General features: G+C 34.6%; 2 protein-coding genes across 5 annotated transcripts; both read right to left on the bottom strand.

The window, feature by feature from the left end:
• Positions 1 to 970: 970 nt before the first annotated feature.
• Positions 971 to 6,910, bottom strand: LOC120090072. 3 transcript variants are annotated; one of them, XR_005485406.1, is made up of 3 exons: positions 6,210 to 6,910; positions 5,238 to 5,567; positions 971 to 1,199 (listed from the first exon to the last, which is right to left on the bottom strand). XR_005485406.1 is itself a non-coding variant. In XM_039047565.1 (2 exons), exons 1-2 carry the CDS (start codon positions 6,814 to 6,816, stop codon positions 1,174 to 1,176), a joined length of 633 nt encoding a protein of 210 aa, XP_038903493.1. In that variant the 5' UTR covers positions 6,817 to 6,910; the 3' UTR covers positions 971 to 1,173. The 3 variants fall into 3 exon arrangements, 2 of the variants coding, with proteins under 2 accessions (XP_038903493.1, XP_038903492.1); XM_039047565.1 differs by lacking the exon at positions 5,238 to 5,567; XM_039047564.1 differs by lacking the exon at positions 971 to 1,199 and having other exon boundaries at positions 4,949 to 5,567.
• Positions 6,911 to 23,579: 16,669 nt separating this feature from the next.
• LOC120090451 lies at positions 23,580 to 40,223 on the bottom strand. Of its 2 annotated transcripts, XM_039048123.1 has the most exons (20): positions 39,918 to 40,223; positions 39,723 to 39,811; positions 39,374 to 39,483; positions 39,204 to 39,258; positions 37,369 to 37,457; positions 34,946 to 35,012; positions 34,810 to 34,872; positions 33,658 to 33,828; positions 33,437 to 33,530; positions 33,253 to 33,332; positions 33,089 to 33,164; positions 29,856 to 29,899; positions 29,186 to 29,253; positions 27,405 to 27,490; positions 27,127 to 27,284; positions 25,712 to 27,026; positions 25,246 to 25,520; positions 24,866 to 25,072; positions 24,630 to 24,786; positions 23,580 to 24,328 (listed from the first exon to the last, which is right to left on the bottom strand). In XM_039048123.1, the coding sequence occupies exons 1-20, from the start codon at positions 40,027 to 40,029 to the stop codon at positions 24,033 to 24,035; spliced, it is 3,612 nt and encodes a 1,203-aa protein (XP_038904051.1). In that variant the 5' UTR covers positions 40,030 to 40,223; the 3' UTR covers positions 23,580 to 24,032. The 2 variants fall into 2 exon arrangements, with proteins under 2 accessions (XP_038904051.1, XP_038904052.1); XM_039048124.1 differs by lacking the exons at positions 39,723 to 39,811; positions 39,918 to 40,223 and having other exon boundaries at positions 37,369 to 37,450; positions 39,374 to 39,436.
• Positions 40,224 to 72,089: the final 31,866 nt, after the last annotated feature.

Raw genomic sequence — 72,089 nt, 5'->3', positions numbered from 1 at the left:
ATTAAGTTACCTAGGTCATCAATTAATGAAATAGTCAAATTTATACATAAAACGACATTTAGAACGTAAAAATGATTATTTCATGGTTCAGTCTTATGCAAACTCATTGCATAGGATGCCCCCACTCACATACCTCTATATGAACGATTCAGGATCACATCGTTTGTACTAACTATAAAGTGGGCTGTATCCATAGTGTACCAGAACAAGGCACCCGACCTTATTCATATATTATAGACCATTTTGGCTATATATTTGAACTCGATCCACCTTTATGTCACTACATAAAGTTCAAACTACATTAAATAGCCTCAGGACCTTAGTTTATTGGATTCAATATTACAATTTAAAAACAATTTTATTGAAAAACAAAACAGAATATGTTTATTAATTTACAAATTACGAGTTTTAGGACATAAAATCCAACAAAAATAATATAAGCATGTTTCTACCTAGAAAAAAGGACTAGAATAACAAACCCTTGAAGGCAATCTTCAATGCTTTCCTCTCCATGTCACAAACATCTTGTTCCACAAGCATCTCCCTCGAACTCAATGTACAAGAACACCACCACCGGGTCATCGTTGCTATTCTTCAGAATAAGAATCAAGGATGTGTTGGCTTCTTGATTTTTGTAAAAGAAGACAATTTGAGAGAGGGAGAGCTTGAGAGAAATTTTATAAAGAGAACTTTTTCTTCCCAAGAACAACACTTGTTCTTGATTTTTTTAATTCTGCAGTTACACTTTAGAGATGGGGGAGGGAAAGGGAAGCTAAAAATTCCTCCCCTCACACATCGATAGAAATAACTTATCACACCCCCTCCCAGTTTACCCTCTTAAACCGTAAAAGGATGTGATGGCAGTAGTTACCGACCTACTTGCCAGCACTTACTACCCAACTTATCAATAAAACCTACTTAAGACCTTGTTATGCAAAAATGACTTAGCAGCACAATAAACTATGACTTTAACCAGCAAAAGCAACTTAGTTACATTTCAGAAATGACGGAAAAACATACGTCCATCATAACAACACAAAAACAAATACATGGGTCTCAAAATAAAATCCACTAGTCCCAAACTTCTCTAAAAAAATATGTGTACATTAATTACAAGCTTAACCTAAGCTTCCTCCTTCCTAGCTGAGTCTTGAGTGGCAAGCAGCAGTTGGTTCAACCTTGGAAAATCTGACTGCTACCTGGGAAAAAGGAAAACATTTGAAAACGGTGAGTTGGTTGCCCAGTGAGTGACTCATAGAAAAACAGTTCATTTCAAGCCTTTCATACACATATAATATTAAACATGTAAACATGTTGGAAATCATCTCAAGCAACTTACATAGTAACATATATTAAACATAGCATCATAATCGTACATATTATCAAACCTTAGTTGAGAACGAGCATTCGGCATCCGGATTACTAGAATCATGCCATTCATAGAAAACATGTGTAAATAAAGCTTTAGGCAGAATACTTACCAAGCTTCCACCATAAGAGCATTGTCACAATTCAACACGCATGCTTCATGAAATATAAACATTTAGCTTTTACAATACTTTATCATTCAGCCTTGACATATGCTAGAATTAGTAAAACTTATTTAAATAGCTTAAAACATCATGCTTAAGAAATGCCATGAAATCCTTAAAATCATAGGTATAAACTTTAGTTGCTTGGAAAACCCATAAACCTTTGCGTGAAATTCATTTGGAACGCATGACCTTTTATATATAAATTTTTTAAGACATTTAGTCACTCACGAGTCTTTAGGCTTGTTTTTCTTAGGCTTGCTTCTCCAATGGACATTGCTCCTACACATAAGAATAATAATTTTAGTTACTACTTTGGTCTCCCTTTTGAGACTACTCTTTTTAAACCAAGCTCACATTTAACAAGAAATTTCCTGTTCGTCCAACAAATTCAAGATTCAGCTTCTAACATCAATAACTCGAAAACCAAAACTCATTTTAAGAAAGTTCCTTTTTCAACAATGTTACCTCAAAATTTCAGCGTAAAAATTTTTGTGGTTTGATCTGGGGATTTAAATCTTTCTCAATCGCTCTAAACCACGAACTCTCTGTTTGTTAAAAAATTATAGGTTTAATTTCCAAAATTTGTAACTCAAACCCCAAACCTTATCTTGCAAAAGTTCCTTCTAAAAGCTTACTTGTAATGGTGATAAAATATTACCTTAAATTTTTAGCTTGAAATTCCATGTGGTTCAGCCTAGATCTAAGATTCTTTGTCGAGTGCCCAGAAAAGCCCGAAAATGGACCTTCATCTCTTCCTTCCTTCTATGGCCTTCTTTCCAGCAAGAGCTTCCTTCCAGTTGCTCGATTTCGAAACTAAACTCACAGAGTTCCAACGATATCAAAATGGTCTGATTTGCTCGAAGGAATCGTTCAAAACGAGCTCTTGAAGTTCCCTTCCCTTTTATACTACTGCCCAACCCTTTTGCATGAAATCTTCTTAAGCCACCTCACCCACTAGTGGAGATTAAGGGTCCAGATTAAGCCATCTATCCGAATAATTAAAAGAAAAGTTTAAAGTTGAACGTTTCGGGCAAAGTCGATCCTTAATGGAAAAACTCGATGCTTGTTGGGATACTCGATGCTCGATGGCTTGCTCGATGCACGAACCTTCCTCGATCGCTCAGACTCTATGCTCCGCCCTTCCTTGATCGCTCATACTTGATGCTCGACCCTTCCTCAATCGCTCATACTCGATGCTCGACGGTATTTACTCGATGCCTGCCTTATGCTTACTTGATGCTCAGCCACCACTCTTCACGACTAACATTTGGACCTGTCTCTTATACACATCTAGATGTGTATAAGAGACAGGCTTATACTCGATGCTCGACGGTATTTACTCGATGCCTGCCTTATGCTTACTTGATGCTCAGCCACCACTCTTCACGACCAACACTTAGCCAAAATTTCCTTTTGCAAGGCTAGTTTAATAAGTACCCGAGAGCCAAGTTTCCCATACTTAAATATTTTCCTTCTTTAAAACTTATCCTTTACCCAATTCCTACAATTCCAATCTAACTTAAATATTTAACCCTCTTACTTTACTAAACTCAACAATAAATATATTTAAAAAGGAAAAGTAAGGTTTAGGTTTTACATAACTCCTTTTTTTAAAGTTATTTTCAAAATACTTAATCTAATATATATTAAATCTTATTTAATATATAATTGAATTAATAATATTAATTAATTACCTATTAATTAATGAATAAGTAAATACCACATATTTAATTTTATTTGAATTATATTCAAACCATATCCGCTCACATAACCTATAGTTTTAATATGAATCTTATTCATATTAATTTAATCTATAGTTATAATATTATTTAAATACATTATTCAAATACATTATTCTCTCATTTAACTTATAGAATTAATATGAATCTCATCCACATTAATTTTAACTTATAGCTTTATATGAATCTCATTCATATAAACAATATTTATTTCTCTCATATAATAAAATATAATTTTGAATCTCTTTCAAAATTACCTTTATATTATAATGTATCTATATACATTATATTAATTGTGTCTTTCTTTATTTAATTTGAACAATTCAAATTGATCCAAAATTAATTTATTCTTATTTTTACCCTTAGTGAGCTAGCAAGAGGACCTTATGAACTTATAAATTAGAAGCTTCAATGATACGAGATTAGTTAATTAAACTTTCTAATTAAATTAATCAACATTCATTAATTGTAGGTCACTCTACTAAAGATCCATAGTTGCACTCTTCACATTGTAGATATATTTTATGTGTATATAGATATAACCAATCAACAGTAAGTCAAGCCTTCACGAATCGCTCGTAACTACAATTGAATCAAATTACCTTTTACCCATGTATTTACATCTAACTCCTTAAGTACCATTAATCCCTCTAATAAAAATAATTTATAGTCCAACTGTAAACTAATCCCTCTTGGACCAATGAGAGTGAGGCCTCATTGTTTAAGACCCAAAATCAGTCCTTAAGGGAGAAGTTCATCTACTTACCCTAAAAACGGGAAGGAGTGAATTCCATCTTGTGAAGCTATGATCCTAGCTCCCTACTTGAACAAATTCCCAAAATAGTAGGCTTATTGAGTCGGTCATCTGATCACTCTCATCCATACAGATCAAAGGATTGCCCTCATAAACAGGAGCCACATATGGACATATGAAATGTTAATCTCTTCAATCAACGGTGTTATAAAGAGAGACTAATCATTTCATAATCCAGTCTTATACAAACTCTTTGTATAGGATACCCCCATTGGCATGTATTCATATAAATGATTATGATCAAATCGTTTCTAACACTTTACGACTATTGTAATAATTACAAAGTAAGTCGTATCCGTAGTGTCACCAGGATAAGACACCCAATTTATTCATATATTACAAACAATTTAGGTTATTACTTAAACATGATCCACTTGTATATCAACCACATACATGCTTAAGTTACATAAAAACCTTGGATATTTCTTTAATGAATTATTACATAAAATAATCAACCATTATTTCAAATAACATATTAACTACATGGAAGACATATTATCAAGGGTGTTACCTACAACAACATTTGAGAAGTTAACACACAACATTTGCATGTGACAACCAAGAGTTATCAAGTGATATTTTCATGAGGGAGAGTAAATATATTACACTCTTTTTCCCTTGACTATGGTTTTATCCTACTAAGTTTTCCTACCGAGGCTTTTATTGAGACAATTATTAAAATATATGAACAATATACTCTTTTTCCTTCACTAGAATTTTATCTCATTGGATTTTTCCTAATAAGGTTTTAACGAGACATATATTCTATATACTATGGACATTTAAGGACGGAGGTTATAATTATTTGAATTAGATAATATAGATGTACATAGATTACATATTCCCAAATATCTTTTCCATTATCTTTTCCAGTATTTTCTTTGTATATTTACCATTTTTATATTTTGTAAACTCTATAAACAGGGGTCATTGGAACCTTTGAGAGATACAATTGAATAGATAATACATTCACTCTCTACTTTCTCTTCTTCCTCCTTTGTTATTATTATCTTGTTTTATAATAAAAAGGTATATTTTACCACTGATTATTAAATTTTAGCATGTAAAAGTTGAATTTTTGTACCGATGGCCTGTTTTGGGAAGCCTAAATGGAAATTGAAGTACCTTTTGAAAAACAAGTATTTTTACCTTCTACTTACGTCATCATTGGGTAAATTACCAAAATAGCTATCGAAGCATCTGTGTGTGCCTATCTTCGCTTCTATATTCTCTCTTCTCACTTATCTTTCTCTTCTCTTCCTCTCTGAGTCTGCCCATCACTGTCAGCCTTCTGAAACCCATCGCCATCGAGTACCAACCCCCTTCAGCTTCTTCAAAATCGTCACAATCTCATGCGAGTCCTATAGCTTCTTTGAAATCGTCACAATCTCCTCTAGCTTCTTCAAAACATCCTCCACCTTTTCCAAACCTAGCCTCGAATTTAAATCGAGATGGATTGGGCAATGGCCGTCGAATTCACTTGGAAAAAAAGTTGTAGATTGAAGAATAAATAAGATAAAAATTGAAGGGAGGAGTGAAAATCAAAGAGCGTAAGTGAGAATCGAAGAGCGAAGCCCATCACACGTGCATCTTTGGTTGTTTTAGTAAATTTAAAATAAGCCATGGACGCCAATTTCCCTAAATTGCTAAATTTTGATTTCCTAGTAAACTTTCTAGGATGTATGAATGAGTGCATAAAGAAAAAAATAAATAAATATAATGGAGGAATTTTTTTAAAAAAAAAATACAAAAAATTTTCATATTTTCTTATATAATATTGTTTTGCCTAACATCTTGATATGTCAATGACTCAATGGTATCAACCAAGGCCTAAAACTCCTTGTTTGGTTATCAAAATAGGCACTGAACTAGACAACACAAAATTTCCACTACAAATTCATAACCAACTTAAGATCAAACACAATAATATGCACGAACCACATGGCCAAATTAGAATCACAAAACAAGCTGAATTCAAACCATAATCTAAACTAAAATTTGAATTATGATGAAAATGGGTTGAAACTCTATACAAAGAGAATGAAGCAGTATAAACATCGACACAACCCAACCATTTATTATAAACTCAGAAAGAATTAGCAACAAGTATAGCTTGCCTACATCTTGCTTTAGCCTGACCAAGCCGCTCACTCAACGTCTCATCCTTCACAGCCGCCTTCACCATGGCAAAATCCATTTCCATCAATTTCAAAACTCTAAACAGCTCCGTTACCATTCTCTCCTCCACTTTGCCGTCATCTAGCAAGATCTCCGCCTCCTCTCTCGCCCTCTCCGCCACAATCTCTCCCACTTTCGCAAGCAACTCTGTCGACCCAAATTCCCTATCCATTAACCCTTCAAGCTTCTCCAGAAAATCCATTATCATCCACCCGATCGGCTTCTCCAGATTGATCTCTTTCGTCCTCTTCCACCCGATTTCGAAGTTGGGTGGCTCTGGCTTTGCGATGTCTGTTGTGGGTCTTCTTTGTCGGACTATTTCGGATCTTCTTCGCTTCTCTATTGGGAAACTCTCCGGTTGGTTTAGGGCGCTGAAATTGGGATCTGGGGATGGGAAATTGGGGTCGGATTCGGAATTTTGTGAGTTGCATTTGATTGAGTGGTTTCGTTTTGATGTAATTTGTAATGGGGTTGTGAAAGAGGGCTGAGATTGAGGGAGAATAAGAATGGGATTTGGGGTAGAAAGGAAATGGAGATGTGAGGAAGCCATGGAAGAACTGAGTAGCGTAATGAAACAGAGTGACAGAGGGAAAACAGAGTAGATAAGCCTTTCTTTGTGCGCATGGTTGGCCTGGATAGTTCTATTGTGCAGTTGATGGGATAAAAATTTGATAATTTATTTTTTTAAAAAATGGGTCTTTGAATATTTAAAAATATTTAGTCTTTTCTATTTATAAGAATTTTTCTTTAAAAAATTATTTTTTGGTATGTGTAGAAGAAGGTAGGGGTATTCAAAAAATCCGATGACCCGAAAAAATCGATCAACCCAACCCAACTCGTGCGGTTTGGGTTGGGTTATCAACTCATTTGGGTTGGATTAGGTTCAAATAAATGAAAATTTTATGGGTTCGGTTGGTTCACCGGTTCACCTAATATATCCCAAACCAACCTGAACCAACCCAGATTTATTATTAACTTTAAAATATATTTTTTATTACTAATAACACAATTATTTATATATATATCGATTTTAATTTTATTTAATTCTAATATTTTTTGAATAATTTATTCTTCAACTACTCTTAAAAAAAGTTTATTTCTTTGCACTATAGAAAGAAACTTTCAGATATAAATTGAAATTGAGTTGTTAATCTCAATTAAATTAGATTTTTACATATTTACATTTTGTTTCTTTTTAGAATAAATTTTTAAATAAATGATCGATTAACCCGAACTAACCCAATCCAAATATTTCATGGTTGGGTTGGGTTCATTTTTTAGTAAAGATTATTTGGGTTGAAAAAATTTACAACCTGAACAAGTTGGGTCTAAAAAGTCTTTCAACCTAACCCGACTCAACTCATGTACATCCCTAGAAGAAGGTGATGGGAGACTCTAGCTAAGTATACCTCTATGTTGTTGGCCCAAAGTCTAACCTCCATTATTATATTATTTACCCAAATTATTGAGTTCAACAAGTATGTGTTTTAAAGATAATTTGGAATCTATTTCTAAAAATTATTTTCGAACTTTGTAATCCAAACTGTACAAATTCTAAACATAACATTCTATATAGATTTTAAATTTTAAAATATATATTTATATTAACTAAAGATAAAAATGTCTAGAAATACAATATTTCATCTTTTTAAAATTAAAATAAGTATTATGTAAATTACTATAAAATATATAAGATTACAAAATAATAATTTATAAAAAAATTTAACATAGAACATGTTCATTAGTTAAGTAAAAATGGCAAATGTGATATTCGGAGGAGTCCATTCAGTTACAACACATTTCCAAGTCTCGCGATCAATAGACATCAAAAAGGTGGTCATTATGGCCTTCTAGTAAGAGTAGTTTGTTCCATCAAGTACTAGGGGATGTACGGTAGATCTACCTTCTTTGATTCCTTCCATTTGAATAAACACGAATCAAAACAGCGGAAGTGATGGTGACCCACTCTGGTACCAATTGAAACAAAAAGGTTATCTGACATACAGTGTAACTTGTTGAACAAAAAGTTAGCAATTCCAACGATAATAAGGTAAATGCATAAGAAAAAATTAAAAGACAAAACACAAGGTTGGATAACCCAGTTCGATGCAAAACCACCTATGTCTGGGGGCATTGTATCCAGGAAAGATAAATTCACTAATATGTTGTCAAGCAATTAAAACGTTGTACTTATCTGTAAATAGATGACGAGTACCGTGACACATGAATAGCCTAATTTAGTGTAAGAGCACTTAGACTCCCCTTTAAGTAAGAGACTCCATCTCAATGAAATTTAGGCTTCCTTAAATATGAAAATATTAGTGAATGATCACTTAAACTCCTCCTAAGTGTGAGATTTCCTCTCAAAGACTATTTATCTATCAACTTTCAAATGAAATCCCCTTCACTTGAATAACTTAGGTTCCCCTTAAGTGTGAGAATCAATTTTCAAGTTATATCAAGTGATTCAACAAGATCTCGAGGAACATTCAAGATCACCAACCATGACAAACCTCCACCATCTCAAGGATGAATACACTTGTGTTTATTTGGTGCAAAGATACAAGAAAATTCGCATCATGAATCTTCAAAAATGGCACACTAAACTTGGAAGACGTAGCTCTAAAACTTCAACAAAACTTTGGATGCTCATAATTCAATAGGTTACCCCATCTCTATTAATCTCTCTCGTTAAGCTATCAATTCTAGCCATGAGTTACACTATTTTAATTGTGAAGATTCTATAACGTACACTTTTATAATCGTATAAATAGTGATTGTATAGAGTATTTGAAAGATACGCCTCAATAGATAATAATTTCTCATCTATTTGTTGGGAAAAATCTCCCACTACTACCAGGGGAATAAGTAGAAAAATAACAAAGAAATTAAAGGAAAATAATAAAATTGGAAACATAATTGACATGGAAGAACTCCAAACCAGAGAAAAACCCACAAACCAGCAAAAATTCACTATGTAAAAACTTAATACCACCATACAAAAATCTCTCCTTAACCCCGATTACAAAATCGCTCTCTCAAAGCTTTTGACTACTCACACCTTTTCTCCCACTCACAAACTAAAGAATGCAGAAGGTAATTTAACTAGAGTTAGCACATCTAAGCCTAAAGTGTTTCTAACTGGGATAATTTGAAACCAAAAGCATAAGCTCCTTTAATAGTGCTTGGAGTCGATGACTTTCTTGAACATTTCCAATGTGGGGCAACTGCACTTCTAATATTTTGTCAAAACCCAACAAGTTCTACATTAGCAAAATATTTGAAGAAGTCATAACTTCTGTTACATCCATTATCTTCACCAACAATCATAATTCTTAACTCAGAGAATTATAGCTCAATCTACCATAAAGATTATACCACTTGAAATACCACCTTCCAATATTTTTCTTTTTGTGTCACGTGCCAATAAACCTTGCTGAAATTTATTGTGCAACTTCCACCTACTTGGCTCACCTAGAAGTTCTTCAACTATCGATATAACTCCCACTACACATCTTGTGTAACCACCAAGTCAATGCCTCATGTCAAAACTTTTGTGAAAAAAGATCGAGGTGACTCGTCACACAAACACAGATGTTAAATAGAAAGTACTAACAAACACTGTAACAATGAAAATACTAACAACAAGAAAACAAGTAAAGGCACATAGAAGTTGATAACCCAGTTTGACGATAAACCACCTATGTCTGGGGGTAGTGTACCCAGGAAAGATAAATCACTAATATTAAAGAGTCAAACATTTACAACGTAGTACTTATCTATAATACTCCAACTACTATAGAGACTCACGTAGAGCCCAATTTACACTCACATAGTCTCCCTCTAGATATGAGACTCCCTCTTAAGTATACTTAAGCTTCCCCTAAGTTTGATAATATTAGTGTTGAACACTGGCTTCCAACAGTGTATAAGACTCCTCTCAATGTTGTTATTTTCTACTCAAGTCAGCAAACTCCTTTTACTGATAAATCTTAAGATCCCCCTAAGATGGAGAACTTCTTCTTCGAAGCTGAGTCTTAAGCTTCCTTTAAGATTGAGAATCTCTTCTCGGAAGCTATGGCTTAGGGTCCCCCTAACCTGTGATTAACTTCAACGTATTGCACTCAACGGATGAAGAACTTGCATAGCAAAATATAGTGAGCAAGGAGCAAGAACATAATGATGAACAGTTTGGCCACAAAATAAAAAACTTCTTGTTAATTAACAAAAGCAACAACCCTAAACGATCAACATAATTCTTCTTTTAATAATTGAATCCAAGAAAGGAAATGAATCTACATTTGGAAAAGATAAGTCGCGTCTCAATAAAAGAAAATATCGAATGAAATAAATCAGTCAGAATTTTTTCGATAAGGAAAAAAACATTCTGCAGGAAAATAATCTGTTGTCTAAACCAGATGTTAAAACTTTATTTGAGACAATTGCAGAAACCAATGCCTTAAAGAAATATAATGTCAGCCAATCAAATCTTCGACAAGCTCCCTAATTGGCTTTTTTTTAAGGCCCTAAGAAACAAACAACCAATCATTCAACAAAAAAAAATAAAGTTTATCTAAAATCAAGTCTTAACAAGTACAATAACATCACCAACAATAGCACAGAATAAGAAAAAACAAAAAAGTCTTCTAGAACAAAACCAAAAATAATACAAGCCATCAAACCAAATAAAACAACTTCAAACTAAACACAAGCATCGTTTCAGGAAATCACAAAAACAACAAACTCAAAAGTAGCATAACCAATCCAAAGTAACTCTAGTAGCTCCAAACTTTTCAAACTCTCCCCCTTTTTGGCTTAAAAAAAAATTAACTCCTCTTTTGAGAAGAGCAAACTCTACCAATCCTAGACAAAACAGATTGCATCATTTGAAGCACCTCATCGACCTCAACTTTTCTTTCTTGAAGCATCTGCATCATGGACTCAATATCACGAGATTCATTTGATAGCAGTTGAAGAATACGGCTACCAAAGAAATACTCAATTAAAACTTTGCTTGGCTCATCAAAATGTTAAATCAATGTGGAAGAGTCAATGTCAAAACCATGGTGCCCTTAGAGGAGCTTAGGATGAATGAAAAATAGTCTTGGAGGAGAGTCAGAGGGTTCAGTAAGAGTAATCGAATCCAGTTTTTAAGAAACAAGAATACTACAAGTCAACCTGGTAGGCAAATGGGAAAACGAAGGGCTTTGGACCCAATATGCCTCTTTATTTGATTGAAAACAAACGCACTATAGTTGAACTGAGATCTAATGCCAATTTGATAGATCAATGTGGCAAGAGAAAAGAAAAGTCCATACTTATGGGAGGAAGGGTGATAGCCAAGAAAATTGTTGTCGCACATAACTTCTGACTAAGCAAATAATGTGTGTTAACCGAACCTCCAATCCTATACTTAAAAGGTAGTACAAGCAGTAAGTACGTGGTCGAGTTTTTAGAGAAACTATGGACTAGCAAGGACAATTGAAGAATTCCATAAAATTTGGGGGTTTTGTTGTGAAAGAGTCAAATAGAACAATAGCATGCAAAATATGTAAAATTGGATACAAAAATAGAGCACAAAATTAGTTGAAGTTCTCAATAAAAAGGTTCTTGGGAATATTTCATTATTTCTGATTCTATAATCGGATACGAAAAGTAAATGCAACTCATGAACTCCACAACCTATTAGGGAAACCTATAGCCCAATTAGTCAATTAAGAGTTTTAATCCAATTGACCCTAAACTAGTAAAAAACACTTCCTTCTAAGCGAGATTAATGTTTAATCCTAATTTGCATTAGGAATTAGGGTTCTTTGTTGTGACACCCTATGAACTGAAAAGCCTAGATTCATACCATGATTTAATTCGATGAAATTAAATTAGGGCATACAAGTGCAAGTTCAGAAAAAGTTTTAGCTCACACAAGAACTCCTAATTTTCGCAACCGATTCTATAATTATGCAAAGACGCAATGTAAAATTGCATACAAGAATTCAATAAACTCAAGTTGTCAATTCGCTCAAATTACAGCAAAAAATCCATAGAGTTTTGTTGAGATTGGTGCCCTAAATCTAATGGGTTCTGTAGTTTGTAATTGTAATGTACAAACATTTTATTGACTTAATAAACTATGAGATGTTTTATTCGACATTTAATAGCATTAACCCATAAATCGATAAACTAATATCCAAAGTTATCTTCTGTAGCTTAAACATGTATGTATAGACATATGGGGATTATGTTTAAGTGATAATCTAAATGGTCTGTAGTAGATGGATAAGGTTAGGTACCTTATCCTTGTGATACTATGAATATGACCCATTGTAGATGTTACAATTGTTGTAAAGTGCTACAAATGATCTGATCATGATCATTCATGTGGAGACATGTGAGCGGGGCTATTGTATACAAAGGGATTTGTATAAGATCGGACCACGAAATGACTAGTCTCATTATATAATATTGTTCATAATAGAGAGTTACATTTCACTAAGATGACTATAGGTGACATGACCTGAATCCTGAGTGAGTTGTGAACTCCTGCCTATGAAGGTAGTCCTTTGATTTGTATGGATGAGAGTAACCAAATCGCCGACTCAATAAGTCTACCATTTTAGGGATTTTTCTGATTAGGGAGTTGGGAACACAGCTACACAAGATGAAATTCACTCCTTCCCGGATATCAGCCTAAGTATATCGGTCACAAATTAAGTTGACAGTCGAATCCAAATTAAGTTGACAGCCGATAACGGTCACAAAGTATATTCAGCTTTATCGGTAACAATCATTCGGCGCATCAATCAGAAATTAAAGTTGTCCCATCAGTACAACCGGGAGATAGAAGTCGTCTTTCACCATTGATGCCCTATAAATACCAAGTGCATTCTTCAGAAAAGGGGGTTGATCAGTTAACGAGTTAACCAGTTTCTTCTGTTCATAATTTTCTTTTCCATTTCAGGCGAAGCTAGAGACTGTCTCTTATACACATCTAGATGTGTATAAGAGACAGCGTAAGAGCAGAGAGCGAGCCGACTCTCGCGAGAGCGAGAATATCTTTAGAGTACGAGTAGAAACAGTGTAAACGCCTGGCAGCAAGAAATTGCTACCAGGCTCTTTATTATACTTGCATTGTTATTTGTACTTCATCTTCGTATCTATTCAACGGGTTCTATTTCTACATCTGCTCACTCTCTTAATACGCATGAGTAGCTAAACTAGTTGAATGAGTTGAGAAGAACTAAGCTAACATGACCTAGGAAATTCATGGCTTGCGATTGTCTTGTTTTATGCTGTGCAGAATACCCTTTAGAGTTACTCGAGAGAGAGTCTAAAGAAAGAACCTAATATCTCGAGAGAGCTAGGTTAGAATCTGGACTCGAAAGAGCAAGATTAGGCTTGCATAAACAAGAGATAGGGACTTAGAGATAAGCTCTGTTTGTCAACTTGCATCGCATGCATCCTAAGAATAGGAATGATATTATGTGGTCGCATATTTGTGTGGATGTCATCTTGTCATCGCATAAATAGGAATAGAGGTTTATGTGTAAACCCTGTAGACTTATCGCATATTTATCGCATGCGTTCTAGCCTTAGAAGCCGTGGTATTCGCACCGAGAGGTGGTTCACTGTTGTATGTATGTTGTGTGATCGCAAGTATGAATGCATTCTAGGGAGTGTTAGCCGAAATCTTTCTCAACCCGTTCACCACATATTCATCGCATTTCCCATTTACCAACTCTTTTCAAACTCTGCCGAATTTGTTATTTATTTTTAATCAACGCAATCAACAACCAAACACTTTATTTATTTTCCTGGTTACCGCAAAGTTTTCATCAAAAATTATCAACGCAATCTATTTTCACAAGTCCCTGTGTTCGACCCTAGACTTACCAGGAAACTTAGAGGAATTTACACTTGAATTCCGCTGGGGAAACTTAAGTGCACAACGCAATCCATCAACGCATATCATCCGTATTTTCATTCAATAAAATAACGCATCACTGGGCACTCCAGTTTGTGTGGTTCAAGGTCAGATTCGCTTGTTTTGAATCGGTTAAGCTTGTTTGTGTAATAATTAGTTGTTTTTTAATTAATTAAATTAATATAAGTGTTATATTAATTTAATTAATTTTTTAGGAGTCCAATCCCAGTTCAATAATTGTTTTAAATTATACATATGATGTATGATTTAATTTATATAATTATATATCATAATGTATGCCATATAGTAAAATCTTACCATAGGTTATGCATGCATCATTTATATTATAAATGTTATAATATATAGTTGCATGATTTAATTTTGTAGCATGTTCATCCATCATATAATATAAATATTATAATAATTATTTTTGCATGCATTAATAACATATTCATACATCATTGATATTATAAGTATTATAATATACAGTTGAATATATGGATGTATGTATGTTATTGATTAAAGTTTATAAAGTGTTTAATGAACATTGATCAAAGTTCTTTAACTATCCAAAGTAAGTGTTACTTTTGGGCAAACCTAAACAATCACTTAGTAAAATAATTAGTCGTATTTTTCTAAGTTAAATTAACCGCAGGTAAAACACTTAGTGGGAGGAAAATGGGATATATGATATTTCATTTTGCCGTTTTCACGTATCTCCCTATAAGTTTACACCGTGAGATCTATACTCGACCTTGAGGCACCTTTACTTGTGTCCCCCTACAGGTGGTGTTTGTGTAGGTGTTTGTATAGGTTAATACCAAGGTGAATGGAGAGAGTGTTTATAGTAAGTGGGAGCGGGACGTGTGTCAACACATCCCTCAATCTTTCATTGGTTTGTAGTAAATTTTCATGTTTGATCTCGAGGCACCTTTGCTTGTGTCCCCTCTACGGATGACATTTGCATGACTTTTTATTCAAACTCCAGAAATAGGTATGATTACTCTAGTTTTTACCCAGTCGATTTTTTCCTAACTCATTGGGGCAAAATTCTAGAATCTAAAATGAGGATTTATACTTACAAGAAAATGTTAATCAAGTTAACAATTTCTGGACTGAACAATGGCGACTGATATTTATAATAACAAGAAGTTGTCCTATATATTGATTGAGATGGTCTCATTTCAGTGAAAGGGTACCTGATCACCCTACGGTAGCTTTTACCTTGCCTCACTAAAACATCATTACAAAATAGATATCATATAAGGTGCATTAATTATTTTGCTAAATTTGATTGGTTTTTCCAAATGGGTAATGCTTGAATACTAATTTAAATAAACTGTATGTTTCAGCAAATTTCATTATGACTTCCACAACACTAAATTTACTTGTCGTTGACAAACTTACCAGCAAAATTTATGCTACATGGAAAAACACAATCAACACAATATTAATCATTAATGACCTAGAATTTGTCCTAATGGAGGATTGTCTTCTTGTTCCAGCTCAAAATACTCCTCGAAACGTTTGGGAGGCATACGAGCGTTGGATATGGGCAAATGAAAAGGCACGAGCATACATTTTAGCAAGTCTTTCTAAAGTATTGGCCAAGAAACATGAACCCATTATCACTACCTAGGAGATTACGGAGTCATTGCGAGGGATGTTCGGATAACCATCCGCACAACTCAAGCATGACGCTCTGAAAACATCTTCAATGCTTGTATGCAAGAAGAGGCATCTGTTAGAGAACATGTTCTTAACATGGTGGTCCACTTCAATGTGGCAAAGATGAATGAGACTATCATCGATGAAGCCAGTCAGGTTAGCTTCATAGTAGAATCTTTACCAGAAAGTTTCCTACAGTTTCGTAGTAATGCTGTTATGAACAGGATTGATGACAACCTGACCACTTTGCTCAAAGGAGCTGTAGACTTTCCAATCCTTTATGAAATTCAAAGAACAAAAGGGAAAGGCAAATGTTGCTTCTTCTCTAAGAAGTTTTACAGAGGATCATCCTCTAGAACTAAGTTTGTGTCTTCTTCTTTCGGCACCAAAAAGTGGAAGAAGAAGAAAAATGGAAAGGGGAAACCTAACCCACCAGCTGCTGCCCAAAAGAGCAAGAAGGTCAACATTGCAAAGAGAATTTGTTTCCATTGCAACCATAAGGGACAGTAGAAGAGAAATTGTCTCAAATACTTGACAGAAAAGAAGAAGGCCAAGCAAGGTAAATATGATTTACTTGTTTTGAAAACTTGTTTAGTGGAGAATGATGATTCAGCCTAGATATTAGATTAAGGCGCCACTAATCATGTTTGTTCTTTATTTCAGGGAATTAATTCTTGGTGACAATTGGAGGCTGGGGAAATGACGAGGCAAGTTGGAACTGGGCACATCGTCTCATTGTGCCAGTGGGAGGACTCCGACTTACTTTACATAATAGATATATTTTATTAGAAAATGTATTTATTGTTCCTGATTTAAAGAGGAACTTAATTTCTATAAAGTGTTTGATTGAACAAAAATATTCTGTACATTGTTTTGTGAATAAAGCGTTTATTTACAAGAATGGTATATAACTTTGTTCTGCTAAGTTGGAAGATAATCTTTATGTGTTAAAACCAATAGCAACTAAACTTTCCTAAATACTGAACTATTTAAAACTGCAGAAACTCATAATAAAAGACTTAAAATTTCTCCTAAGGAAAATGCCCATCTTTGGCACCTATGATTAGGACACATAAATCTCAATAGGATTGAGAGATTAGTCAAGAACGAACTTCTAAGTGAGTTAGAAGAAAATTCTTTACATGTGTATGAGTCATGCCTTGAAGACAAAATGACTAAAAGATCTTTTACTAGAAAAGGTCATAGGCCAAAGAATCCTAGAACTTGTACATTCAGACTTCTATGGTCCAATGAATATTAAGGCAAGAGGAGGGTTTGAATATTTCATCACTTTCACTGATGATTATTTTAGGTATGGGTATGTTTATTTAATGAAACTTAAGTCTGAAGCCCTCAAAACGTTCAAGAAGTATAAGGCTTGTGTTAAAAACCCATTAAACAAAACCATTAAAACATTCGATCAGATCAAAGTGGAGAGTATATGTGTAAGAACTCTAACTGGAGAGAACCATGAGTGGAAGTAAGATCGTCCCATTTTTCATTTTTCGTTGAATATAAGTTTTACAGTTAAACAAAAACAAGATATGCATTTACATAAATTATAACGTGCAATAAATAAAAGAAAACTTAGGGTTTCAGAAACCCTTACTTTTGAAGAACACTCTCTTCAAGAATCCCTCAAACAATCACGAATGAACACCACTTGAGAACCCTCTGTATTTTCTTAGGACAAAATATTCAAGCAAGAGTTGTGGACTTTTCTTTAATCCATAGAAGAGGGAAAGGAAATACAGAGGAAGAGAGGGAGGAGATGAACTTTTCTTCTCTGTGAGTTTTTTTCCAGAGAGAACCCTTTTCCTTTTTTTTCTTTTTCTTTTTTTTTTTTTTTTGGTATTTTTAGCAAGAAGATAAATCAAATTCATCTTCTTCTCTCACACAACCCACGTAATTGATTGAGAGAAAAATGGGTGGAGGAAGTTGTAACTCCCTCCCTTTAACTAATTAATATTAAATTAATAATAACTATACATATAATAACAACTTTATTATATGTATATAAATTATGTGTTATATCCCATATAATACATAATCTATAGTTATATATTGTATCAAACACAATATAGCCTATGGATATATTTTCTCTCAACAATACATGGCATTCAATATAAATCATATTTAGATTAAATTCACTTATATGAATCTCATTCATATAATTAATATTTGAATCATATTAATAAATTTATAATACAGCACTATATTTACTAAATGAAAACATACTATAAAAGGATGCAACCTTTCATCTATCAACTAAATACATGAACCTTAATAAATGTAAATACATTGAAATAAAATAATACATCAAGCATTAAACATGGGGATGAATATGAATTTCCAGATTCATTAGGACTTTTGGGTGCCCAAGTGACTCTTGGAGCTTGAAGGGTTGCAACTCTTCATGATGGACTGAAAATTTAGCTTAGAAGTAAGCATTTAATCCCTCTTCAAGTCTTTTAGCTCTAGCTCTTGTCATTGGTCCTTAAGGCATAATGATTGTCTCATGATTGGATTGACTTGGAAAATTCTTACAATGATTTTCACCACGAGCTTCAATTGAGCTGGATTGAGATTGTTGAGCTTCACTTTCATCTTGTAGAACCTCAATATTTCTTACTTGGCCAGCTCCTTATGATTTCCACTTATTTTCTTATCATAAGGATAAGAAGGTGTTTCTGTTGACAAACGCTACATTTTTAGAAAAGGACCATATGAGGGAGCATAAATCCCATAGTAAGATTGTGTTGGTTGAAATTTCCAATAAAACTACTAAACCTTCAACAAGATTTGTTGAATAACCAAATACCTCAACAAGATTTGTTGAAGTTGGATCATCTAGTCAATCAAATCTACCTCAAATATTGAGGGAGCCTCGACGTAATGGGAGAGTTGCAAATCCACTTGTTCGTTATATGGGTGTAACAGAAACCCTAGCTATCGTAGCTACTGGAGATGTTGAGGATCCATTGTCTTACAAGAAGGCAATAGAGGATGTTGACAAAGATGAGTGGATCAAAGCTATGGATCTCGAAATGGAGCCTATGTACTTCAATTCAATTCGAGATCTTGTAGATCAACTTGATGGGGTTAAACTTATAGGTACAAGTGGATTCAAGAGAAAACAATGTGTTGATGGGAATGGTGCAAACCTTTAAGGCTAGGCTTGTGGCAAAGGGTTATACCCAAGTTATGGGAGTCGACTATGAAGAGAGTTTCTCACTTGTTGCCATGTTAAAATCTATCAGGATCCTCCCGTCGATTGCCTCATATTATGACTATGAAATTTGGCACATGGATGTCAAGACTGCTTTTTTGAATGAAATTTTTTAGGAGACCATTTATATGGAAAAGCCTAAGGGATTCATAACCCAAGGTAAAGAGTAAAAGGTTTGCAAGTTTAATCGGTCCATTTAAGGATTGAAGCAAGCTTCTCGATCTTGAAATATAAGATTTGATAATGTGATCAAATCTTATATCTTTGATCAAAATGTTGATAATCCTTGTATATACAAGAGAATCATCAATAGTTCAATAGCTTTTTTAGTGTTGTATGTAAACAATATCCTACTCATTGGGAATGATGTAAGTCTGCTGACTGAAATTAAGAATAGGCTAGCGACCCAATTCTAAATAAAAGAATTAGGAGAGGTATAGTTTGTTTTGGATATTCAGATCTTTAAAGATCAAAAGAATAACATGCTAACTCTGTCTCAGGCATCGTACATTGACAAAATGCTTGTCAAGTTTTTTATGCAAAACTCCAAGAGAGGTTTACTCCCTTTCAGGCATGGAGTTATATTATCTAAGGAACAGTGTCCTAAGACACCTTAAGAAGTTGAGGAAATGAGACAAATCTTCTATGCGTCGGTTGTTGGTAGCTTGATGTATGTGATGTTATGTACTAGACCTGATATCTGCTATGTAGTGGGAATAGTCAGTAGATATCAATCTAATCCAAGATTTGATCACTAGATCATTGTTAAGAACATCATTAAGTATCTACGAAGAATAAGAAACTACATGTTCGTGTATGGTTCTAAGGATCTGAACCTTACAGGATACATAGACTCTGATTTTCAAACTGATAAGGATTCTAGGAAATCCACATCAGGATCAGTGTTCACTCTTAACGAAGGGCAGTAGTCTAGAGGAGCACCAAGTAGGGGTGCATTACTGACTCCACTATGGAGGTTGAGTATGTAGCGGCTTGCAAAGCTGCTAAGGAAGTTGTATGGCTCAAGAAATTTCTGGCTGATCTAGAAGTGGTTTCGACATGTCAAAACCCATCACCCTTTAATGTCATAATAATGGTGTTGTGGTTAATTCCCAAGAACCTAGGAGTCACAAGTGCGGAAAGCACATAAAGTGGAAGTATCATCTCATCTGATAGATTATGCATCGAGGGGACGTGATCATCACGCAGATAGCTTTGGAGCACAACGTTGCTGATCTATTTACAAAGGCCCTCATAGCTAAGGTGTTTGAGGATCACCTGCAAAGTATGGGTCTATGGGACAAGCCACATTTTGTCTAGGGCAAGTGGGAGATTTTTTGCTAGGTGCATATTATATCATAGTTTATTGTTTTATGTGTACTTTTATATTAGTATGATTTTTATATTGTACACCACATTAGCTTTAGGACAAGTGGGAGATTGTTGGGGTTGATGCCTTAAATCATTTGGATCCTATAGTTTGTAATTGTAATGTACGAATATTTTATTTATTTAATATAATATGAGATGTTTTATTCGACATTTAGTAGCATTATCCCACAAACCAATAAACTAACATCCAAGGTTATCTTCTATAGCTTAAACATATAAGTATAGATAACCTAAATATCTGTAGTAGATGGATAAGGCTAGGTACCTTGTCCTGATGACATTACGAAATGACCCGTTTTGTAGATGGGTGAGAGTGGCTAGATCGTCAACTCAATAAGCTTACCATTTTAAGGATTCGTCTGATTGGAGAGCTGGAAACACAGCTACACAAGACAAATTTTGCTTCTTCCCTAGTGTCGGGGTAAGTAGATAAATTGCTCCCTTAAGGGCTAATTCTGGGGCTTGAACAATGTGATGACATACTCTCTCTTAGCCTGAGAGGGTTTTGGTCATAGTTAGATTGTGAATTATTGTTCATTAGAGGGATCAATAGTACTTGAGAAGTTAGAGGCAAAATGATAATTTTGGCTCAGTTGTATTTATGAGCAATTTGTGAAGGGTTATTACACCATTGATTGGTTATATCCAATGAACATAGAAATATATCTATAGTGCGAAGAGTGCAACTGACGGTCTTTAGTGGAGTGGCGAGCAGTTAATTGATGTTGAATAATTTAAATAAAGGAGTTTAATTAATTATTCAAGTATCATTGGAGCTTCAATCTACAGGTCCATAAGGTCCCCTCTGTAGTTCAACAAGGATTGTTGAGAATTAATTTTGGATTAATTTGAATTGTTCAAATTAATTAAGAGAGTTAATTATATGTGATATAATTATTTTAAATTAATTATATATGATAAAATTAATATAGTGTATTCGATACATTGTAGTATAAAGTTTATTTAGAGAAGAATTAAATATTTGAATATGATTCAAATACTAATTATATGAATGTGATACATATAATTAAATTTAGTATAAATGTGATTTATATTAAATACCATGCATTATTGAGAAAATTAAAACTATAGGTTATATTGTACTTGATACAATATAAAAACTTTATGTTATATGTTATATATGATATAACATATAGTTATATATACATATAATAAGTTAGTTATTATTATTATTATTATTATTATATAAGAAAATAACTTCATTCCCCTTAATTCTCTCAATCACTAACGTGTGGGGCAGTTTTTCCACGGGAGAGATTCATCTTCTTCATTAAAGATTTTGCAAATCTAGAGGTTGTGTTTTTTTCAAGATCTGCCAAAAATCTCCCAAGAATTCTTTCCCCCACTCTCTCAAACTCTCTCCCTCTTCCAAAATCTCAGAGTCCATACACTTTTGAGAAATTCTCATCCCAAGAGAATATAGAGGTAATTCTTCTGGTGTGCCACATGGATTTACCGTTCTTTGGATCGTGATTGTTCGTGATCGAAGGGGAGCAAATCCGTGAAGAAGGTTTCAATATCTTCAAGGGTAAGATCTTCTCCTCCTTCTTCCTTGCATGTTGTAAATTACGTATTGATTGCATAAATTGTGTTATGTAATTTTATTGTTCTGTGAAAATAAAAATTAAGTCAATCCCCGCTTCTACTACAAAACTTCACAATTCCTTCATGTTTTGACATAAATAAATCAACATCCTCAAGAACTAAATTAATTATCTATTCCCAACATAGAAGAGTTACCTAGCCTTGCATTGTCTTCAATCAACACACAATGATTGAGAAATTAAAAGAACTAATGAAAAGAATTTAGGGACAGAAGAAAGAATGGTGAAGAACTTATGAAGGGCTCTCAAAATTGCTCTCAATTGCGGCTTCAATTCGTTTTCCCTCTGAAGAAACTAAAATTTCCATTTTATATCACGATTGTAGCATCGTAATGCTATAAAGAGCGTTGTGACACCCTTGTCGAAACTCAGCCTCAAGCGTCAAGATGGAGGCTCGATGCTGGCATGATGCTGCGTTGCGCGCGCAGATGTCGAATGTCCGTCAATGCTTGTAGCATTGCGACACGAGGCCAACCTTGCAATGCTACCCTGTATCTGATGCTACTGACTTACAGCATCGCACAAGAGCGTTGCAGAGGCAGTGAAGCACCGCGACGCTGCTTACATGCCATGAAAGAGGTGTCTACTGCCTTACAGCGTCATGCGAGGGTCAAAGGAGGATTGCGATGATGCCCTTCATGGTAGTTTTGTAATTTTTCTGACTTCTTCTCAATTGATGCATCCAACACCCAATTTTGCTCCTTTTTGGTTTGTTTTTCTTCTAAATGAACTATTTGCTCCTCGGGATCAACAAAATAGACATTTTATGCATAAGAAATACTCAATTATAATGGAATTAAGGATAGAATCTTAACTCTTTTTGAGCGCTAACAAAGGGCACCAATTAGTTATCCCAATCCTGTGTAGGACATATTTCACATTGAGCACAGTTGCCTACAACTGACACTTCCTAGGTCAAGATGAGAGAGCACCCCTATTAATTCAAACACAAGATTCCTTACAGACGGACGTCGTTCTGTCACATCCTCTGCACATTCCTGTGAAGAAACTAGTTGATCAGGACAAAAGATAGAACAAACAGGTGTCTTTCGATGTGGACTTTCTGGTAGTCTGGACTAGCTGGATTTTGTGATAAATTTTTTTTAGATAGAAAAGTCATACAATTTAGTTAGAGAAGAACAACCCCGGTTGTTGGCAAAGAAGAACATCCCCATGTGTTGATAGATAAAGAAGTGAGAAGTGGTCTGTCCCGAAGCAAAATGGAAATTTTTCACATTCCTTAAGATAGTACATAAGCTCTTTTAGGGCCATTATGTATGCATCCCCTGATAAGTAACATCCTCGACACCTCCTTTGATTTCATATGGGGATAGAAAAACGACAAATAACACTACCATAATAAAGGAAGTTTACAATTAGTCATTCATCTAATGGGCAATGCAATGTTACAAAACTGAATTCTATTAGGGGAGCCAAAATTATTATAGCAACTAATCGTTATTAAGACACCAATCAAATGAAGTAACTAATTTTCTACATAATGGAGCATCATATATATATATATATATATATATCTTTCAAAGTGAAGTTCAGTCATGTACAAAACTCATCACTTTTGAGTGAAGACTCGGGGTCTACAAAAATGAAATATCATCATTTCGTCCGAGCTAAATTACATACACTCAACTTGCATTTCTATTCGTATCTATATATGTATATATACTGGAGAAAGAATGGTGAACTATATAATCAGGAAATGACCTCTTTTTATCTTGAATTACACAATTCTTGAATCGCCCCATGAGTTTCAGGGGAGACGAGCATGGCAACTGCAGGTTCCACCAAACCGTGAGCAAATATTGGTCACTTCACGGTAAATCAAACCTATAAAAGTAGGATATAACCATCTCGACCCAATAGAACCTCCAATTGCATAAGCCATGGCAAAATGAGACAACAGCAGAGGCAAATCATATTTGATTCCGCAACCTAGACAGTAGTGTCTGCATGCTATCAAGTTTCTCGTAGAGTTGTTTAATAGTTGCAACATGTAATGATGAATTTGAACTACTAAGTTCAGTCATGAGAGAAGTGCATTTAGATTGGGAATCAAGGACAGCCTGCTCCAGAGAAGTCACTGTAGATTCTACGGTTGGACGTGGGCTTTCCCCAATCAAATATGCAGATGGAGAGATTCCCAAACTGGCCAAACTACTTCCCCTGCTAAGCTTTTCTGGAGTGAAGATTTTGTCGATGCTCTCACTTCCTGGAATTAAGCATCAACCAGTTAACATTTGTTGCTGTCTAAGAGACTTCAAAAGAAGTCCTAGAATGGGAAAGTTCATCATGTGCACAAAACCAGATTGGAGCATAAGTTCCAATATTAATATTTGAAACGAGACTAATTTTGTCATCTGAGTGGGTAATCTTAGTGAAAAGATAATAAATAAAATATCACACGAAAGGGGAAGCTCAGGGGAATTGGGCGATCATAAGCAGAAACAGAGAACTTTTTAAAAGCCTAGTAATCATGGGGTTGAGATTCATCACTTAGCAAACGGACATACCAAGGTTGCTTAGCTGATCCAAGGTGGCGTGACCAATAGAACCCTCCAGCTTTAGCAGCCTAAGAATTCCAGCAGCAATTCGACCCATTGAATCAACTTCTGACTTGAAGAGTAAGGCAAGATGTTGCAGCTCATTCTTTGTAACCACCGCCTCAATCTATCATGAAATAACAATGTGTGAAACAGTTCCTAAACAAACAGATGATGTCACACAAGGAAAATTGATTGTCAAATACCGGATGCTTGACAGAGAACTTCAAGTTTTCCATAATCCAGTTGGCCATCTCAACATCAATGTCATCCTCAGACACCACCATGCGAGCTTCAAGATTTATCCCTCCAAGTGGCTCGACTGTTTCATTCACCCCATTGAGGAGAGGAACATTATGATGGGTGTTCTTTTGAACCTGAGGCTTTAATGTTTGCAGGCCTTCTACGCTGACCTGAATTTGACACAAATATTTCAAGCTTATGCATATAGTATGTGACTTAAACCACAAGCATAGAGAAAGACAGAAAGAGAACGGTTCAAAAAAATCAGAAGCACTGGAAAAGGGAGAAAGTTGCTAATGGTTAGTTTATGTAAATTAAATTTTTTGAGTTGGGAGGTGCTTACTATCACCAACTCCACGGGATACTGTTGAGTTCCACATGAGTTTCCTTTGGCAACATGAAGATCCTTCGGTCTACTCTGTGCTTTTACTCGGAAGCTCTGGAAAGAAGTGTGCCAACACCTCTCTTCTCTGCCTGCATTATTAGTATTATAAAACCACCATCTTTCTGCCACTTCCTGTGCACCTTCAAGTGCAAATAACCAATTTTTAAGTTCTATGGAAATGTCTACATCATCTGGCTTTCCTAGTTGCAATAGAGGACTTTCTTTCCCATCTCCTGAAATTCCACACAGAAAATTGAAACTTGATGATTGTAAAAATTTTGTTTCTAAAGAATTAAAGGGGACAACAAAGAAAACTTCCACGACGAGAACAGAAGATACCATGCATCCTTGAATTCTAAGATTATAAGTTAGTGTGCATGAACAATGTAGTTCTTGAGCAGCCAACATATTTAAGTTACCGTACCTTCTAAACCGCCAGCAAGAAGAGGTGAAGTTTTGAAAAGTTTTGCGAGTGGCCCAGCCCGTAGATTCTCCAGACCTTTCACCAGACCTTTTCCTGGGCCCCCATCAGGACCAAGAATTCCAAACCGATGCAGCAAGGCTTCCGCATAGTTCATTCCTCCACTTAGGCGCACCCCAGCAATACAAGCTGAAACATTCAAACTGTGACACTCCATGTCCCGCTCATTTAAGGGAATCACATGCACTATGCTAACATCAAGAAACGGGGCTGTAAATCTATCCCCTTTGTTACGTACCCAAAGGATTGCTCTTAGTTGAGATAATCCATTCCCATTCATAAGAGAACCATTTTCAATTGAAGTTGACATGGTTCCATTGTCATATGCAATATTTCCGTCGGTATCTACACAATCCACTTCAACACTATCCCATCGTACTGTGGATGAAATAGCAACAGCACCACCAAGCGTTCTGTGAGAAACTTTAATGAACATATCGTCGCCAATAAATTGAACAAGAGGCAGTTCCTCAACAATTGTGGAAGAAGACTCCAGAAATCTAAGTTGAAGGTTCCTAACCAATAAACTAACAGCAGTATCACTTGGTACCTTATCCACAAGCTTTCCAACCAACAAGTTACTTCTACTTTCTTTCGGTTGATTTTTCTTTCCAACAAGTGCTATCTTTTCAGTAACTCTACCAAAGTATGCATAAAGATCTAGAACAAAAAATAGTTGATCAACTGAGGTGTTTGACAAATACTGTTGACAGGAAACCCCAATTCTTACAACACCCCCAGGAGGAGGAACTTCCGTTAATGTTTTTCCATCTGCAGTTGCCATAGCTACTTCAATGGAAACATCTGTCAGCTCCACACATCTCAACAAGGCTAAAATAGCATCAGAACTCTTGGATCCAGATACTTTATCATATGTTTCTAACGATAAACTAATCTGAGACACACTAGTGGCCCATTTCTTCTGGCTAGCATCAACTGGTTGACCTTCCCAGAGAAGGAAGCAAGCAGGATCTTTATCCAAATTCAGTAGTCTAAGATTCAGAGAAGGTGATTCAGAAAATTGCATGTTCTTAATATGAAGCCGAGCTCCATCAAAAGAGCTTTGAGAGATGCCATCCCAGCTGCTATGATAATCAGAAGATTTGGCCACATCTAGTGGAACAGTAACATCTAATTCCTTGAGAGAGAGTATAATAGAACTAATGGAGAAATCCGGTAAAACAGAACCAGGATTCACAACTATTCCATCAGCTAGGAAAGATGATATCCTCAAACATGATTTTTCCTGAAGATGAATCTGGAAAAGAAGTACAAAAATAGAAAAGGAGTTTAGAGAAATGATGGTTTCAAATATGCTTAAGTAACTAGAATGGCCACTTTAAGAATAGTTTACATACTGTGAGAGGTTGGCAGTGGATGACTGTCCGGGTGGCAAAAGATGGGGGGACTGGAGAAGGTTTGACCTGCACAGAGTGGAGGCAAAATAAAGGAACGCTTCCACTGAATCCCCACTGCTTGTCCTTGAAAGGATATATTGGTGGGCAAAAGTTCTTAGCTGTCCAGCAAAGAAGTCATTATCATCAGCATTAGACGAGATACATTTCAAATCTCAAGTCTTATCAGGCTATAGAACCAAGAATGATTTCTTGAAATAATACAAAGGATCAAACATTACCAAATTCTGGAACATGTAAAATGCCATCTGTAACAGTCTGCATTGTTGGTTGAACTAATGTGCATGGAGGGCGCAAAAAAGTATCCCTAAAAAAGTACACATTCAAAAAAAAAAAAAAAAAAACAAGAAGAATCAACTGCATACATACATACAATATCAAATTTAGGTCAATTAGCATATACTAGTAACTCTCAACACGCAAACACTATCAATTAGACAAATTAATAAATACAACTAGCTACAATTGATTGTATTCAATAAAATGTTGTCAAGAATTTAAAAAAATTTTGTATGCTTCCCTCCTCTGATCTTGGTCTTCCTCTGGGTCATAATCCGAGAAATCTTCTGTTTTGGGACCTGTGGTGGATATGATGCATAAAAGGATTGCATCTTGGAAGAGAAGTTTCTTCTCCAGAGGCGGAAGGTACCTCATCCATCCGGTTTTGAGGGAACCCCCAGTTACTTTCTTTCCCTCTCTTTAGGGTTCCATTTGCTGTCTAAGAATCTTAAGAAGTTGAATAGGGATCTTTTGTCGGGAGGGGTTGTTAAGGGGAAAGGCACCCATTTAATGAATAAGGAGGTGGTGGGAGAGCCAATGGATCTGGGGGTTTGAACTAGGGAATTTAAAAGCTCAAAACAAAGCCCACTGGCTAAATGGTTGTGGCGTGGTAGAGGATACAGCAAGCAAATTCGGTCATCATCCCTTTAAGTGGATGTCAGGTGAGGTCATATGCATTCACAAAAACCATTGGAAAAAAATATCCAATGAGCTCCCTTCTTTCTCTCACCTGATTCATTGTTTTGTGGTTGATGGGAAGGAATCGTATTTTTGGAAGGACAAGAGGATGGGAGATAAACTCCTCCGCTATACATTTCCTTGTTTATACCACCTGAGTTCTACGGAAAAAACATTTGATGGTTGATACCATATTTCATTTACGGACCTTTCACATTCTATCGCTTGGGTTTCGTCGTCATTTGTCCAATAGGAAAACACAGATGTCATGACTCTCTTAGCTTTGACTAGGGAGGCTGAGTTTAGACCATGAAAAACGAACTTCCATCTTTAGAGTCCTGGCCCTACTAAGGGCTTTTCTTGTAGCTCTTTCTTCCATTGCTTGTTGAACCCCTCCACTAATGAATCTGCTATCTCCTCTTTGGAAAGTAAAAATTCCAAAGAAGGTTAAGTTCTTGATCTGGCAGGCTATCCATGGAGTACTCTTGATAAGCTCCAAGAAAGTTTTCCTCCTTGATATGGTCAATCTGTTAATCCTTCGTCAGAAAATGGAGGAAAACTTGGATCATATCCTTTGGAGCGGCAAGTTTGCTCAATCTATTTTACTTACTTTTTTCCTACGTCCAGAGTTCAGGTTCCTAGACACGAAGGCTACGAGGAGATGATTGAGAAGTTCCTTTGTCACCTTCCGTTTCGTGATAAAGGGAGGTTATTTTGGCAAGTTAGGGTTTATGCTATTTTGTGGGATCTTTGAGGGGAAAGAAACAAAATAACCTTTCGAGGTATGGAGAGCAATCTTTGTGATGTTTGGTCCCTCACTAAGATCCATGGTTCTCTCTGCCCATCAATGATGCAATCTTTTTGTAATTATAAGTTGGGTCTTATTGTACTTAATTGGAGTTCCTTTGGTGGGACCTTCTTTTTTTGGGTTTTTTTTATGTAGTTATTCTTTCATTCTTTCTCAATAAAAGTTCAATTCTTTATCCAGAAAAGTAAAAGTAAAAATAAGAAAATGATAACCAATAGTGATGAAAACTCGAGCTACCTCAAAAAGAGTCCACCAATCATGACTTTCGTCAAGTTATTGTCATTTTTTCCATTGCTAACACTACCCTGCAATAAAAGAGCAGCCATACTGAGGTATGATAAAGAGGGGAGGGAGGAGAGGGCGGATGATGTGTCCTACGTAAGATCATTGAAACTATATTAATTCATAACCCTACAATGGCATGACTGGTGGTGACGTTTAAAGAAGAAAATGGTTAATTCACAACATGACTTTAAGGTAATCGACTCATCTACCAAAGGATTGAAGTTTTCCAATAATCTGTAATTGGTTAATAGTACATCATAATGATAAATAACTTGCATTACTTTTTTTTTGAAAGGAAACTTTTATTGACAAATGGGTTAAAAGATGGGTCTGCTAATAAGCTGGGTTAAGTATTGTTTTTATTATTTCCTCGTCAGTGTTTTTTGGTTGACATGTCTCAGTGTGACAGGTCCCATGTGTTTTCGATGTGTCTAAAATTAAATAAACATAAAAGTAACATAGGACAATTTTTGTCAAACGTCAAACACAAGTATGAAACATGTTCAAACATATCCATTCCCGTGCATGTCCATGCTTCCTATCCCCACCAAGCCAAGAGAGTTAAAAAAAACATTTCTTTGATACAATTTCACTTAAAAGCAGCAACTGGATAGAACGTTACCCGAGAAAAGAATAGCGACTGCATCAAAAATTCAAGCTGGAATTCTGCAAGCACAGTATGTTATAAGAAATTGAAATAGAGAAAAAGAAGTATATAAATAACAAGTAAAATGCTATAGTGCACCTACTAAACAGTAATGAACTTGTTTTTTTAAACTTCTTTCATTGAGAAAAATGAAAGCATACACGGGTGTACAAAAAACCAAACCCACAAAAGGAGACATCCCTCTACAAGAAGGGACTCTAGCTATGCAAAATAATGCCTACAAAATTGTTACAAAAGATCTTTGAAATCAAAGTCTACAAAGAAACATGATAGCGAACAAGAGACCAAACCTCACTAGGGACTTTATCCCTCCCTCTAAAAGTCCTGCTCACCCTACAAAGTCCATAAGATCGCTTACACCAGCAAGCCATAAACTAATCAAGTTGATTTTTTTTAAAGGAGATAAACTTTTCATTGATATAATAAAAAGTCTAAAACTCAAATTAAAATGATGCATAATGAATCACAAGATGACAACAAGAACTAGAGGAAAAGCAAACTATGACAATCCATGAATATAGAAAAAGCTATGACTAATCAAAGAAAAAGAATACACTCCAAATTAAACAAATATCTTGCACCGAAAAACTTGAAAAAAGCTTGAAGAGAGAACACCGGGTGGATGCATTCAGTCTTGCAACTTCATAGTAATCAAATAATCAAGTTGAACTTGAACCAGGGTTTCTTCTCAAAGCTGGCAGACTTACTCTAATCAGATCTGTGCTGAGTGGTATTCTTGTATATTATCACTCCCTGTTTAGAGCTCCCAGATTGGTCTGCAAAAACCTGGAGAAGTACATGAGAGATTTCCTGTGGAATGGGGTGGATGAAGAAAAGGGCTCTCATCTGGCCAGTTGGGGGGTGGTTCGGCGACCTGTGAACCAGGGTGGGTTGGAGACTGGCAATTTAAGGCTACATAACAAAGCTCTGTTGGCTAAATGGTTGTAGCGTTTTGCCCTGGATCTCGAATCTTTGTGGCATAGATCATTGTGAGTAAGCATGGTACTTACCCTTTTGATTGGATGGCAAGGGGGGGTTAAAGGCATACACTGGAATCCTTGGAAAGATATTGTGAGCAAGCTTCCTTCGTTCTCCCATTTGGTTAGTTACACTGTGGGAGATGGGGTAAGGGTACGTATTTTTGGGAAAAACAGTGGGTTAGGGACAACCCCCTTTGCTTTGCATTTCCTCATTTTTATCATTTGTCTTCCTTCAAAAACTGTCTAGTATTTAACTTCTTCATTTGGGCACGAAGCTCCGTGACCTTTTTCTTTCGGTTTCCGACGTCACTTATCCAATAGGAAGACGACGAAGGTTGCCTCTCTTCTTTTTTTGTTGAAAAGGTGCAATTTTAGGGAGGGGAGGGATGTTCAGGTGTGGAAGCCCAATCCTAAGGATGGTTTTTCCTGTAAATTGTCCTTTAGTATATTGTTGGATCCCTCTCTCATTAGCGAGTCGGTCTTTGATGTGGTCTGGAGGATAAAGATTCCAAAGAAAATCAAGTTCTTTACACGGCAAGTTCTGCTCGGTCGTGTGAACACTTTGGATAAGCTTGCTAGGAAGATGGCCCCGTTAACGGTTCTTTTTTGTTGTATTCTCTGTAGGAAGGCAGTGGAAATCTTGGATCACCTTCTTTGGGGTTGCTAGTTTGCAAGATCTGTGTAGAGTTGTTTCATCCAGGAGTTTGAAGTTCAAATTGCTGGTCAAAGAGATATTCATGCAATGATCAAGGAGTTCCTCCTCCATCCATCTTTCAGAGAGAATGGTCGCTTGTCGTGGTTTGTTGGGGTATGTACTGTTTTGTGGGACATTTGGGGGGAAAGAAACAATAGGGTTTTTAGAGGGCAGGACAAGGACGCTAACAAGGTTTAGTCCTTAGTGAGGTTTCATGTTTCACTTTGGGCTTCAGTTTCGAAGCTTTTTTGTAATTATTCTCTAGGTAACATCTTACTTAGTTGGAAACCCTTCTTCTAAGAGGTTTTCCCTTGTATTATATTCTTTCATTCTTTCTCAACGAAAGTTGTTGTTTTCATAAAAAATAATAATAACAATAACAATAATAATAATCAAGTTGAACTTAAAAGCTATAACATTCAGAAACTAATCAAGTTGAATATCAACATGCCAAATCAACCAAAGCTATGATGAAATTCAATAATGTGCTATTCAGAACTTTTTGAACTTCCCTAGCTTGGATTGAGGCTTTTGACCCCTACTACATATCATTCACTCATCAAACATATTTTCATATCAAAAAAGAGGGGGAAAATCTTAGAACATACGAAGGGGGTATTTGAGGCGAGTGGAGTTGTGAACTCCAAGAAGCAGTAAAGTCTGGGGATTTGTGAACTCCAAGGAGTTGTAAAGTCTAGGGAGTTGTGAACTCTGGAGCCCACAATGTAAGGAGTTAATAAGACATAAAATTATGCTTTTTAGTAGTGGGACCCATAAACTCCTCGAGCCAAACAAAGAATGAAGTTCACGACTCCACACTTTCCAACTCTTTGGCTCAAAGACACCCTAAAGGGTTTAGTTAAAAAACTCAAACGAGTAACCTCTAGCTACTAACATTCAAAACATGGGCACTATTGGATTGGTTCAGCTCTGCCCCAATGGACTCGGGCCTTTTAATTCATAGGATATAATCTTTCGTTAATGGATCCTTTTTTTTGTATCCTTTGGTGGGGGAAAATCTGATCACCTTCTCTGGGAGTTTTGGTCTATGAGTTTTGTGTGGAATTGCTTCTTTCAATAGTTTGATTTTGTGTTAGCTCGCCAAAGGGATGTTTTTTTTATGATTGAGGAGTTCCTCCTCCCTCCGCATTTCAAAAAGAGAGGCCCTTTTTCGTAGTTTGTGGGGATGTGCGTTTTGTTCTGGGATCCTTGAGGGATGAGGGATAATAGAGTCTTCAGAAGCATGGATGGATCGCCATGAGGTTTGGTCCTGAGTAAGATTCCATGTTTCTCTTTGGGATTTGGTTTCGAAGACTTTGTAATTATTCCCTAGGCAACATATTTCGTAGTTTGAACCTTTTCTCTAGGGGGACTTTTCCTGCGGGCGTGGTTTAAAAAAACAACAAACAAACATAAGAGATACAATCCTAACTACACAGTGCACATATTATTGAAGATCATATAATCCAAAGAGGAAAGAGGGTGAGGTAATTTTTTATGGCAAAGGTACGAACCAGGATCTTTCACACATAGAAATATATGGTCTACAATAATTGAAACTAAAGAACGTCCTGCTGCTTCTGTTGAACGCTGCCAGTAAAAAACAAGAAAGAGATGTGGTGAGACTTCCCTATATCATATTCAAAAGTACATTTCAAAGAGCAGAGTAAATGATAACCTGCTGAGATTTTGGATCCACATCTCCTCTATTTAGACAAACATATAATCCTGTCAAAAAGCGAAGAAAGGCACGAAGTCCTGTTGATGCAATAGATAAATCCCATCAGCACGATAGATCACCATCATACAACACCTTGTTCACATGGTGAACAACTGATCTAAAAACCAAATGATTTAATAACCTGGTTCACTTAAGGCTGGGCATACAGCTTCTGTAATATGTAAATTCACCTCAAGACCAAGTGGACTGTTTAGTTCGGTCCTTTGCAATGTTATCTGTTCATGTTTACAAAATAAAGTATCAGAATTGCAAAACCATCATAACTCTATAAGCTGCTCTCTAAGATTGCACCATAAAGACAAGTTCATCAAGAATCAAACTGAAACATCAGACTTGTATTACATTAGCTTCACCAGATATTCCTTCAATAAGTCGCTCTCCACCAAAAAAAACACGTTTAGCACCATCATCATCCCTACCAATTGGTCCCTCTTGAGCACGAGCCAAATTAGCATCAGCAAACATATCCGGATGAGGCAGAAGATCAATTGACAAAGATTCCCATTCAAGTTTCTAGTAACAAGAAGAATTTAGAATTATAAGTCACTAAACAAAACACCATTTCAATTTTCAAATAGATTGAAATTTGAAGCATGCACAGAGGAGCCAGACCAATACTCAAAACACATCTCCTCTATTTAGAGGATGTTTTGAAAGGTGTTTCATGCTCACTCCTTCAGGCTCACCTTAGAGTGAAATTTTAATTTGTAGCTTTAGTTTTACAGCTTGTTCGAATAATAAGAAGCTAACATCTCTTATAGCAGAAGCTTACATTTCCATAAGAACATATTGAGGCTCTGAGATCATATGCCTTATGAAATGACTGGAAGAATGTAACAATTTTTCATATTCTTAAAAAATATTAAAATTCGCTCATCTGTTCAATGCCAATACACTACACATTAGTAATTTATCCCAACAACAATTTACTGTGAAGGTTTACAAAAATTTGAAGACAAAAACTTAAAAAACAAGTAGATTCTAGTGTTAATAATGAAGAAGTTTGGAATGGTGGACGTGGTTTTTTTTTTTCCTTTTCTTTTCTTTATTTAATTTTTCTTGTATGCGATCCTCTTGTTTAATAATATGTAATCTATACATGATTCTCATCCATACATTTCCTTTTTGGCTAAGAAACCACACATTCATTAGGATAAATGGAAAAATATATGAGGCACACAAAAAAAGCCCCATCAATGCATTTTTTAATATATAAGCTTATGGTTACACCTCATAATTCCTCAAGACTTACTCTTGCCTCCTTCAAAAATATTAAGGCCACTTTTAGACTTCCATAACGTTGTCATAAGCTAAAATTGTTATTATTCTGATTTCTCTATTGTTACAAACTACAGCCATTCTTTGTGAGCTTCAGTGGTTTCAAAGTTATCTCCTACTTTTGTACCTTTTCATATATTCGAGGAGAATGAAGTTTCTTTCTCAAAATAATAAAAAGTAAAAACCAAATAAACCAAGCATAGAAGCTAGAATTACCTTGAAAACATATATAAATTTCTTGTTTGCAGAGAAATCACGGGCTTCCTTAAGATTGACCACCTATGATGGAAAAATTGTTAGAAAATATATATTGTGACTAAAGACATCAGTCGCACCAATGTGAATAGCGTACCTGCCAATTTTCATTTGTGGTATACAGCAAAAGGTTGCGTATAGTGATAGATGCCAAAGGTGAAGCCCTACAAAGAGTGGGGAAGCGAAAAAAGAAAATAACACAAGAGCCAAGTATAACACAATGTTTAACAGATTTAAAGCTAAACATCATAACTGAAAGCTTTGTAGGACTATATTACTAGATGCGGGCTTTCATTTAGTTACATGACACAGGCAGAAGGAAGGCAGAATATTTTGTGGCTAGTGTATGTCATCATTTTGCCGATTTCCTTTCTTTTAGGTGAGGTCATGTAACAGGATTAGATACTGAAAGATGTGTGGACAAAAGCCGAGAATCCTCCAATCACGCTACAAATAGTCACATGCAGACCATAGCCTCAGCTCTTTAAACTACAATTTTTGAAACTCAAGGACATAGTTGTACAACCTATAGAAAAGATCTTGTTCGAGTAAGGTCGGCCTCAGCTCTATTAACTGCAATCTGGAACTCAGATATTAACCAAAGACCATCCACAAAACCAGATTACATATTCTGACCCTTGATGCTTGAACCTAAGAAGTTAAGCTTTTCCTTGTGTCCTCGGTCAAAAGCATTCTTCATACTTTAATCATAAACTGATTTGAAAAACCAAATTTCCTTTGAATATCTAAACGTTCATCCAGTTATTTGTTCTCAAGAAGCCAGAAGGTTAACACATATGAGAAGATTCAAAAGCATTTATTTTTTCCAGGATAATTTTTTATTGATGAAAAAAGAAAGAGGTTTAAAAGTTACAACCAGATATTGCAACATTCACAGAGGTCAGTTTTGTGTGACAATACTACGGAAGGCATCCATCAACTTTCTGACATTGAGTTTTCAGGGAGCTTCAAGTTAAATAGTCATTTCGACCTCCACCCTTCAAATAGGGTACTCTCCTCCTCCATTCTGAGGTTCATCAAGTTCAAAATCCACTCCAGTCTAGGTCATTTTAGCCGTGGGTTGGGTGATTTTGAAAGAAAGTAGACTACCTTCCTTTATTTCTCTTTGAGCATGTTGGACTCTCTCGCCAAAATTTTGGTTTAAATACTATAACAGTTATGACTTCAATGATATTATACTGATAAATTCTGTGTTGTATCAGGGAGAAAAAATAAATAATAACAACAACAAAGAAGATAACAAATAAGAACTAAGGAGTTACAATATTCCCTTCACTGAAATCATAAGTCATAGGTTGAACTATAGCTGACAAAATAATTGGCTGGTTGCTAGTCTTTCACACTGTATGCATATGCTGAATGGAAACCATATATGCAAAAGTTCAAATGCATACAGTTATCATATCATTAACAAAAAGATGGGGCGGGGCAGTGGCAAATCCAAAACTTTATTCTAGGAGGGCTTGACATATTTCAATACCAGTTTATTTGATAAAAATTAAGATTTTCCTTTTTAGGAAGTTTTTTAAAAAAAAAATGCTTTTTTTTAAAAAATAACAATTTAGGCCTTCAACTTAGATGGTAACAATTTAGTTCTTATACCTTACAAAATTTTAAACAATTTAACTCTAGTGTAAAAATTTCATCAAAATCAAATGTTAATTTTAATTATGTAAGAACTTACTTTTTGTTCTTTATAAAGATAAACCGATATGGTTCCTAATCAATTTATTGATCTATATATAAGAAATTATATTAAATCCCAACAATATTTTTCATGATGAGATTAAATTCTTACAAATTTTAAAGTACAAAAGACTAAATTAAATTTTTAAATTGAAATTACAAACTAAAATTCAGAGACTAAATTGTTACTCATATGAGACTAAAAGTGTGAGATTTGTTAAATAAATATACAAGAAAGAGAATTAAATTTTTAATAATATATGACTTTTCTCTAATATAAGAATAATAATTTACTAGAGAATTATTTTTTTAAAATTAAATTAAAAGTATATTTATTCATTTTCATATTTTTACAAAAATATATATTTTTTTGTCCATTTTCATATTTAAACAAAAAAAAATATTTTAATATAATTTTAAGTCAATAAAATTATTAACATATTACATTACATAAACAGTAAATAGTAGATAAAAATGCATTTGAGAAAAGAAAGGAAAAAATCCTTCAAAAGGAAAAAAGAAAGCAAAACAAAGCAAAAACAGCAAATCAAAAGCGCCTCTACCGCGCTGCATAAAAAGGGAAAAAAAATTAAAAACCGGTTCATGTAGGACACAAACACAGTTGACAGGGGCTTGGTGTAACCATTGCCATTATGCCAGAAAAATTTTGGGTTTCTTGAATGAACTATTTAGTACAACTATACTACCATCTTTAAGTTAAGGCGACCACAGGCCTATTGAGATCCACTGCTGGGCGGGAGTGGAGGGGGAGAGAGGGAATAAAAAAAAATCAGGAAACAACCAAGAACTCACCAGGTTGCTCCTCCTTGATGTTGTGATCCACCACCAGTTTCAAGTAGCAGATTGACAGTGCGAACCTCTACAGTCATTCCATCTGCAATCTATCATATATGAACAGCTCAGCAATCTAAACATACATATGAATGTGGAATGTAAACTACATATAAGTGCCAAAGAAAGGGATGAGGATATCAACTACTGGCATCAAAAACTAAAAATTTACAATATCTAACATCCTTCTTTTTTATTGGATAAAAAACCAACTACATTGAGCAAGTACAATATCTAATTTTCTTGTTGCTGCTTCCCCAATGGAAACGTAATGGAGATACCGTTTCATTGTGTCCTTTGTGTTTGGATCATAGTGAAGATTTGCAGCATCTGTTTTCCTAATGTTGTTATTCTCAGTCATCTTGGTGGCAATTATTCACATACTTTCAGCTACAATGGGTATTTGGCTAAATCTTTTGGGGAAATTATCAGTTCCAGTTTAGTCGGTCCTCTCCTATCCTCAAGATCTCAGCTTCTATGGTCCAATACAGTTAAAGCACTTTAATCTAAAATTTGGTTCAAACGTATTCAGAAGGTTTTTCAAGATAAATCAACTCCTTGGTCAGAATATTTAGGCTCTACTCGTCTTCTAGCTTCTTCCTGGTGTTCCTTATCTAAGTCTTATGCTAATTATTCTATTCAAGACATTTATTTGAATTGGAACACTTTATATCCTCCTTTTAAGTGTTGTCTTCATTATTTATATTTCTTTTTTTATCTTTGGTATCTTGTATTTGTTAGCATTAGTATCTTTTCATTGAATCAATGAAAAGACTTGTTTCCTTTTTAAAAAAACAAAACAAAACAAAACAAAAACAAAACAAAAAACAGACACAAAAAAACAGAACAAAAATCAGAGAAAGCTCAATAGTAATAGAGATGCCCCAAGAAAATTTATATTCTTTGGTGGATCATGGTCAATGGTAGTCTTAACAGTTCTGAGGTTTTACAAAGGAAGCTGAAGCTCCCTTTCAGTTGCTTATGCCTTCGCTTTGTTCTCCTTCCTGGTTGGATGGGGATACTCCTAATCATGTCTTTTTTGGTTGCATCTACTCTCAAGCTTGCTGGCACAAATTGTTTTCAAGCTTGCTGGCACAAATTTTCAAGGAAACTGTTCTCGACTTGTTTATTTGTCCCTCCTTGATTCCAAAGGCAAACATTTAATGGACACACCATTAAAAGCCTCTTATTGTGGTTGGAAAAGAATCAAAGGATCTTCCAGGACAAGCATCTCTTTTGGCTTGATCATTTTCAATCAGCTCATTTGAAAGCCTCACCTTGGAGTTTTCTCTCAAAGCCTTTTGACAGAATTTCTATAAAGGACATTTGTCTAAATCTGAGTGCTTTTATTTTCCCTCTGTTGCTCTTTCTATTTTATGCTATCTCTTATTACTTTTGTTGTTCTTTGTTCCACTATCGGGTGGAGATTGTATCTTTTGGGCATTGATCTCTTTTCATTACTTCAATAAGACGTTTTATTACTTGTTTAAAAAAAACTAAAATTGAAGAAAGAAGAATAAATTAGGAAATCAGCTGACAGGCAAAAGAAACAGTCCATCATGGATTCATAAATAAATAGACAAAGACCCAATATTGATCAGTTTTTAAGAGATTGCATGTGATGGGGTGAAATTAGTCCTAATCTAGAATGAATTTCTTATGCATATCCAACAAATTTCGTGAAATGAGAATGGATCAACCGAACCATTCGTTGTTAGTGCAATATCAAATATATTTAAGATAAAATTAGCACTTTTGAGCTTCAGTGAACCAGAATGATCTGAAAAGTGTTTTACCTTATCAGCAAACCCATAACCGCCACCCTTCACGGTGCTGGAAGAAGTCTGACTACTGCAAGTTAGAAAAGCAATGGCTGGGTTATAACTAATTGTGAGACCCTTAAAAAATGATAAGAAGCGAGGACCAGGAGGAAGGGCCAGGAGACAAAGAGAGGCATGTGAATTACCTACTCGTGCTTCTACCCACATCTGCATCTGGATTCTCCTCTAAAACTAAATCCAATTTATCTATTTGCACAACGATTGGCTCCACTTGTACATTACTCAGCGAAGGTAACTACATGATCACAAGAAGAAAACCCAATTGGAGAAAGAATCGAAGTACGCAAAACATATAAACCCAGGAACCAAAAAATAACTGACATGCATCATTACATTATAATTTGATACATCACATAGTTCAACAAGCGAAAGAAAAAGCGACAAATCACATTTCCAATGGATCTCAGCCACAAAACAGAAATCACCAATCATCTACAGGAAGGCAGGGGAAATTCTAAGCAATTAGCAACCCACCATAATCTCCAACTTGCCAACCCTCGCCGTCGTAACATTAAGCGCCGGCGGCAACCCCATGCTGGAATGCAAAGCGTCGCCATTGATATCTACCAAAATTCAAAAAGAAAACGGAAAAACGAAACCCCAATTACGGCTATTGGTAGAAGTAAGCATCAATTGAAGAAATTAGCAAACGAATCAGAGAGAACTAACCCAAATTGGAGAGCTGCGCGGTCCGACCCTGCAATTTGAACTGGTCCCGAGAGAAAGATTTCAACCAATACTTGAGAGTGTATTCGAGGGCCCGGGCAAGAATCGACTCCATGGTGAGATCACCTTGCAGAAGGCTCCGGCGGCTATACGGAGCAGAGAGTGGAGAAGAGAAGTTGTAGATCTTGCAGAGATTGAAAGGAATTTAGGGGTTGGGATCAGAGATTTGGATTGGAATGGGAAGAGGCATGGCCCCGCTGATGATGCCGCCTTTGGAATCTACCACTGGGAGATCAGCATATGTGTCTGAAGAATTGCTTTTGGCCGGAGGGAATCCCGAAAACAGCAACCGGGTCGGCTGCCCTGGCGGGCAAGTGCCCTGCACGTGCGCCGGAATGTTCACTCGCACGAAGCCAATAACTTGGCACGTGAGAATATGAATTAAATTTTTTCTCTTTTAAATTATACAAGTTTTTTTTTAAGCAAATGTACATAAAAACAAATTAAATTACTCTCCAAACTACAAATTTACCTCTCATCTAAAATGATAGAGAGAATACAATTTGAAAAGATATTTTAATGATCCAAGAACAACTTTGAAATGATATAAGTTTAGTTTATTGGATTTTGTTCGTAGATAGTGTTTTCAAATTATGTGATCTAAACCATCCAAATTATTAAAATAATATTTCTAGTAATGTATGTGAATTTGAAATTTTAAAATATATAGTTGTATTAAAAATATTATTTCATATTATAACTTAATTATTTTTTATAAATTAAAATATATATATTCATTTTAGAAAGAATATATGTACGTTTTGTAATGTATTATAAATTATATGATATTTAAAAATATTAATTATTATTATTATTATACAAAATTTTAACTTAAAACATTTTTCATAAATCAATAAATAGTAGTTTATATTTAATGGTAACTACAACCAATTTCATGGTTTATAAATATAGAAAAAAATATTGATAGCAAAAACTTATCGAGAGTTCTTACAATCAAATAACTTTGTCTTATTATGGGCAAGATCCTATCATTCTATAGAGAAGCCTATAATATAGTTTTGTGCAAACTAATTCTCTAGTTAAAGTAATAAATGAGGGGGTATGGAAATGAGAGAGAAAATAAAGCGCAAAAGAAGAATGCAAAAAAATAAAAGTGCGAGAATTAAAAGGCAACAAATGTAAAAGGGTCTGACTTAAGAGTTTAGATTCACCAAATTGTTCGATTGATCACAAGATATCCAATATCGTTATCTCAGTAGAGTCTTTTAGTGGCATGTTTCGATCCTCTCCTTAATTATTTAGTCATGCAAGTGTTTAGCTGACTGGCCCAAAAAGGTCGTGACAAGCACCCAAAATTAAAGGGAATTTACAGTTTGGTTTGGGGGTCAGACCAAACCAAACAAAAAAAAAAATGAAATTTGAATATGTGAAACTGATCTGAACTATATGTTTGGTTCACTTTTCGGTTTTTAGTTTTTATTTTTAAATTCTATTTCAATAATTCTTGAGAATATACCTTAAGATTAAGAATTCGAGATCTGAGAAATGAGTTAAGGCCTGAGCGTCAAACGATCTGAAGGAGGAGTGAAACCTAATGCTGAGAAGTGATATCTGAGATCTGACAATGACAACTAGTCGGACATAAGAGATAAAGATGATGTAGAGGTTCAACGCAAACGAGAGGTAGTGAGTGAGAGAGATGACAAATGAGGTGAGAGAAACAAGAAATAGTGAGGGGGAGCAGGGGCAACAGAGTGAGAGAGATGAGAAGTAGTGAGGAGGGTGGGGAGTAAGGGCAACAGAGTGAGAGAGATGACAAGTAGTGTGAGGGGGGAAGGGTAGTGGAGTGAGAGGGACGAAAAGGTTAAAGTTTTGGGGTTATGCCCTAAATCTCGTAGGGTTCCATAATTTGTAATTGTAATGTACAAACATTTTATTTATGTAATAAAATATGTGATGTTTTATTTCAAAATTAGTTGCATTAACTACAAACCAACAAATGAACATCCAACATTATCTTGTAGTTTAAACATGTATCTAAAGACATACGGGTGGATCATGTTTAAGTGATAACCTAAATGGTCTGTAATAGATGGATAAGGCTAGATACCTTATCCTAGTGACACTACGAGTATGACCTGTTTTGTAGATGTTACAATTGTTGTAAAGTGCTACAAATGATCTAATCCTGATCGTTCATGTGGAGACATGTGATTGGGGATGTTCTTGTAACGACCTGACTCCCTAGGACTTAAGTTAGGTCGTTACTAAACACATGCATGCATGGAACTTAAAACGACACTCTGTTGTGGTGAAATAAATGTTAATTAAATAAGGTAAATTTAAAAGACTTATGCATTAAATTTCAAATATTAAAAACAACGGTAGGGTATCCATAAGTCATAAATGATAATAAATAAATCTGGAAGCGATTCTAAATAGTAAGTTTTAAACATCAACACTAAAAGCTAAGAAAAACATGAAAAGAAGTTTAAATCTCATGAGCGGAAGCATAAAACTGGTCCCAGTGGCTCGATCACGAATTCCGCTTGTCATTCGCCAGCGCGTCCCTACTCGTACTTGAAACATAAACATAAAAAAAAAAAAAAAAAAAAAAAAAAAAAAAAAAAAAAAGTGAGTATAAAATACTCAGTAAGTAACCCCCACTACTGGGGTCAGGCTAGGCATCTATGTTTTCTAGATGCCTACCCCTAATGAAACATAGAAACTGCTCTAGTCCTCATGGAATACTATATACATGAAAAACTTATTTCTATCCTACTGTAGTTGAGTATGTCTACTACCTCTGGTAAGTCCCGTAGGATCCACAACCTCTAGTGAATCCCGAAGGAAACACAAACTCTTACATATGCATGGTTATGCATACACCTTTTTCGTATACACATAAACCCACTTAATGTGTACCTCTTTCGTACACATGGTTACGTATACACATAACCCACTGAAGGTGTACCTCTTTCGTACACCTAGTTGAGTATACACCTAACCTACTAAGTATGTACCTCTTTCGTACATCTAATTATGTATACACCTCTTTCGTATACATATAACCCACTGAGTATGTACCTCTTTCGTACACTCCAGATCCTCTCTATAAATGTAGGGATGCGTACCTCTTTCGTACACATGGTTAGGCATACACCTATTTCGTATATACATAACCCACTAAGTATGTACCTCTTTTATACACCCCAGTACTCTCTAGGTATGTATCACTTTCATACACACCAGCCCTAGTACATCTCTTTCATGTACTAGCGCTCTTGGATGTGCATTACTTTCATGCAGTCACATAGTCTGGGAAGGAAAGAAGATTGTATCTAACTTCATATTACATATAACACTCGCCTAATCATGAATCCTCTAAAATCTCCTCATCGTCAACCTCATGTTAGTTAACCTCAACATACATATTTAATCTAGATTTAAATGAATCAACTGTAGCACATCAATTTCATGCACTAAATCATGTAAACAATGCAGTATTCGGGATTTCGTAATATATCATACAGTCTACACATTCTCATAAGAAATTGCATAACTATATAAATCACCAAATGTCTAATGCTCATCTAGCTTTAAGGCAGTCCAATAGAAGTGCTACTTAACTCATAATTTAAGGGTCATGCTCAATCATCATTTAATATAACTCATAAAATTCCAAATCGAGCTCATACGTAAGCATATTCCGATATATTACCACATGCTCATATATCCTTCATAAGCAGTCCATCCAACCTCAAAACAATCAAAATTATTTAAAGGAAAACTGCTGCAGGATCCTCAATGTTAAGTCTATAGTGTATCGCCTGGCACAAAAGTGGTTCCAGTAGTAAGATTACTTACCTTAGAGTTTGAGCTCAATCGAAACAAATTTATCTCCTTCCTTGCTTAAAAGAATCTTGAATCGAACCCTAAGTGAAAATCAAAATTAAACTCCAACCCTAAGAATAACCCAAATCAAAAATCCACATCAATACATCCAAAACACTTACTTGAAGTGTTTGCTCAAGTCGAACTACAGTCGAGCTTCAAACACGAAATTGACTGTAGATACACGCCGAATCGAAGGGTGTTAAGAACCCAATTAAACTCACCAATTGCTCACAATCCTTGCTTGACGGCGACTTGGAACGACCCAATCTCCAATAGCAACTTGAAGAAATTTCCCTAATCACAGAAACACATCCTTCAAATTCAAAGCAAAAACATCGATTTTTTTTAAATCTTTAAGCTTAGTTCCAAAACACCCAATTTACATCAACCTTTGAGTTTTCCAAATAAATTTCAAACATCCATTTACTCACCCAAATAAACCACATACACCAACAATTAGTGGGTATTCCAAAATCCTCAAAAAACTGCAACCACACTACTCAAATCTTACCTCAACCAATCAATCTGTCCAAAACCAATGACCAAGACAACAACGGTTGTGAAAACGGACTGAACCTGCACAGAACCAGCGACGCGGCGCAACTCCGACCTAGCGGACTAACTACGGCTGACCTGGGACTTGCGGCAGCGACTCCTCGAACAGATGTGGCTGGCCTTCGAACCTGTACTCGACGCGAAGAACGGCAGATGCTCGCAATTGAAATTGACGATAGTGCGGCGAAAGGGTTGCACCACGAACGCGACTGACCAGAGACGTTGGATGGCGAGCGACGTTAGAGGGTCGACGAGCGACTGCTTCAAACTGCAAACACTAAGCGATCGAAGCGTTCCACCAGTGACTAGGATAATGGAATTGACGTCTGGCTGAAGGTGTGAATGGTTGGCGACGGACTCAAAGGCGATTGCTGGTTTCGACGGCTAGGGTTTTCACGAAAAAGGGGGGGTGGACGGTGAGGTTGAAAAAGAAGGGCTTAATTTGTTTTATATATAATAATAATAATAATAATAACAACAACAATAAAATAATAATAAATAAAACTAAAAACTAAAAGGAAATAAAAATAACTTTATTTATTCCTTTCCTTATTCCCATTTCATTTTATTACTTTCTTCTGTTCTCCAAAAAGAAAAATATAAAACCGCCATTAATTCTAAATTGAAAAATTTGAAGGTCAAAATTATAATTCTCGCAATTTAACACCTTGAACCTCCAAAATTCAAAAAATGGCCATCCCACTAACAAATTACAGAAATTATATGAAAAGTGAAAATTCAGGGTGTTACATTCCCCTCTCTCCCTCCAAGAACTTTCGTCCTCGAAAGTTCATTTATGGAAAATAAAAACTCTCGTGCATAGGGATAATGAAACATACAGGTCTTCTTATACTAACTAAGCCATAAAAAAGAAGGTAGGCAAACATAGTCCTCCAAACAACCTAGAGTGTCCAAGGTCTAAAATGTAAATTTATCTTTCACTAACAGTGTCCGACTCCCCACCCATGTCAAGTTGTGGCACTAGCTCATAGTTCCATTGCTGCTGTCACTTGAACCCACCTAGTCTAACCCGAAGGTTGGTCCCCTACATCCTGTAGTGCTCCTACTAGGGCACCCATATGCCTTTTCTGTCCATAACGGTAACCACAACCCCTACTGCAGCCAAGCAACGACCCCAGTGACGTTTCCGCATATGAGTTACAGATCGACTTTTCCTCTTTAATAGTTACAGGTTTTCTTTTGCTGAGATTCATAAGTCTTCTTGTTTTAAACTGTCCTTTTTCTGACCTGCGGAAGGTCCCAATCTCGAGCAACCTTCTATAATCCTCCCCACTAGGAGTCAGCAAATCAATCCTCACGGCGGCCCGCAGTGCCGGCAACAATACGTCTTGATGTCCAAGCATGTCCAATGCCTCGCAGTTGCTCCTCAGACCCTGGATGAATCTCTCGGTCCTCACTGCCTCGATGGCTACTAGTTCAGGAGCAAAATGGAACAACTTATCAAATTCCTGTCCATGCTTCTCCACTGACATAACTTCTTATTTCAAGTTCAAGAATTCTGCCTGCTTGTTGTACCGGGTGTTGGCCGAAAAATACTTCTCATGAACTACTCCCAGGTTGCAAGCTTCCCACCGGTATCAATCATCTTCTCTACTGAACTCCACCAGATTTCCGCGTTACCAGTCAACATGAAAACTGCGCATTGAAGCTTGTGCTCTTCCGGACACCTTATAAAACGGAATATCGTCTCAATAGATGACAACCACATCTCTACTTTGGTGGGGTCCCCTAACGATCCATCAAAGGAGCGAGGTTCATACTTTCTAAAATCCCTCAGATGTTTAGCCTCAAGAGACAAGCCCTGTATGTCTCTATTCTGCGGTCGGGTCTGCTGTAATTGCTCGGGTGGCACTGGTTCCTCCTGAGCATGGGTCTGGGCAATCTGTCCTGCCATCGCGTTACGGATTAACTCTTGCAACTTTCCCATTAGGGCGGATACAATAGCTTCACTAGTTCTGGCTTCCATTGCCTTCTCATCAACTTGGGCCATAGGTGGATTTGGAGTTGTCGGGACAGTCTGGCTACTCTCAGCTCCCTCTTCCTGCACTCCTTCTCTAACTATCTTTCTTGTTCTAGGTATAGGTGCCATGTCCTGTCATGAACTCATACATTAACTATCTCTGGGTCTTTCTCAAAAATCATGCATTTAAAACACTACATCGCTATTCTCATATATGCATTGAAACTTTCATTAGTAGGACGTATCTGGCGATGACGAGAGATGCGTTACTGGGCCATAGGGACTATCTAGACTTACGTAGTAAGTCAGTCTACAGAACCCAAAACATGGGCTCTGATACCAACTGTAACGACCTGACTTCCTAGGACTTAAGTTAGGCCGCTACTAAACACATGCATGCATGGAACTAAAAACGACACCCTGTTGTGGTGAAATAAATGCTAATTAAATAAGGTAAATTTAAAAGACTTATGCATTAAATTTCAAATATTAAAAACAATGGTAGGGTACCCATAAGTCATAAATGATAATAAATAAATCTGGAAGCGATTCTAAATAGTAAGTTTTAAACATCAACACTGAAAGCTAAGAAAAACATGAAAAGAAGTTTAAATCTCATGAGCGGAAGCATAAAACTGGTCCCAGTGGCTCGATCACAAATTCCGCTTGTCATTCGCCAGCGCATCCCTACTCGTACTTGAAACATAAACATAAAAAAAAAAGGTGAGTATAAAATACTCAGTAAGTAACCCCCACTACTGGGGTCAGGCTAGGCATCTATGTTTTCTAGATGCCTACCCCTAATGGAACATAGAAACTGCTCTAGTTCTCATGGAATACATATATACATGAAAAACTTATTTCCTACTGTAGTTGAGTATTTCTATCCTACTGTAACTATAAGGGAAAATGGTAGGGTCATCGTACTATTTGTTGGAATACAGAAACATGCAGCGAAAGGAAAAAAAATTATTAAGCATTTTAATTCCTTGATCTTGACATAAAAAATAAGCATGTTCATAGAGTATTAAGAAGGTTTCAACATATACCTTTGAATATCTTCTTCAAACACGTATTTGAGCTACAATCTTCTCCAATTGAAGTCATGGACCACCAAGAGATCTTCTCTATTATTCTCAGCCTTGAATTTGAGTTGTGAAACTCACAATTGAACTGAATTTGTGAAGGAATTGGTGTGGGTTTTCATAGAGGGAAATACAATTTCTGTAGAAACAAGTTTTCAACAGTCTTCAATCTTCCTTAATCATCCAAAATTGAAGAGTTTTATCCTTCTTCTTCATGCAGCCACTATGGAGACTGATGATGTCACTTCAAAATAGACAAGATGAAGTGGGCAAGGTGTGTGAATTAGGAAGAATCCACCTCCTTACCAAAAAAGTGGAAAAGTCCACTACAAAATTTCAATTTCCATTTTCAATCTTTAATTTTAATTAATTCAAAATTAATTAAAATCAAAACTAATGTTTCAATTTCTAAATTTGAAATAAAAATGAAAATTAATTTTTATTTTTAATTAATTAAATAGTAATTTAATATCAAATATGAAATTAATCACACACGTAATTTTAAACATGAATCACATTCATGTAATTATATGTAAATATTATAAACTCTCCAATTTCATTTAATTTCGATAAATTAAACGTTAATTAATTATATCACATATAATTATACAAACCCTAATTTGAATTTGAACTATTCAAATTCAAACCCTAAATTCAATTTAAACCTTTCAAATTGATATCATTCCAAATTCACTCAATTTACTAATTCAAGGTGTTCATGTTTTACGAGCTAGTAGAGGGACTTTATGAACCTACAAATCATGAGCTCTAATGATTTGAGATTAATTAGCTAAAACTATTTAGACCGAATTTATCAATATTCGTTAACTATCAAGTCATACCACTATAGCTCGATAGTTGCATTCTTCTTACTTTAAATATATTTGTGTCCACTTGATTTAACCATAATCCGTAAGTCGATCCTTCACAGGTTGTTTGTAATAACGGTCAAGTCAAATGTTGTTTTACCCTCGAAATTACGTCTTGCTCCTTAAGTTCCACTAATCCTTTAATGAACAATTGGTTTGTGATCCAATCACTAAACCCGATCCCTCTCAGGCCAATGAGAGGGTGGGACCCCTTGTTCGAGATCTGGAAGCAGCACTTAAGAGAACAACCTTCCTCCTATCCATAAATTGGGTAGGCATGAATTCCATATTGCACTCTATGTCCCCAGCAATCTTACCCTTGAAATGGGAGGCTTATTAAGCTGGCACTGTTGAGCCAACCCTCACCCATGCAAATCTAAGGATAATCCTGAATAAACAGAAGTTCATAGTTATCTAAGGATTAAGATCGAGTTATCTGGGTTATCTAATCGAAATAATCAATCTTAAATAGTAAATAACATTATCAGTAAGAGTGACTTATTTCTTGGTCCGATCTTACGCAAACTCATTACATAGGACATCCCTACTTCTCATGTCAACACATGAACGAATTAGGATCACTTCGTTTGTAGCACCTTACAAAAAATTGTAACAACTACAGAGTGGGCCGCATCCGATAGTATTACAGAATAAGGTACTCAACCTTATTCATATACTATAGATCATTTTGACTATTTACTCGAACCTGATCCACTTTTATGTCTCCATATAAGGTTCGAGTATTCATATAATAGTCATGGATCTTAGTCTATTGGATTTAATCTTTACAAGTGCAATTTACAAATTCAATAACAACTTTATTGAAGAAATGTTGAATAACATCTTTATTGATAATAGAAAATGTTTAACTCTACGAACTGCAAGTTTTAGAACATACAACCTAACACTGTTGATTGGTTATATCTAATGGACACAGAAATATATATATATATATATAGTGCAAAGAGTGCAAATGTCGGTCTTTAGTGGAGTGTCTGATGGTTAACGAATGGTGAACAATTTAATTAAAGAGCTTAATTAATTATTCACGTACCGTTGGAGCTTCAAGCTGTAGGTTCATGAGGTCCCCTCGGTAGCTCAACGGAAATAAATGAGAATCAGTTTTTGGATTAAATTGAATTGTTCAAATTAATTGAAGAAATTAATTATATATGATGCAATTAATTAAATTTTAATTATATGTATTATAATTACTATGATGTATTTGATACATTATAATATTAACTATTTATGAGAGGAAATAAATATTTGAATATGATTCAAATATTAATTATATGAATTGGATTCATATTATTAAATTTAATGTAAATATGATTTATATTAAGTGTCATTAGTGAGAGAAAAGAAATTATAAGTTATATTGTATATGATACAATATTAAAACTATAGATTATACGTTATATTTGATATAACATATAGTTTAATATATATTATATGATAAGGTAGTTATTATATTAATATACATTAACTTATTTATTACATATATATGTATGTATGTATATGTATATGTATATGTATGTATGTATGTATGTATTTTAACTTAATTTAATTAATTAATTAATAGGAGGTCAACTCCCTTCTCTTTTCTCTCTACTTCACGGGAGTGGGGAAAACTGTTCTAAAGGGTTTTTCATCTTCTTCCTACAAAAAGGAAAAAAAAAAAAAAAAGTTACACAGAACAGTTCTGTGAAAGAAGAAATCCCATCCTCCTTCATCTCTTCCTTTCTAAAAAAATTCTCTTCCCTCACCAAAATCAACAAATCACCACAAACTCTTAGATTCTCACCAGAGAATACCAAGGTCATCTCGTGGTCGTGCTTATTTTGTTTTTGGGTTTTCGCTTGAAGAACATCTTCAAAGGTAAGGGTTTTTCTAACCCAATTTATTTTTCTGCAATTTCATTTAAGTATATTATATTATTTTTGTTTGTTAAATGCATAATTTCTTGTTTTTCTGTAAAATTATCAATTTTGAAAAATGGGATTTTGGACAATCTGTTGCTTCCACAAGGATCCTTCATTAGGATCTTTTAATTGGTATCAGAGCCAGGTTTTGGTCCCAAATTCCTAATTTTATTAATTAATTTTACAGTTAATGGTGGGTATGTGCATTCTGTAAATTCACGGGATTAGGCAATATAGATCATTGCTTTGTTTTACGAATTTGGTGTTGTAAAGGCCCATGTTTTGGTGCATAAACAAGCAATCGAGTCTATAATTTAGTCCTTGAGTCGTTCGTGTTGTTCTCGATGGCGATCTGGAGAAAAATAGGCAAAAAACGGCAGAGTTTCGAAGAAGTTCAAAACGGTACGGTGGGCGACTGTACAATAGCGTCATGACGTTGTGCCTCAGCGTCACGATGCTATGATGCGGTAGACAAAGAAACTCTTCGTAGTGTCGCGATGCTAGGGCATTGCGTGACGACGCTCCAAGACGAAGAGTACGTGCGGTTCGGTCCCGATTTGCACATGGTTTGTGGTCTGCTGGTCTGGTTCAGTTCGTGGTTTTTCCAATTCAAGTTGGTTGGGTTCTTTTGGACCGGTAAATGGCTGGTTCAAGCCAGTTGCGGTCTAGTTCAGGCAGTTCAAGGCCTGGTTCACCTATTTCGAACTGGATTGATATTTTATTTGTAATAGTTAGATTTAAATTTCCTTTAGGTGTCCAATCCCGATCTGTTAATTGCTTTTATTTTATACATAGTGATATATGAATTTCATTTATATTTATATGCCATAAAGTATGTCATATAATATAAAATCTCACCATAGGTTATACATTTAATTTCATGCATCATTTATATTAAGTGTTATAATATATGTATATGCATGATTTAATTAATATAGCATACACATGCATCATATAGTATAAATGTTATAATATATGCATACATGCATTAATAGCATATTCATGCATCATTTATATTATAATTGTTATAATATATGGTTCGATGTATGTATCGATGTATGCTGTATTATATTTCATTACTTTATTATATAAATGTTATATATATTAGTAATGAAATGAAATTACATGAAGCATGACACTAATTTAGGTTAATTTATAAATGTTATAATTTACTAAAGTATGTCAAAACATGCAATGTATGGTTTTAATTTATTTTATTTGTTATAATTGTTATAACAAAATGAGAAATGAAAATCAATACTAAGAGTTGCATACAATCCTTAGATTAATAATCATCTTTTAAAATTGTTTAAAAATATGATTCACAAAGACCTAAGGTCACTTTTCTAATGAGATTAGAAATTTAAGTTTTCTTTTTAATCAGTTTAATAGGATTAAATTGATCTTTATTAAAAGATTAAATATTGTAACAAATGTATCTATAAGGGACCTTTTGACTAAAGTTAGTTCTGTCTAGGCTGAGGTATTTAAGTTGACGGAAACGTAACACCCCTACCTGGGAACTTACCTGGAAAGGTGAATTAGATAGATTTGTTATAAGCATGCAAGTTTTATTAAAGTTTGTTAAAGAGTTTAATGAACCTTAATCAAAATTGTTTAACTATCTAAAGCAAGTGTTGTTTTTGGGAAAATTAAACAATCACTTAGATATAATAAGTAGTCGGTTTTTCCTAAGTTAATTAACCCTAGATAAAACGCTTAGTGGGAGGAAAATGGGGTATATGATACTTCATTTCATCCTCTTCACGTTTCTCCTTAAAGTTCACACCATGAGATCTATACTCGGCCTCGAGGCGCCATGGGTGTCCCTCTATGGGTGACATTCGTATAAATCAATATCAAGGTGAATGGAGAGAGTATTTATAGTAAGTAGAAGTGGGACATGTGACAACATATCCATCGTTCTCTCTCATTAGTTTGAAGTAAAGTTTCATGCATGGCCTTATGGCACCATAGGTGTCCCCCTAAAGGATGACATTTTTGCATGACGCTTTATTCAAACTCCAGCAATGGATAGGGTTGCTTTAGTTTCATGTCCCAATCAATTTTTCCCTACGGTTAGCTCATTGGGTGTAACTCTAGGACCTAAAATGAGGGGTTACACTTACAATAATTGTTAAACAAGTTTAACAAATTCTGAACCAAACAATAGTGATTGATAGTTATAGTAACAAGATGTTGTTTTGTCTATTGGTTGAAAATGTCTCATTTTAGTGAAGGGGCACTTGATCACCCTATAGTGACTTTTATCCTGCCTCATAGAAACATCATTGCAAAATAAATGTCACTTAGGTACACTAGACTATTTTACGAAAATTGATTGGTTGTCTTGTTGGTTTAATGTAAATAGAAATAATAAATAATTTGGATGGTTTCAACAATCTTTTATCACTATGACTTCAATTACCTTAAATCTACTCGCCACTGATAAATTAACGAGCGAAAACTACACTTCATGGAAAAACATGATCAACACAATACTTATAATTGATGACCTTCATTTTGTCTTGATAAAGGACTACTCTATCATTCCAACTCCAAATGTTGCTCAAAATGTTCGAGAAGCATACAAGCGTTGGACACGGGCAAACGAAAAGGTTTAAGTGTACATCTTGGCGAGCCTTTCCGAAGTCTTGGCCAAAAAGCATGAGTTCATGCTCACAGCTTATGAGATCATGGAGTCCCTGAGGGGAATGTTCGGACAACCATCTGCACAACTCAGGTATGACTCTCAAACACATCTTTAATGCCTGTATGCAAGAAGGGGCATTTATTCGAGAACATATTCTCAACATGATAGTTCACTTCAATGTGGCGGAGATGAATAGGTCTGTCATCGATGTAGCCAGCCAGGTTAACTTCATTTTGGAATCTTTATCTAAAAGTTTCTTACACTTCCGTAGCAATCCTATTTTGAATAGGACTAACTACAATCTAACTACCCTCCTCAATGAGCTATAGACCTTCCAAACCTTGATGAAAAGCAAGGAACAAAAGGGTGAGGCAATGTTGCTTCATTCTCTAAAAAATTCCATAGAGGTTCGATCTCTGGGACAAAGTCTGTACCTTCTTCCTTCAGCACCAAAAAGTGGAAGAAGAAGAAGAAAGGTGGAAAGGGGAAAGCTAACACACCACATGCTGCCCAAAAGGGTAAGAAAGCCAAGGTTACAAAGAGAATCTGTTTCCATTGCAACCAAGAGGGACATCGAAAGAGGAACTATCCCAAGTACTTGGTAGAAAAGAAGAATGCCAAGCAAGGTAAATGTGATTTGCTTGTTTTGGAAACATGTTTTAGTGGAGAATGATGATTCTGCCTGGATTATAGGTTCTGGTGCCACAAACCATGTTTGTTCTTCATTTCAGGGAATTAGTTCCTAGCGGCAACTTGATACTGGTGAAATAATGATGCAGGTTGGAAAATAATTTATATGTGCTAAGGCCGTTAGCAACTAAAGCCCTCTATAACATTGAAATGTTTAAAACTATGGTAACTCAACATAAAAGGCTTAAAATTTCTCCTAAAAGAAAATGCCAAATTTTGACACTTGAGGTTATGAGACATCAATCTCAATGGAATTGAGAGGTTGATGAAGAAGGACTTCTAAGCGAGTTAGAAGATAATTTTTTATTTGTGTGTGAGTTATGCCTTGAAGACAAAATGACTAAAAGACCCTTCACTAGAAAAGGTCACATGGCCAAAGAACCTCTTGAGCTGGTGCATTCAAACCTCCGTAGTCCGATGAATGTTAAAGCAAGGGGAGGTTTTGAATATTTTATCACTTTTGCTGATGATTATTCAAGATATGGGTATGTTTATTTAATGCAACACAAGTCTGAATCTTTTGAAAATTCAAAAAATTCAAGGCTGAAGTAGAAAATGCATTAAATAGAACAATTAAGACATTTCGATCTGATTGAAGTGGAGAGTTTTTGAATCTAACATTCCAGAACTATTTGATAGATCATGGAATTGTATCCCAACTCTCAACACCCGGTACATCTCAATGGAATGGTGTAGCAGAAAAAAGAAATCGAACCTGTTGGACATGGTTTGGTCTATGATGAGTTATACTTCCTTACCTAATTTGTTTAGGGGTTATGCAGTAGAGACTACAACGTACATTTTGAACTGTATTCCATCCAAGAGTGTTACCAGAACACCTTTGGAGTTATGGAATGGTCGTAAAGCTAGTATACGTCATTTCAGAATCTAGGGTTGCCCAACACATGTGCTTGAGGCAAATCTTAAGAAACTAGAATCTTGTTTGAAATTGTGTCTATTTGTAGGCTACTTCAAAGGAATAAGATGTGGTTTCTTCTTTGATCCTGAAGAAAAGAAAGTGTTTTTATCGACAAAGGTTACTTTTCTGGAAGAAGATCGTATAAGGGAGCACAAGCCTCGTAGTAAAGTTGTGTTGAATGAACTTTCCAAAGAAACTATTAAACCTTCAACAATAGTTGTTAAAGAACCCAGCACCTCAACAAGAGTTGTTGACGTCGGATCATCTAATAGGTTAAATCCACCTCGAGTGTTGAGGGAACCTCGACGCAGTGGGAGGGTTGTGAACCCAACTATCCGTTACATGGGTTTAATGAAAATCCTAGCTATGGTAGCTAACGGAGATGTTGAGGATCCATTATCTTACAAGAAGGCAATGGGGGATGTTGACAAAGATGAGTGGATCAAAGATATGGATCTTGAAATGGAGTCAATGTACTTCAATTCGGTTTGGGATCTTGTAGATCTACCAGATGGGGTTAAAACCTATAGGCTGCAAACGGATCTACAAGAGAAAACGGGATGTTGATGGGAAGGTGTAAACCTTCAAGGCTAGACTAGTGGCAAAGGGTTATACTCAGGTTGAGGGAGTCGATTTTGAGGAGACTTTCTCACCTCTTGCCATGTTAAAGTCTATCTGGATCCTCCTGTCCATTGCCTCATATTATGACTATGAGATTTGGTAAATAGACGTCAAGACTGTCTTTCTGAATGACAATCTTGAGGAAGCCGTCTGCATGGAGTAGCCTGAAGGATTCATAACCCAAGGTCAAGAACAAATGGTTTGCAGGCTTAATCGGTCCATTTATGGACTAAAGTAGGCTTCTCGATCTTGGAACATCGATCAAATTTTATGGCTTTGATCAAAATGTTGATGAACCTTGTATATACAAGAGGATCATCAACAGTTCAGTAGCTTTCCTAGTGTTATACGTAGACGATATCCTACTCATTGGGAATGATGTAGGTCTACTGACTGAAGTTAAAATCTGACTAGTGACCTAATTCCAAATGAAATATTTGGGAGAGGCTTAGTTTATTCTAGGAATCCAGGTCTTTAAAGAATGAAAGAATAAAATGCTAGCTCTGTCTCAAGCATCGTATATTGACAAGATGCTTGTCAAGTATTCGATGCATAACTCCAAGAGAGGTTTACTACCATTCAGGTATGGAGTTATCTTGTTTAAGGAACAATGTCCTAAGACACCTAAAGAGGTTGAGGAAATGAGATGGATCCCCTATGCATCGATTGTTGGGAGCTTGATGTATGCGATGTTATGTAGTAAACCTGACATCTGCTATGCGGTGGGGATAGTAAGTAGATATCAGTCTAATCTAGGATATAATCACTGGATCACTGTTAAGAATATCCTCAAATATCTATAAAGAACGAGGAACTACATGCTCGTGTATGGTTCTAAGGATCCGATCCTTACTGGATACATGGATTCTGATTTTCAGACTGATAAGGATTCTGGAAAATCCACATCAATATCAATGTTCACTCTTAATGGAGGGATAGTAGTCTGGAGGAACACCAAGCAAGAGTGCCTTGCTAGCTCCACTATGGAGATCGAGTATGTAGCGACTTGTGAAACTGTTAAGGAAGCTATTTGACTTAGGAAATTCTTGACGGATCTGGAAGTCCTTTTAGACATGTCAAAGCCCATCACACTTTATTGTGATAATAGTGATTTTTGGCTAATTCCCGAGAGCCTAGGAGTCACAAGCGCGACAAACACATCGAGCAGAAGTATCTGAGAGATTATGCATCGAGAAGACATGATTGTCACGCAAATAATTTTGGAACATAATATTACTGATCCATTTACAAAGTTCCTCATGGCTAAAGTGTTTGAGGATCACCTGTAGAGTATGGGTCTATAGGACAGACCACATTTAGACTAGGGCAAGTGAGAAATTTGTACTGGGCGGTTTGTACCCTAGTTTATTGATTTGTATACTTTATATTTTAGTATGACTTTTACATTGTATGCCCCACTAGCTTTAGTTCAAGTGGGAGATTGTTGGGGTTGATGCCCTAAATCTTGTAGGGTCCTATAGTTTGTAATTGTAATTTACAAACATTTTATTTATGTAATAAAATATGTGATGTTTTATTTTAAAATTAATTTCATTAACTACAAATCAATAAACTGACATCTAAGGTTATCTTGTAGTTTAAACATGTATGTAGAGATATACGGATAGATCATGTTTAAGTGATAACCTAAATGGTCTGTAGTAGATGGATAAGGCCAGATACCTTATCCTTGTGACACTACAAGTATGGTTCGCTTTGTAAATATTACAATTGTTGTAAAACACTACAAATGATATGATCCTGATCATTCATGTGGAGACATGCGAGCGGGGATATTCTATACAAAATTTGTATAAGACCGGACCACGAAATGTTTATTCTCATTATATAATGTCATTAATAATAGAGACTTACATTTTATCAGGATGACCATACGTAACATGATCTGAATCCTGAGTGAGTTGTGAACTCCTGCCTATGAGGGCGATTATTTGATTTGTATGGGTGAGAGTGGTCAGATCACTGACTCAATAAGCCTACCATTTTGAGAATTAGTCCGATTAGGGAGTTGGGAATACATTTGACAAGAAGGAATTCACTCCTTCCCCAATGTCAGGGCAAGTAGATAAATTACTCCTTTAAGGACTGATTCCGGAGCTTGAACAGTGTGACGTGACACTCTCTCCTAGTCCGAAAAGAGTTTAATCATATTTGGACTATGATTTATTGTTCACTAGAGGGATCAGTGGTACTTAAGGAGTTAGACATAACTACAAGGGCAAAACGGTAATTTTAGTCCAACTGTACTTATGAGCAATTTGTGGAGAATCATCGTACTGTTGATTAGTTATATTTAATGGATATAGAAATATATCTGTAGTGTGAAGAGTGCAGCTATCAGTCTTTAGTGGAGTGGCCAACAGTTAACGAATGGTGAATATTTAATTAAAGAGTTTAATTAATTATTCACGTACCGTTGTGCTTCAAGTTACAGTCCATGAGGTCCCCTTGATAGCTCAAGGGGAATAAATGGGAATCATTTTTTGAATAAATTTGAGTTGTTCAAATTAATTGAGGAAATTAATTATATATGATATAATTAATTAAATTTTAATTATATGTGATATATATATAATATATTTGATACATTACAATATTAACTATTTATGAGAGGAAAAAATATTCGAATATGATTCAAATATTAATTATATGAATTGGATTCATATTGTTAAATTTAATGTAAATGTGATTTATATTAAGTCCCATTAGTGAGAGAAAAGAAACTATAGGTTATATTGTATATGATACAATATTAAAACTATAGATTATATGTTATATTTGATATAACATATAGTTCAATATATATTATATGATAAGGTAGTTATCATATTAATATATATTAAATTATTTATTAAATAAATAAATTATTATTATATATATATATTTTTTAAAATTATTTTTAAAAAATTAATTAATGGAAGGGAGTTGTAACTCCCTCCCCACTATTTTCCCTCCACTTCACATAAGTGGGAAAAACTGTTCCAGAGGACTTTTCATATTCTTCCTGCAAAAAGAAAACAAAAAAGTTACATAGAACAATTTTATGAAAGAAGAAATCCCATCCTCCTTCATCTCTTCTTTTCTAAAAAAATATCTTCCCCTCACCAAAATCACCAGAGAAAATGGAATTTGGGACGATCTGTTGCTTCTGCTCAAGGACCCTTCATTGGGTCCTTTATAAACATAGTAAGAGGGGGGCAAGGGGTGTGGCGAGTGAAAGAGATGAGGTCACGAGAGGCAATGAATGAGGCCACTGAGACTAAGGGGGGCTGAGGGCAGAGTGAGAGAGACGAGAGGCATGAAACTGGCAATGATGAGGTGGGTGGCGAATTGAGAGAGAAAGAAAGTAACCCTAAGCGAAGTGGATAAATAATGCGGTTTGGTTCAATTTTAATTTGGTTTTCAATTTTAAAACCCAGCCAATCCGAGAATAATTTGATTTTGAAATTATACTAAACCAAATCAAATAACAAAATTCGATTTTAGTGAATATTCAGTTTGAGTTTGCAAACGGTTCAGTTTTTACAGTTTCACTGAACACCCTTACCCGAAAATCATTAATTAAGTCTCTTAATTAAACTATATGCTCGATTGATTGGGCAGGATAGTGTTCCATATGAATCTCACACCCATATTAAAACTAAGAGTACGCTAAGACAATTAGCCACTTGAATAGCCTAAGTTTACTAACCAATTTTATTTTTAATCCAACTAATTATGCAATATTGTAAATTAGACTATTCCAAACAACATATCAATAAACACACAAGCATACTTTGATTAATGTTACTTGGCAATTAAAGACATAGTTAACTGCCATCGACTATGGTTTAATCCAAAGTGATTTTGCAAGAATGATCAAGTCAAACATAATACAAGGCATATAAATTAAAATAGGACAAGAACCACAAGCATTCAAAATGTAATTTCAAAAATTAAATCAATTCTCACAATGAACAATAGGGTTTATCCTAATCCTAAGCTAGTAAACTCACATTAGCCACTTGAAGCTCGAAGATAGAAAATTACAACCTCATACCCAAAAATAGATCAAAACTAAATGGAAAAGAGAAAAGGGGAAAAAGGAATGAGAAAGATAAAGGGAATTGAAATATGACTTGACCTAAAAAAGGAAAGGTAGTATATATACATATATATTAGGTCGATAGTGTCGTGAGCTCTAAGGGAGTGTTGTAACGCTTGTCTAAAAATTCCTAGCCCCCTGTGACGTTGCACTTTATGGATTCTCGAGAGTGTCTCAATGCTCTAAACCTAATTTGAGACACTAAGTAGTTGTCCAATCAATTGTTTGTAATAATGTAGCATTGAAGTGTCAAGTTGCTAAAGGGATTGAATCCCACAACGGAAGTAATTTATTTCTTTTGATTTTGATTTAGAAGATGAAAAATTACAGAATTAAAAATAAAAACATACAAAACATTTCACATGTTGTATAATAGGTTAAGCATAAAATTAGAGATTTTAAGAAACATACCTTTGAAGACTATCTTCCAATATTCTCAAACCTTCACCTTTATGGTTATTGATCTCCTTTAACACTAGGGATGCCTCCATAGAGCCTTCCTTGCTATCACTCTGATAAAGACCAACTTATGGGAACCTCTTTTGAGAGATCAATAGAATTTGGTAGGAGAAGACATTTTTTTTTCCAGAGAAATCTCATCTCTATGTTATGGGAGCTTTAGAGAGAGAGAGGTGAGTTATTGCAGAGAATAACCAACTATTTTGAACCGAGACTCTTTCTATATTTCACGTGAAGTGGGAAGTTATCCTATTTCCCATCTCTCTCCCACTCCCACATGGGAGTTATGTTTAACTTAATTAATTAATTATCTCATTTTTAATTAAATGAAAAGTTGAATCATGATTAAATATTTATTTATCTCATAACCTATAGTTTTAATATGAAATTTATTCATATTAATTTGTTATCTGGATCACATTTAAATACATTACATCTCTCATGTTATACAGTTCAATTCAGAATTAGCTATATATTATAATGTGTCTATATACATTATGTTAATTGTATCATATACAATTGACATATTATTCTTAAATTAATCTGAACACTTCAAATTATTCTTTCAAAATTTTAGTCATTGTTAATCCTTTGTGAGTTAGAAATGGGACCTAATGGGCCTACAAATTATAAGCTTCAATAATATGAGATTAATTAATTAAACTTTTTAATTAACATTCATTAACTATAGGGCAAACAACTATAGACCCATAATTGCATGCACTGTAGAACATGTTGTGTCCATGGATATAACTATTATACGTAAGTCGATTCTTCATGAATTGTTCATAATTACAGTTGGGTCAGTTGTCCATTTTACCGCCTATAATTACCTCTTATCCTTAAGAACTCAAGAACCTAAATATAACCGACCCAAACCTCAAGGATCAAAAGTATTATATTCCTATAAGTATATTATTGAACACATTTAAAACAATTTTTTTGAATTGTAATCTTGTTTCTAATATTTACTACCAAACATATTTTTTAAAACATGAATAGAATTTTGTTTTCGTCGAATCTCTTGCTTTCAAATTTCCATTTTTAAATTGTTTACCTAACAAATCCTTAACTATTAGGACTATTTTCAAATATAGAAAGATGAGCAAACTTACAAATATAACAAAATGTAATTGTCAAATGATAGACACTAGTAGACATCTATCAATGTCAAATGGTAATAAAGTTAAATAATTTCATAACCTTTTAAGGTAATTTAATACAAGAGTTCTTTTTAACTACGGATGTAATATGATAGTTAAAATAACTTACCATTTATTTGAATTATTAATTTATACCATTAATTAGGTTCATATTTGAGAATGATTTTAAAATAGTTAAAATTACTATAAAATATGTTTTCATACCATCAAAATTGGTTTAGTGAATTAGTGTTTGATTTTACACTCAAATGTGATTTTCATACAAGCAAAACTGATTTTGAATTATTAAAATTATGTTTCGGAGTAATTTGAAATATGACAAAAGTGATTTTAACCTTCTTAAAATTACTCTAAAATATGTCTAAAGAATCAATATGAAGTATAAGAAAAATGTGACCTCTTTTCAACTCTTGTATTAAAGAAAAGTTTCTGCTACTACCTATAGAATGATGGAACGTGTTGTTCAATTAAAAGTCAACAAACTAAGCAAAAATGCAACACTTATATTTAGTATTTAATGGAATAATATTCCTTGAAATAAATACCTTTTATTATATAAATATTACAATAAAATAGATTTTCATCCTTTATGTCTCCATGTATTTTGTATATGTCGGTCATTTATCTTACAACTATACATTATTAGTGTCCAAATAAACCCACCTCTTATTTGTGAAATTAACTATAAATAGAGGCATTTGGTGGGTTCATATGGGTGTGTGAATATTAGTGAGAAATCCCAATTTTTTGGAGAGAAATTAGAGAAAATTTCATAATTTCATAATTTTTTTATATTATTTTAATATTATAATTTCTCGGTATTTGTGCTCTGTTGTGCTTCTCAATTTTGTAACATGTTATCAGCATGAGCTCTTGTCATTTTTTCCGCTAAAGGTAGATCTTAAAGGTATGTTGATTTTTTCCTCTTCATTATAATTAATAAATTAAATGTTGTTTTACATATTTGATATATATTAAATTTGTAATATAAATATAATATTTTGTAATAACATTTTTTATGAAAATATGACAAAATTAGAGTTTGTAGCATTTGATATTAATGGTAATAATTATTTGTCATTAGTACTTGATGCCAAATACACGATGCCATAAAAATGTGATCATCAGAAAACAATTTTTCTTTCTAAAGCTCGTCGTAAATGGATGCACTTGAGACTCTAAAAATTTAAATCAATATGTTAAAGACATTTTTCTACATTTCGGATATGCTTCTGCAATAGCAATATCAAGAGAAATATTTTAAAAGTATTATGCACTCATCTGATGTCTTTTCGTTGCTGAATTAAATAATGAGTTATTGATTAAAAAAAATATGAATCTTAGCTAACTAGAGCAACAACATTCCCTGAAGTGAATGTTGTGAATTTTAATAATCATGGATTAAAAATCATAAATCTCGACCAACTGAAACAACACCATTCCCTGAAGTGAATGCTGTGAATTTTAATAATTGTGGTCATGGTTGAGATCGTGACCATGACAGGGGAAGAAATAATTATTATTTTCGTGATGGTCGTTCTAACCATTGAAATTTCAAAATAACCACATAAAATGATGATCACAAAGGAAAAAATCCATAACATAGAATTTCAAAAAGTGTTGAGAATAAATGCTTTCGATGCAGAATGACGGGGCATTGAACACGTATCTGTCGTACGTCAAAACACTTAGTTGATCTCTATTAAGCCTCTCTGAAGGAAAAAGGAAAAAATGTAGAACAAAATTTGCATACTAGGATAATGATATATTTAACCCATCAAATGTAATAAATTTAGATGTGACATTTTTTCAAGGATATTTGTAATATATAGAGTAATACGGGAAAAAAATCTAAAAATATAGTACCTCTTTAAAATATTTGCAAATATAGAAGTATCGACTAGTCAACTTTTGAATTTTTTGAATTTTCAATTTTTCCCTCTATTATTTTGTTGCATATCTTCTTCTTCTTCTTCTTCTTCTTTTTTTTAAAAAAAAATCTTTCCTTTTCTTCGATTTTCTTCTTTCCCTTCTTTCTTTTTTCTTTTCTTTTGTTTTCTTTTGTTTTCTCATTTTTTATTTCTCCGATTTTTTGTTTTTTTTTTTCATTTTCTTTTCTTTCTCCAATTTTTTAAATTTTTTATTTTCTTTCCTTTCTCTAGTTTATTTTTATTTTTTTTTCCTTTCTCTAGTTTATTTTTATTTTTTTTTTCCTTTCTCTAGTTTTTGCTTCCATCTCCTCAATCTTCTCAACTCTCCAAACATTTCATTTGAGACTAAGTTTCAAACCCAAGACTTGAAAGTGCCTAACTCATAACTGATTTAACACCAACATGCCAATCATCAAGTTTGATTATTATAACGAAACGTTAAATATAAATAACAAATGAAATCAGATTTGAAAGAAACGATGTTTTAGTCTTTAAGTTTGTACCATTTTTAGAAACAATTAGGAAAAATTTGAAGTAAGAAACGATAAGAGTTATTAAACAAGTTTATTTCTTAAAAAATGTGCAATAAGAACGTTATCAAATAGGCCAATGATTTTTTTTTATTCTTTTTATAGGACTTCAAGAGTAAGAAGTCTATCAGTAGTATCACCGATAACATGTTATCATGGATAGCATGTAAATAGTGATACTATGATATCATGCTATCATTGAAAACTTTTATGCACAATTAAAAAATCTCGATGAGTCATTTCATATCAAATACTACGCTATATAATACAAAGACTATCAGTGGTATCCCTTACATTGATAGCAATAGAAAGATATCATTGACAACAGCTATCAATGATATCCTTTATGACTATCAATGTAGAAGGATATCATTCTATACCTATATGCGTCAATAACGACATACAAACACACTACATGTATCAATAAATTAATCAAAAGACCACGATTATTTACAAAGTATAATATGATATCAAATTTAAACAACAAAAAGCATCAAAACATTACCATTGATGGAAACATATCAACAATAACCACTATTTGGCTATCATTGATAGAAACATATCGGTGGGCAGCGTGCAAAATGGTAGCTAGGCATGAGTTTTATGGTCTTTTATCATTTTATGTTCTATATGCACTTATTTTATCCTTTTATTACATATTCTATTATTTTAGACTTAAATCACATTTATGCAACTAGCTTTTTTTTCAAATCTTCTGAAAACAAAATTGGCACAATTGATGACACAAATAAATGTTTCTTTTGATTTTAGGAATATTTAGTATTAATGTTATCCATTTTTTATTTCCATTTTCATGTTTTTTTCTTTGTTAATATTAACTTTTGTATATTCTAAGTGTTGTTTTTCTTATTGTAATTATTTTCTTCTAATGAAGAAACATGGATCCTCTTCATATATTGGGTGATTAAAAAATGAGCAAATAAGATCTATGTCAGGCAAACAACGCAATTACACATACAATACTTACAAGTAGAAAATATTTTTCCAAACTGACAATGTTGGAAGCAAATGTTAATACAATATCAGGTTTTGCAAAAGCAAATATTATCTTACCTAGAGGAACAAAATTTACAATTGACAATGCATTATTTTATAGTCAATCAAAGAGAAATCTACTTAGTTTTAAAGATATACATTGCAATGGTTATCATATTGAGACTGATAAAAAGAATAATATGGAGTATCTTTATATCATATTTACTGTCTTATATGAAAAACATATACTTGAAGAGTTGCCTATTTATCTTCTGGATTATATTATAATCATATATGAGTAATTAAAACATATGCAACAATGAACCTGCAGTTCATGAATCCAGAGATATTTATAAATTGGCATGACAAAATAAGTCATCTAGGGTCTATAATGATGAGAAGAATTATTGAGAATTCAAATGGACACCCATTCAAGAGCCAAAAGATTCTTCAATCTAATGAATTATCTGTGATGTTTGCTCTCAAGGCAAATTAATAAATAGACCATCACTAACCAAAGTGAGAATTGAACCCCTTACATTTTTAGAATGAATTCATGGTAATATATGTGGATCTATTAACCCACCAAGTAGACCATTTAGGTATTTTATATATCAATAGACGCATCCAACAGATGGTCACACGTGTGCTTATTATCAAGTCAAAATCTTGTATTTGCAAGATTACTCGCTCAAATAATTAAGTTAAGAGCACAATTTCATGATTATACAATTAAGACCATTCATCTTGATAATGTTGGTGAATTTACGTCCTAAGTTTTTTATAATTATTGTTTGTCAATTGTGATAAGTGTTGAACATATTGTAGCTCACGTTCATACACAAAATGGTTTAGCAGAATCATTCATAAAATATTTGCAGTCAATTGCTAGACCATTGCTTATGAGAGTTAAGCTTCCTAGATTTGTATGGGGACGTGTTATTTTGCATGCATTGTCACTTGTACGCATTAGGCCAGTAGCTTATCATAAGTACTCACCATTACATTTAGCTTATAGACATGAACCGAATATTTTCCATCTAAGAATTTTACTGATGTGCAGTATATGTTCCAATTGTTCCACCACAACGTACTAAGATGGGTCCTCAAATGAGATTAGGAATATATGTAGGATATGATTCCCCATTTTACTAAATATCTTGAACCCCTGATGGTGAGTATTTACTGCACGATTTGTTGATTGTCATTTTAATGAGACAAAATTTTCAACATTAAGGGGAGAAATTAAGAAGTTGGAAAAAGAAATTATAAGAAATGCATCGTTATTGTCTCATTTAGATTCTCGTACAGATCAATATGAACTTGAAGTTCAGAAAATAATTCATTTGAAAAATATAGTAAATCAGTTACCAGATGCATTTATTGATGCAAACAAAGTAACTAAATCACATATACCAGCTGCAAATGTTCTACAAAAAATTGGTATCCCAACACAACAAATTGTCACTGATGAGTCTAAAACACGCCAAAAGTGTAGTAGACCAGTGAGTTCCAAAGACAAAAATACTCGAAAAAGAAAAATAATTAATAGACAAGAAGACTTGGTTGAGGATGTAAATACCCATGAAAAAAATCATTGAAATGACTAGTGAGGAAGGTGAAATACCTAAAGATAATAATGAGATTTAAATAAACTATGTAATGATAGGAAAAAGATGGAACCAAATTAATATAGTTATTGATGACATTTTTGTATATAATGTTACTCTTGATATTGTATCTGAAATGAGGACCCTGAACCAAAATTCGTTGAAGATTGTCGACATAGAAAAGATCGGCTTCAATGGAAAGAAGCAATCGAGACAGAATTATACTCACTTTCAAAACTTTAGGTTTTTTACTAGTAGTCCGAACACCAGAAGGTGTCAAACCTGTGGGATACAAATGGGTATTTGTGAGCAAAATAAACGAAAATAATGAAATCACAAGATATAAAGCAAGACTAGTTGCACAAGTTTTTTCACAAAAATCTGGTATTGATTATAAGGAGACATATTTTAGGCCGTGGATGCAATTACACTAAGATGTTTAATTACCCCAACTATGTATGAAAGTCTAAACTTGCATCTTATGGATGTAGTCATGACATAATTTTATGGTGTAGGAACCCGATTAAAGGTCCTTGAGTGGAAGTGGATCGTCCCAATTTCCCAATTTTCATAGAATTTAGATTTTACGGTGGAAGAACAAAATTAATGCATTTAGTACAGAAAATACAACATGCTCATAAACAAAACACAGAATAATAAAAGGGTTTGAGAACCATTACCTTTGAAGACCATTCTTCGGTAGATTCCCTCGAACGATACAGACACGACCATGATGGCTACCTTAGAATTCCCTCGGATGAAAACCTAGGAGTTTGTGGGCTCTGGCTATTTTGGTAGAGAAGGATTTTTTAATAGAGAAGATGGGGAAGGAGAGGGCAAAACCTCATAACTCTTTTGATTAAAAAACTGTGATTTTTTTTTTTTTTTTTTGGTGTGAAAAACACAAGAGAGAAGATGACTGCCCCCAGAACACCTCACTAACGTGATAGAGAGAAAAGAGTGGGGAGGGAGTTCTCCCTCCGATAATTATTTTTCAAAAATAAAATAAAATAAATAAATAATTATAATAAATTATTTAATATATATTTATATAATAACTACCTTATCATATAATATATATTAAACTATATGTTATATCAAATATAACATATTCTATATTGTATCAAATACAATATAACCTATAGTTTCAATTCTCTCTCACCAATGACTTTTAATATAAATCACCTTTATATTAAATTTTAACTATATGAATCTAATTCATATAATTAATATTTGAATCATATTCAAATATTTATTTCCTCTCAAATATACTTTATATATATAATGTATCAAAATATATTATAGTAATTTATCAAATATAATTAAATTAAATTAATTATATCATATATAATTAATTCCCTAAATTAATTTGAACAATTCAAATTAATCTAAAAAACTGTTTTCATAATTATTCCATTGAGCTTACCGATGGGACTTCATAGACCTGTAGCTTGAAGCGGTACCGTGAACAATTAATTAAACTTCTTTAATTAATTATTTACCATCCATTAATTGTCAGGCACTCAACTAAAGACCGGCAGTTGTACTCTTCGCGCTACAGATATATTTCTGTATCCATTGGATATAAATAGTCAGCAGTACGATGACCTTTCACAAAATACTTAAGTACAATTGGGCCAAAATTACCGTTTGCCCCTATAGTTACATCCAACTCCTTAAGTACCATTGATCTCTCTAATGAATAATAAATCATAGTCCAACTATGACCAAACCCCTCTCTAGAGAGGAGAGGGTGTGACACCACATTGTTCAAGCCCCAGAATCAATCCTTAAGGGAGCAATTTATCTACTTACCCCGACGTTGGGGAAGGAGTGAATTCCTTCTTATGTAGCTGTATTCCCAGCTCTCTAATCAGATGAATCCCCAAAATGGTACAGTTGACACCATGCGGTTATACAATTAAAATGCTAAGTTACAACATGAAAAAACTCAAATGAACAAAGAGCAAACTCTACGAGCATTTGAAGATGCGTCTCCACGCTTCTTTGTGCACGACCGCTCGAACAATAGCAATAACGAATGCTCGATCTACAAGATCGTAACACAGCAGAACACTTCGTGCTCGTCCTCAATGATCGCCTCGGTCACGACTTCCTCAGCAACACAAACAACTTCCACAGTACCTCGACGATGTCGAGTTGAGTATGACACCACCAACAAGGCTACCTTGGTATTCTCGGTCTAAGAATGCTCTGTTCAGACTTGGAATGAGGAAGAGAAGGAGGAAACACCGATCGTGTACTCGACTGGGCAAGTGGGAGATGGCGGAGACCTATCATATAGGTCGATGCCTAATCGTTTAGCTAAAGTTATGCGATCATCTAGCAAAAGCTATGCAATCGTTTAGCTCGGTCTGTCGTCTATAGACACTACACGATCATTTACTTTGGGCCAGCGATCATCTAGCAAAAGCTATGCGATCATTTGGTAAATACTGTACGATCGTTTAGCTCGCCAAAGCTGTCACTTAGTAAATCTGTATTTACTTGACGACTTCCTGAGATCCCTTTTTTGCTGAGAGAAATCTCAAAATTTTTTTATGATAAACTTTTCAACAGTTTGTAAATCTTACTAAAATTAGGAAAACCATTTTTCTTTTATCTCACGGTTACCATGAAAATCCAATAACCACCAACTCAATTGGTTATTAAAAAAAAAGAATTAATTATCCAATAATTAATATTATTATAAATATAAATGATAACCAGCTTATCATACTATATTTATAACCTATAGTTTTAATATTTCATCTCATGAAACATATAAACCTGGCCCAATTGTATATTTATACCCAATTGTATAACTAACGTGATAGAGAGAAAAGAGTGGGGAGGGAGTTCTCCCTCCGATAATTATTTTTCATAAAAATAAAATAAAATAATTAATTAATTATATATATATATTTTATATTATTCATATAATAACTACCTTATCATATAATATATATTAAATATATGTTATATCAAATATAACATATTCTAATATTGTATCAAATACAATATAACCTATAGTTTCAATTCTCTCTCCACCAATGACTTTTAATATAAATCCCATCCTTATTTAAATTTATAATTATGTGAATCTAATTCATATAATTAAATTTGAATCATAATTCAAATTATTATTTCCTCCATATATACTTTATATTATAATGTATCAAATATATTATAGTAATTATATCAAATATAATTAAAATTAAATTAATTATATCATATATAATTAATTCCCTAAATTAATTTGAACAATTCAAATTAATCTAAAAACTGGTTTTCATTAATTTCCATTGAGCTACCGATGGGACTTCATAGACCTGTAGCTTGAAGATTCAACGTACGTGAACAATTAATTAAACTTCTTTAATTAATTATTTACCATCCATTAATTGTCAGACACTCAACTAAAGACCGGCAGTTGTACTCTTCGCGCTACAGATATATTTCTGTATCCATTGGATATAAATAGTCAGCAGTACGATGACCTTTCACAAAATACTCATAAGTACAATTGGGCCAGGTCTTATACAAACTCCTTTGTATAGAATATCCTCGCTCACATGTCTCCATATAAATGATCAGGATCAAATCATTTGTAGTATTTTACAACGATTGTAACATCTACAAAGCGGGCCATACTCGTAGTGTTACCAAGATAAGGTATCCAGCCTTATCCATCTACTACAGACCATTTTGGTTATCACTTAAACATGATCCACTTGTATGACTCTACATACATGTATAAGCTACAAAATAATCTTGGATCTTAGTTTATTGGTTTGTAGTTAATGCAAGTAAAATTGAAATAAAACATCATATATTTTATTAAATAAATAAGATGTTTGTACATTACAATTATAAACTATAGGACCCTACGAGATTTAAGACATCAACCCCAACAATCTCCCACTTGACCTAAAGCTAGTGGAGTGTACGATATAAAAGTCAAAACTAATATACAAAGTACAAAAACAATAAAATAGGGCATAACACGGCCAACAAATCTCCCACTTGCCCTAGTCTAAGTATGGCCTGTCCCATAGACCCATATTGTATAGGTGATCCTAAAACATCTTAGCTGTGAGGACCTTTGTAAATGGATCATCAACGTTATGCTTTGAAGCTATCTACATGATGATCACGTCCCCTCGATGCACAATCTCTCAGATGAGAAGATACTTCCTTTATGTACTTCCCACGCTTGTGACTCCTAGGCTCTTGGGAATTAGCCATAGCACCACTATTATCACAATAAATTGTGATGGGCTTTGACATGTCTGGAACGACTTCCAGATTAGTCAAGAATTTCCTGAGCCAAACAACTTCCTTAGTAGCTTTACAAGCCACTACATACTCAACCTCCATGATGGAGTTAGCAATGTACCCTTGCTTGGTGCTTCTCCAGACTACTGTCCCTCTGTTAAGAGTGAACATTGATCTTGATGTGTATTTCCTAGAATCTTTATCAATATGGGAATCAAAGTCCGTGTATTCTGTAAGGATCAGATCCTTAGAACCATACATCTGCATGTAGTCCCTCATTCTTCGTAGATACTTGAGGATATTCATAACGTTGGTCCAATGATCAAATCCTGGATTAGACTGATATCTTCTGACTATCCCCACCGTATAATAGATGTCAGGTCTAGTACATAACATCGCATACATCAGGTTGCCAACAACCAATGCATAGAGGATCCATCTCATTTCCTCAACCTTTTGAGGTGTCCTATGACACTGTTCCTTAGACAATATAACTCAACTCTTAAAAGTTAGTAAACCACTCTTGGAGTTCTACATCGAATACTTGACAAACATCTTGTCAATATACGATGCTTGAGACAGAGGCGTTTTGTTCTTTCAATCTCTAAAGATCTAAATTCCCAAAACAAACTGAGCCTCTCCCAAATATTTTATTTGGAATTGGGTCGCTAGCAAGTTCTTAACTTCAGTCAGTAGACCTACATCATTCCCAATGAGTAGGATATCGTCTACATACAATAGTAGAAAAACTACTACACTATTGATGATCCTCTTTTATACACAAGACTCATCAACATTCTGATCAAAGTCATAAGATTTGATCGTAGTGTCAAACTTTATGTTCCAAGATCGAGAAGTCTGTTTCAGTCCATAAATGGAATGATTAAGTCTGTAAACCTTTTCCTCTTGACCTTGGGTTATGAATCCCTCGGGTTGCTCCATATAAATGGTCTCCTCAAGATTTTCATTTAGAAAGGCAGTCTTGACGTCCATTTGCCAAATTTCATAGTCATAATATGAGGCAATGGATAGGAGGATTCAAATAGATTTCAACATGGCAATAGATGAGAAAGTCTCCTCATAATCGACTCCCTCAACTTGGGTATAACCCTTTGCCACTAGTCTAACCTTGAAGGTTTGTACCTTCCCATCAGCATCCCATTTTCTCTTATAGATCCATTAAGGTTTAACCCCATCAAGTTAATCTACAAGATCCCAAACCAAATTGAAGTATATCGACTCCATTTGAAGATCTATAGCTTTGATCCACTCATCATTGTCAACATCCTTCATTGCATTCTTGTAAGACAATGGATCCTCAACATTTTCGTCAACTGCCATAGCAAAGATTTTTGTTAAACCCATATAACAAATAGGTGGGTTTGTAACCCTCTTACTGCGTCGATGCTCCCTCAAAACTTGAGGTGGATTTAACCTACGAAACTTCAACAACTCTTGTTGAGGTTTCAGGTACTTCAACAACTCTTATTAAGGTTTCAGGTTCTTCAGCAACTCTTATTGAAGGTTTAGTAAATTCCTTAGAAAGTTCATTCAACACAATCTTACTGCAAGGCTTGTGCTCTCTTATGTGGTTTTCTTCTAGAAAAGCAGCGTTTGTCGACACAAACACTTTATTTTCCTTAGGGTCGAAGAAGTAACCACCTCTCGTTCCTTTGAGGTAGCCTACAAAAAGGAATAGTTTTGAACAAGGTTCCAATTTCTTGGGATTTGCCTCAAGCACATATGCTAGCCAACCCCAGTTTCTGAAATGATGTAAACTACCTTTACGACAATTCCATAACTTCAAAGGTGATCTAGTAACACTCTTGGACGGAATACAATTCAAAATATATTTTGCAGTCTGTACTGCAAAACCTCAAAATGAAT

The sequence above is a fragment of the Benincasa hispida genome, chromosome 11 (genome assembly GCF_009727055.1).
Source record: "Benincasa hispida cultivar B227 chromosome 11, ASM972705v1, whole genome shotgun sequence".
NCBI lineage: Eukaryota > Viridiplantae > Streptophyta > Magnoliopsida > Cucurbitales > Cucurbitaceae > Benincasa > Benincasa hispida.
Note: the sequence above shows the minus strand (reverse complement) of the source record. Positions and strands in the feature narration are given on the sequence as shown.

Bases quoted from the DNA above. Each gene is read 5' to 3' on its own strand.
- LOC120090072 (XM_039047564.1), bottom strand. From the start codon at position 6,816: ATGGCTTCCTCACATCTCCATTTCCTTTCTACCCCAAATCCCATTCTT. The intron at 5,568-6,209 runs GTAGGCAAGCTA...TTTTTTTCCAAG, and splicing joins TGGTCAGGCTAAAGCAAGAT to TGAATTCGACGGCCATTGCC.
- LOC120090451 (XM_039048123.1), bottom strand. From the start codon at position 40,029: ATGGAGTCGATTCTTGCCCGGGCCCTCGAATACACTCTCAAGTATTGG. The intron at 39,812-39,917 runs GTTAGTTCTCTC...GAATTTTGGTAG, and splicing joins CGCGCAGCTCTCCAATTTGG to ATATCAATGGCGACGCTTTG. The intron at 25,073-25,245 runs GTAAGCACCTCC...TGTCAAATTCAG, and splicing joins ATCCCGTGGAGTTGGTGATA to GTCAGCGTAGAAGGCCTGCA.